This window comes from Thermobia domestica, chromosome 1 (assembly GCF_964235325.1).
Source record: "Thermobia domestica chromosome 1, izTheDome1.hap1.1, whole genome shotgun sequence".
Taxonomy (NCBI): Eukaryota; Metazoa; Arthropoda; class Insecta; order Zygentoma; family Lepismatidae; genus Thermobia; species Thermobia domestica.
Window position 1 is genome coordinate 351,442,646 of NC_137454.1, and position 72,089 is coordinate 351,514,734.

The window sequence follows — 72,089 nt, forward strand, 5'->3', positions numbered from 1 at the left end:
AGATGGGAATCCAATGTAGATGTGCTTCCTACATAAGTAGGATCATCATCTTCATTTGGAACTTCAATAGTTGCCTCAAGTACGTAATCCTCATTTACCGTAAGATGAGGAGGAGGTACCGGTACAGGTAATTCTGCACTGTGTGGAACTGGCCTAATTGCTGATGCAAATTAGGGTACTGTACTGTGTGGTTAGATTTACTGCTTATTTCTTTTATCTGTGTCATACAAAAGTAGCAGTCTGAAGAATGATCTTTTGGTTCCCTCCAGATCATCGGTACTGCGAAGTACATGTTTCGTCCACCATTTGCCCACCCAGTCAGACGTTTCACGCAAGTACAACAAATGTAGTGAGGAACCCAGTTCTTATCCTGGTCTCCTACACAGCAACCAAAATATAACTGATAACACTTCCTCACAAGTGGAGTAAAACATCGACGTTGTGATTTAAATATCAGCTCCCGACATACATAACAGAAATTGTCCGGTTTATTTACACACTTCCTCGACATCTTGTATCCTGTAAGGTATCACACACATACATACATACATACATACACACACACACACACACACACACACACACACACACACACACACACACACACACACACACACACACACACAGACAGGAATCTACACTCCATCAAATTCCCACAAAATCCCTCTAGACATTCCCTCATACAAAAAAGGTGACATGGTGTACACATCATTGAAAACGTTTTATTGGAAGTCCAATGAGGTATAAACCGTGGTATATTGTAATTTTCGTGGAAATTATATGTGTTGAAGACCGACCCGACCCCACCCGTGACCCAAATTGACTGACCCGACCCGACAACCCGACCCGAGCTGACCCGATTGGCCCGACCCAAAGTGACCCGAGTGAACCAACCCGAGGTGACTTAACCCGACAACCGACCCGAGTGACTTGACCTTACAATCTAACCAGTTTGAGAGAGCTAGAACTTTACAAAACTGCCACCAGAAAAAAAATGCTGACCAATTCTTATGCATAAACCATTGTTTCGGCTTTTTTTACTTGTAGTATAATTGTCCTCCTCCTCCTCCTCAGTGTTCTTCCATTAATAAACAGGCCAGTTTCCGTGAATTAGGTAAGAAGCTTCCATTTTTGCGATTTCCCGCTAATATCTGCCTCGCAACCCAACATAAAGTACCACCCTCCTTATTACAATCTATCAATTCCAACCTTCTTACACACTCTCGCTCTCCTGATATCACCCCCTTTACTACATCCCTCAGAATGCAATCCCTTAGCAAGATCAAAACTTGTGATCCGTCCATTTTTCGCTTCCTTATATCGTCTAATATTGCTCTCGTCTCTTGCATTTTTTCAGCATTTCCTTATTCGTTTTCCTCTCTACCCTGCTAACCTTCTTTATTTTACTCCACATCCAAATTTCCAAGGTTAAAATTTAGGCAATCAAGTTCAAAAGTCAAAATAAAATTTGACTGAGTTCTGAAGACAAGTTCTGAAGGCTAAAAGAATAAAAGTTCTGAAGACAACATTATTTTCTAGTAAGGAATGTATATAGAACTTCTTTTAATATTTTTTGCTGTGTAACAAACAACAATTTCATCACGTTAACATTCCGATTTTTCTATTTAAAAACAGCGTTGCTGTCTGATAGAATCATAAGGAACTAATTGCACTGAAATATCATTCTGTAGGGAATTACCTTTTATTTTTTCTTGATTAATTTATCTAGAAGATATTTGCAACGTTATATAAAATTAGCAAGTATTTTATTGCGGAGAAAGTCAAATCACTACTCCAGCAATAATAATAATAATAATCTGAAGGTGACCAAGAAAGTTCTGTCTCTTTGTGGAGGTCTGTGTTCAATTGGCCCTCACACCGTGAGTTGAATGCGAATGGATATAAGGTGAAGGTCAGTTGTTGGACGAGACGAGACGAGACAGAATTTTCATGAAAGGGTACGAGATGAGACAGAGCTCTTTCAATAGAAACATATGCACTTTTCCAGACGAGACTACCTTCACGACACATTTTCGAAACGAGAATGCCCCAAACCAGGTCTCGTGAGCAACACTAGTGAGTATATCCAACATACTACTTGGTTGTGGCTGTTCAGATGCACCGTGAACGTGCGTAAGGACTGAGTGAACATGGGGCCTTCACAGAGCGTCATAAGGGCTTGTTTGCTGTACGAGTTCAAATTGCTGCTCCGCGGAGCGGAAGATATGACAGGCCTTTGGTGAGGGTGTCGTGACTACGCGGAGAGTGCAGTGGTATGACGGTTTAAGGACGGTGACGAAACACTCGAAGACGCACCACGTGCCGGAAGACAAACAGATGTTCAAAATAAAGATCTTCGGGCAGCAATTGAGGCGAAGACAGACATGTGAGGAACTGGTACTACCTTTCAGTGTAAGTGGAGAAACCATTCTGCACCACCACCATCAACTTGGGAAGCACTGCAAGTTGGGTTGATAGGTCCTACATGATTTGACTTGGAGCCAGAAAGCAACGCGAGCAGACACCTGTGTTTCTTTGGTGTCTCGTCTGAGGAAGGAGCAATTTCTGAACAGAGTGTTGACATGTGATGGGAAGTGGGTCCTGTACGAAGCTCCACGGCGCCGTCATTGTTGGTTAGCATCCCATGAACCGGTTCAAAAACAGCCCAAGCCAGCACCACGCCAGAATAAGGTTCTCCTGTGCATTTTGTGGACTGCTCGAGGTATCGTCCATCGGGAACTGCTACCAGCTGGTCAGATCATCAATGCAACTGTGTACTGTCACTGTGTACTGTCTGGATCCAGCAGTTCTGAATCAAAAAGGGGTCCTCTTGTTACAAGGCAACGCTAAGCCCCACGTGGCTAAAATGACCCAGTACATCATTCTACGCCTTGGATGGAAAACACTATTGGATCCGCCATACTCCATGGACATTGTACCGTCCGATTACCACCTGTTCCATTCCTTGGACAATCACCTTAGAGAACGCCAATTCAAACAGCTAGTAGAGGTTCAATATGCACTTGATATCTTCTTCACTTCACGTCCCACCAAGTTCGACTGCGATGGAATCCATGGCCTTCCAGAACGTTTTCAGAAGGTCGTCGAGGCTGATGGAGACGATTTTTGATATTCCAGGTACGTCTTAGGTTACATACCAATGTTCGAAGGTGTTGGTGAAAAGGCGGCGGAACTTTCTTGGGCACTCTTAAAGTTATAATAATAATAATAATAATAATAATAATAATAATAATAATAATAATAATAATAATAATAATAATAATAATAATAATAATAATAATAATGTGTCCTGCCCAAAGGCAGATGTTTGATCCGAAGGTCCATGGGTATTGATTCCAGCTCGTACCAAGTAAGTTTTCTGGTGGACAAACCCCATGTGCATGGGTTTTCTCGGTGTTCTCCCATTTCCTCCCACTTTCTTCATTCAACCACTTCAATTATTTCTCATCATCACTGTCTCTCTTAGCGTTGGTGCATAACGTGGGACGTTAACTAGATATTTCCTTTCAATTTCACTTAATGTGACATTTAACTTGACATAGAAACGCAGAAAGGAAAAAAGTCAGTAGTAATATTAATTACAATTACAATACCAATTAGTTAATATAGGGTAAAATTAAAATTTTATTACTATTTCACTTTCAATTAGTCACATTTATCATTCATTCACCAACTTCGAATTGAATTCCACAACAAAGCTCTTTATAGTATTCCGTATAGAAAATAAGTGAAGAATGTGACGACCCGACCCGAGTGACCCGACACGAGCTAACCCGACTGACCCGACCCGACAACCCGACCCGTAACCCGACCCGTTTGAGAGCACTATCAGAGGGGTACTATTTACAGTACAATTTATTTTGTATGGTTTAGCATACTTTAAGGCTACCATACTTTTTGAAAACAGAAAAAACGGGACATCTTACAAATTAGTAATAAATATTGCATTTTGTATTAATTTTATCTTTCGAATTTTACTACAGTATCGCACTAGTTATACAACTTAAAATAATGTATTAATATAGTCCATACTCAGTGGCGTATTTAGGGGGAGGGCTTCCGGGCTCAAGCCCCCCACCGAAATCTTACTTACTATAGTAAAGTATATGAAATATCTTGCAGAATTTTCATATTTTCAGGCAAAGCACCCCCGGAAGTTAGCAAAGCCCCTCCCGAAACAAAATCGTAAATACGCCACTGTCCATACTTAATCAACAGTGCTAAAAATTATTATAGAAGCTAGAAGCTGTTATACAATATAAACGCAATCAGTGAACATACAATATTTAGGCAAAAATTATATTTTCAATATTATTACGCATACCACCTTTACATGCTCTACATGTCTATAAAGAAAAATATCCAGATTTATGAAGTTGTTTCAAAATTTCAATAGACTAATTTATTGTTGTTAACCTAAAATGCGAACTAAAAGAAAGCAATTTGCATAATTGTTTTTCTGAAGCAGAAAAAAATGTGTTTTCGGGGCTGGTCTGCAACGTCACAAGAATTTGTTGCCACCTCGGGGTATACATTCTTACTTTTAGTGATAAGAGTGCTACTTAGGAGGATTTAAACATTGCATGTTATATCCGGGGAAGCAGCGATTGCAATAATAATAAAGATTAGAATGAAATTGTTCCTATAGTATTGTCGGAATTGAAAGCAAAAGGAATAAGTCGATTTTATTATCTTTTCAGAAATTTTGATATGTAATTAATAATAATAATAAAGAAAAAAACAGGACAAGAAGGAAAATTTCTGCACACCGGGACAAATTTTAAGAAACCGGGGCGTATGGTAGCCTTACATACTTATTTGCATGCGGAGTGTCAGTACGGAGCCACTACGTAGCAGAGTTGAAACAAAACCTCGTAAATAGGTTGCCAACTCAGGAAAACAAAATTACCGGCACATCCTCAAAATTCTCTGTACAAATGAGAAACTGAAGACTGTATTGATCGTTATTGTATTTACCAGCAATTGCCACTTGTTTAAAATTATCGAAACAGATGAATAATACTGGATATTAATCTTAATGTAACAATAGTTGATTCATAAAATGAAATTTATTCTATAAACTTCACTTCAAACAAAGGAAATTGCTTTAAAAAGTCATTTTCTACTCTCAATAAATGAATAAAATTCTTTTACAATAAAATATAAGTGTTATCAAATTTGTTATGTTAAATAAATAAAAAAAACTGCCATACGTTAAAAAAATATCGATAATGTATAATACAACGGAAATTTGTGTTTGTAAAGGCACTGTTGAAAAATTTCGATGTTCAATGTTATATTCTGGATTGCAGATTCCAAAATACCGGTCAGAAGGGGTCTAATAAGAAGTTTGTACCGGTCACCGGCCTTAATCAAAATTACAGCAAATACCGGGCAGTTAGCAACTCTACTCGTAAATCAGAATGCTGAATGCACCAAAATACTTCACCATGCATTCTATAGTTTCTGCAAAATGAGTTTAATGAAGATGATCATATAAAACAAAATACTGTGTTATAATTTTCCCTTTAACAGTCTACTTTGTGGATTTGTTATATCTTCCACTTATCAATTTCCTGTACGAGATGAGAATAACGGTTTCTGCGCAAGATAGAAAGAAAAAAATACATTTTTCTCATAAGGATTCAGTTCACGTAAGAAATAATGAATAAGTTTAATAATAAGAGCCGAGGAGTGAAAAACTAACTCAGCAATAATGATTGTAAGTATAAATATAAATATAAAAAAAACAAAAAAAACAAAAACAAACATTTAATTCCATCATCGTTAGGATAAGATCAATATAGTGAATCACACGATAGTGTGAACAAACCAAACCACACAATAGTGTGAACAAAGTCCTGTTAGAAAAATACTCCATAAATGTGACACATTTTTTAATGCTTCTACCATTTATACAAACCCTCACATTGTTTTCGTTCTGGCGGCGCCCCTAATAGAGTACAAACGAAAATTTCGCCTGCACATTTCTGTGCAAATGATGTACAAGCGATTGATATAATTTGTGATTGAATTGGATATGGTGGGGGCTACCATTTAGACAGCCCCACTTTGTTTTCGTTCTGGCGGTGCCATTAATTGTGTACAAACGAAAATTACGCATGCATATTTCTGTACAAACGATGTACAAACGATTACGAAAATTTGTGATTCAATTGGACATGTTGGTGGGAAGCTACCACTTAGAGAGCCCCCAGTTTGTTTTCGTTCTGGCGGCGCCCCTAATTGTGTACAAACGAAAATTTTGCCTGAACATTTCTGTAAAAACGACGTACAAACGATTGCGACAATTTGTGATTGAATTGGACATGGTCGGGGGCTACCACTTAGACAGCCCCACTTAGTTTTCGTTCTGGTGGTGCCCCTAATTGTGTACAAACAAACATTTCGCCTGCTCGTTTCTGTACAAACGAAGTACAAACGATTCCGACAATTTGTGATTTAATTGGACATGGTGGGGAGGTATTACTTAGAAAGCACCCCACTTAGTTTTCGTTCTGGCGGCGCCCCTAATTGTGAACGAACAAACATTTCGCCTGCCCGTTTCTGTACAAACGAAGTACAAACGATTGCGATAATTTGCGATTGAATTGGACATGGTGGGGGGGCTACCACTTAGACAGCCCCCTTTTTTCTGTTCTGTCGGCGCCCCTAATTGTGTACAAACGAAACTTTTGCCTGCACATTTCTGTACACACGAAGTAGAAACGATTGCGATAATTTGTGATAGAATAGAACATGTTGGTGGGGGGCTACCAGTTAGACAGTCCCCCACTTTGTTTTCGTTCTAGCGGCGCCCCTAATTGTGTATGAACATACATTTTGTCTGCACATTTCTGTACAAACGAAGTACAAACGATTGTGACAATTTGTGATTCAATTGGACATGGTGGGGGGGCTACCACTTAGACAGCCCCCATTTTTTTCTGTTCTGGCGGCGCCCTTAATTATGTACAAACGAAAATTTCTCGTGCACATTTCTGTACAAACGAAGTACAAACGATTGCGACAATTTGTGATTGAATAGGACATGGTCGGGGGCTACCACTTAGACAGCCCCCAATTTTTTTCGTTCTGGCGGCGCCCCTTATTGTGTACAAACGAAACTTTTGCCTGCACATTTCTGTACACACGAAGTAGAAACGATTGCGATAATTTGTGATAGAATAGAACATGTTGGTGGGGGGCTACCAGTTAGACAGTCCCCCACTTTGTTTTCGCTCTAGCGGCGGCCCTAATTGTGTACGAACATACATTTTGCCTGCACATTTCTGTACAAACGAAGTACAAACGATTGTGACAATTTGTGATTCAATTGGACATGATGGGGAGGGGGCTACCACTTAGACAGCCCCCACATTGTTTTCGTTCTGGCGGCGCCCCTAAGTTTGTTCAAACAAACATTTCGCCTGCACATTTCTGTACAAACGATGCACAAACGAATGCGACAACTTGTGATTGAATTGGACATGGTGGGGGGGGGCTACCACTTAGACAGCCCCCATTTTTTTCTGTTCTGGCGGCGCCCTTAATTATGTACAAGCGAAAATTTCGCGTGCACATTTCTGTACAAACGAAGTACAAACGATTGCGACAATTTGTGATTGAATAGGACATGGTGGGGGGCTACCACTTAGACAGCCCCCAATATTTTTCGTTCTGGCGGCGCCCCTAATTGCGTGCGAACATACATTTCGCCTGCACATTTCTGTACAAATGAAGTACAAACAATTGCGACAATTTGTGATTCAATTGGACATGGTGGGGGGGGGGAGCTACCACTTAGACATCCCCCATTTTTTTCTGTTCTGGCGGCGCCCCTTATTGTGTACAAACAAAATTTTCGCCTGCACGTTTCTGTACAAACGAAGTACAAACGATTGCTATAGTTTGTGATTGAATAGGACATGTTGGTGGGGGCTACCAGCTAGACAGCCCCCAATTTGTTTTCGTTCTGGCGTCGCCCCTAATAGTGTACAAACGAAAATTTGGCCTGCACATTTCTGTACAAACAATGTACAAACGATTGCGATACTTTGTGATTCAATTGGACATCGTGGGGGGAGCTACCACTCAGACAGCTCCCCACTTTGTTTTCGTTCTGGCGACGCCCCTAAGTTTGTTCAAACAAACATTTCGCCTGCACATTTCTGTACAAACGATGCACAAGCGAATGCGACAACTTGTGATTGAATTGGTTTTGGGGGGGGGCTACAACTTAGACAGCCCCCATTTTTTCTGTTCTGGCGGCGCCCTTAATTATGTACAAACGAAAATTTCGGGTGCACATTTCTGTACAAACGAAGTACAAACGATTGCGATAATTAGTGATTGAACAGAACATGTTGGTGGGGGGGGGGTTCCAGTTAAACAGCCCCAATTTGTTTTCGTTCTGGCGGTGCCCCTAATAGTGTACAAACGAAAATTTGGCCTGTACATTTCTGTACAAACAATGTACAAACGATTGCGGCAATTTGTGATTTAATTGGACATGGTAGGGGCTACCATTTAGGGGAACTCCCTCGAGAGGAATCACTCTACTTATTTATTGCAAAAAGCAGAATTTAAAAATTCGCATTCGTCCAAAGTTATCGTGTGAAGTAACAGCCGTTTGTATGTACGTACTAATATTGATAAGTTCCACTACGCGATCCCAATTAATAGTTCATATACCCGCGCCACACACACACACACTAGCATTTGTACACACGAAAGTATACCTGGTAGTATCCACACGCTTACGCCGGAAACTAGAAACAAAGACACACACACACACACACACAGGGACAGAGAGAGAGAGAGAGAATATCTTGTTGTACCTTTATACTGAATGCACCATTACTCACAAAGTCAGTTAAAAAAGAAAAAAGAAAAAAGTTGTAAATGAAACTTTCAAAGATTGGTACCACTGCTGCGTGTCACACATGAGATTGTTCCATAATGATTGATTCGTAATATGATGTATATGGGTTTCTTAATGGTAGTATAACAAAATGCCTTCAAATTGACCACTAAATAAAAAGTGAAATTTATTTCTCAAATTTTGTAAAATCGAAGTCGGTGGGCATTATGGGAACAGTCTACAATAACAATATATGCAAATAAATATTAATATACTTCACGTTTTCCAGTGGGTGCAAGAAAGCTTCGAATAGTATTTGTTGCCAGAAGCATTAGCTGATGTAAATATATATATATATATATATATATATATATATATATATATATATATATATATATATATATATATATATATATATATATATATATATGTATGTATGTATGTATATATATATAATTTGATGAGATTTAGTGGAGAAAATATATATAATAGTTTTAGTAAGGATTTTTTGTTTATAATATACTTCTTGTTTCATTATTTTTTATTTGATTCCATGTCAGTAAGGACTAGACAAAGAACGACGTGTACAGAAGGGGTCGTCCTCAATGGAATATCGTATATCAGTGGCTCCCAATCATGTTTATCTGGCACCCTCAATGCAAGCCCTTAATACTACACACATTTCTCACTGCTTGTTGGCTACACGTACTTTTTTCTGATCTTTTACCTGATTTCAGATGCACCATTGAATTTTCAATTCGATAGTAATAATAATAATAATAATAATAACAATAATAATAATCTCAATATATTTATATTTCCTCTAGCAAGACTTCTGAATACCTTTGTAGTCCAATATTATTATTTACCAGCTGTATTCCTAATTAAACCACAGTTCGTATTCAAAAAATATTTTGCATTCCTACTTTTAATTTAACATCTCTTTTATATCATTCGTAATATTTCTAATTAAGAATGTAGTTTATTTCTGTCAGTAGTTTCTGCACTTCTGTTCTTGGAAATAACATCCCATCAACGTGGGTTTTCATCGCTCCAATAGTGATAATTTTTTCGGTCCACCAGACCATTAAGGTAAATATCACTTCATCAAAGAATACCGGAGAGAGGGGCACGGTGGTTCAGTGGTAGAACGCTTAGCTCTGGTGTAGGACTACTGGTTCGATTCCCGGCCAAGTAAAGTTGTGGTGGACAATATTGTATATGTGAGTTTTCCCGGGTTACCCTCGTTTCCTTTTGATATCACCCATTCTTTCATCATCATTCACTTGCTTTAATCATCGTCATTCTAAAGGGCATAATGTGGGACGTTAAGCTGACAGTCTGAACGTTACCAGAGAATACCATGTCATTTACGACAATATTGCTGTCATCGATATTTCATATCATTACTTCGCAAGACTCAATGCGGTGATCAAAGTCGTCTTCCGTTATTTCATGCACTAAACGCATTCTCCTAGGGTTTAAATTTATACCGCCTTATGCGGAGTCGTTTTGATGTATGATTAGCGTTATACTAAAGGTTTGACTACTGCAATTAACATATGTTAATCGAACTCTTTAGTATGGTACTAATCATACTTCAGAATGACTTTACATAAAGAGCATAGTATCCAAAATTCATTGCGCTGAACTCTGGGAAACACCTAGCTTGTTAGCAACTCTGGTTTTCAATGAATGCGGAGTTTCCACAAAAGATTGTAAATTCAAAGAAACTGCCAAATTGCTACATTGTTTCGGCCTTCCTGATCGCATGCGATACCTTTCTGCAAAACATTCAATGGTCTCTTAGGCAGTTGACTTCGAAATTGGGTTACGTTCGGAAAATCTAGCATTAAATAACTGTTGTACCTCTGTATATGATGTCTTCCTATCCTATAACCGGTGTCACGTCAGAAGGGCCCGAACAAAATGGCGAGGACCGAAAGGCCTTAGTCAGAAGGGCCCCAGTCATAAGGTCCTGAGTCAAAAGGACCCTGGTCAAAAGGGCCCCCTGACAAAAAGGCCCCACGTTAAGAAATCTGAGATATAGCCTGCAAAACTTCAGAAGTATAAAAATACTTATTAGATGAAAAATATTACGTAGACATATCTGTTTATTTGTGTTGAAAGAATATACATGTGAAAAAAATATAGGGTTAGTAAAAATGTTACGACAGACCAGTAATAACGATGGAGGTATGCGTGGATGGAGGTACAGTAAATATTGCAGATGGGTATTGATGCAAAAACTACATTGAATGGGGTATGGACTTCATGTCAAATACTTTGGATTCTGCGATATTTGATAATACACAATATCTTTTGAATGGAAAGAGGTGTGTTTGACACATGTATTTAGGGTAGAATGTTCCCACAGATGAGATGAAGAACTCATTTTTTTTAAAAAAAATCTATCTTCATTCGTTTGCGAGATAGGGTGCTACGTTTGACTTTTGTATCTAGTAGACCAAAGTATCTGGACAGGCAAAGAGACACGTAGACGTAGAAAAGTAAAAGGTTGCAGGTGTGTTGATGCGAAAACTGCACTGAGTGAGGGCGTGGACATAATGACAGCCATCCTAGATTCCGCCATATTGGATATCACATAACATTTTTAAATGGAAAGGAGTATGTTTAGCACATCAATTTAGGATTGAATTTTCCTACAAACGAGAATATGATTCATTCTTTACCAATCATAATTCTTTTACGAGGAAAGTGTGCTATGTTTGACATTAGTGTGTAGTAGACAAAAGTATCAGGACAACAAAATAATAATGCAAATGTTGCAAGTGTGTGTTTTTGCAAAAACTACATTGAATGGGGATGTGGATACTGTTGATCACATAAATATACAGATATTATTTAAGCAAACTACTATAAAATGTCCTCTAAAATTATTTTATCCCTCCAAGTTAATACAGTTAGTATTTAATAGCAAACACGCAACGATTTATAACTTTCTTTAAACATTTCGGCATCGTTGTTACAATTTTCCTGGTGTAGTGTGGGGAAATATTGTTCCAATCTGTACGCAATGCTTTTCTCAAACCTTCTTTCACTGTAACTCGTATATATTGACCTTACGTTGCAATTCGTTCCAAAGATTCTCAATGGGATTAAAGCCGGTACTGTGTGGTGGGGTTTAGCGCACTTTTGGGCAGTTTTAAAGCAATCTTTTCTTTACAACATATACTTTGTTTAGGATCAATATCTTGATAAAATTAGAAGTCCTTTTAAGAACGTTAAGATTATATTTCTTCTGTATTTTAAAGTAGGCTGGAAGTTCTTGACATTTATTTCTGTATTTACTTGTCGAAAACTATTATTCTACCATCATATTCATGGAGGTTAACTTAAATTTGACGATAAAAAAACTTTCCCACCAGTTTTTGAGTTTATTTCAAAAGCTCTAGAAAATTTAAGTATCTTATATTTCCTAATTTGGGTAATACATGGTTTCTTTCTAGCAATTCTACCATTATATCCTTCCCGTATTAACTCTATATGGTACAATACACTGACCAGAAGAAAAATCGTTATCACTCACTACTATTTGAACGACGTTGTTGAGCTCTACCAAATATTCGAAACTGCACATTAAAAGAATTCTATTGCTTTATAGTCATAAAGTAACAATTAATCACAAATATACTTAATATTAAAATATGTTATACATATGTGGTAACTTCTCAATATTTTACAAACGCAAGCAAACGAACACAGAAACGTTAAGAACACAATGAAGTACTATTTATTAGTTACCTGTCTAAATACTTTCTTCTACTAGAAACAAATGTCAAACTTAACACACACTATCGCGTAAATGAATAGAGAGCTGTCAAAAGTCGACTCAGTAAGGGATGCGCACGAGACGAGTCGAGACAGAAGTTTCCTGAGAATATCCGAGTCGAGACACAGCTATTCCAATAGAAAAATGCACATTTTTCGAGTCGAGACATCACATTTACAGTACATTTTTGAGAAGAGACAGCCTCAAATCTTGTCTCGTGCGCATCCCTAATTCAGATTATTGTTTGTAGCAAGATTCTAGCTTAAATTTATGTGACACATGTACCCCTGTCTATTTGAAAATATTTAATAGTATATAATATGCGGAATTCAAGTTGGGTGCCATGATCATTTAACGCAGTTTTAACACCAATACCAACCTGTAACATTTACTTTTCCTTTGCCCATTTGTCTCTTTGTTACTGCCCTGTCATGATACTTTTTTCTATTAGATACATATGTCAAACACCCTGTCTCATAAACAAATGGTAATGTGTCAAAAATCAGTTCACATTCATATTTGTGGAAATATAAAGCCTAAACTGAAGTGTAAGATCATAGCCTTTTCCATTAAAAATGTACGATCCGCAATATAGTGTAATTCAAAATGGCTTCCACGGTGACCACATTCCAAGCCAATGCAGTTTCTGCAATAACGCCAATTGCAACATTTGATTTTCCTCCCTCCACGCGTGTCGTTATTATTGTTCTGTCCCAATATTTTTGACTAAGCCTGTATGGAGATCCACATGTATGTTCTTACACCAAAATTAAAGAAACGTTTTCAAGATAATATTATTCATATAATACGTATTTTTCTACTTTGATTCAGGGGCAGAAATTGAATTTTAGAACTAAGGAAACAATCATTAATAGATAGTCTGATTGAGCTAGGGTCTCGAGAATAGAAACTCAGAGATATGATATGATATGATTTTCACTTCAGCATCCCTTTCAGCAGCGAGGCTGTATGAGATGTGAATCTACTGATTAATGTGGAATTCGAACCACATGAGATCCCGCCGGGAATCGAACCCGGGTCTTCCACGTCTACAAACTCAGAGAGAAACAGTTGAAAGCAAACTTTCATCGAGAACCTACTTAAGCGATAGTGATTGTTGAAGAACAAACAGCAACCAAACAATATTAAGATCACCATTCAAGTTTCCTTTTTGTCTGTAATAACCACTGATATTCTTCCTTCTATTGGACAATCACTTCTACTTACTAAGGTGGCACTATCCACTCGTGCATTTTTGATTTCCACTTCTTTTTTGATTTCAGGCTTTCTGGCCGTGCGGTTATTTCTACCCGCGCTCCTTGCAATCAAGCCCTTTTTCGCTGGGCCCTTTTAACGTAAGGCTCTTTTGACTCGGGCCTTTTTGACCGGGGCCCTTTTGACGCTGGGCCCTTTTGACCGGGGCCCTTTTGACGCGAGGCCCTTTTGACGCGAGGCCCTTTTGACCGGGGCCCTTTAGACTCGGGGCCCTTTTGACGCGGGGCCCTTTTGACTCGGGCTCTTTTGACGCAGGGCCGTTTTGACCGGGGCCCTTTTGACGCAGGGCCCTTTTGACCGGGGCCCTTTTGACTCGGGCCCTTTTGTCGCGGGGCCCTTTTGACCGGGGCCCTTTTGACGCGGGGCCGTTTTGACTCGGGCCTTTCTGTCCTCGCCCTTTTATCCGGGCCCTTCTGACATGGAATCGTTGATACTCCTCACACAATAAAAGATCATAAACGGAATACTACTATAGAAATTATCACTCCTGCAGAATTACAGCGTGTTACTGGTAACGTCATCAAACGAGGTCAGCGATGAATGGATACCCATGCCCACTACTTCCAGCATATCTTATAAAAACATGTAACTGTTTAACGTTATTATTAACTATTCATTTTTAGTTAGTTAATTATTGCTGACAGTGTTGCTACAGTCCAAGCTCTGGAGTGGGCTGAAAAATAGTACCAAATTGAAATAAAAAGGGCTGAATTCATTATCCTATGGAACTGTGGAAGTAGATGAAACTTTTCCTAACAGAGGCCGCAAATTAAAGGGGAAACAAGTATCATCTTCGGTATGTATTGTAAGAAACCAAACGCGCCTCTATTTCAGAGTGACCAAAATAGTGTTATGGCCATATATGAAAAAATATATAAAACTAGGAACAAATCAATCATCTCTGAGTTCGTGTGTAAACAGTACATTATAATAAAATATTAAAATATAAATTATTGCACTTATTCTCTCTTATTTCAGACCGAAGGAGGATAGTAGAATATAAGGTAAGCAAACTGATATTTGTAAAAAATGTAAAACCGGTTCAGAGTTCTAGAACCTTCCCTGAAAGACATCACAAGAAAAAGATGTAGGAAGAATCTTACTGACATTTTTTGAAAATGTGACAAGCATTTGTTATATGGTGCTGAACTGGGTAGAATTGTACCAACATTTTCACAAAAGGGGCTGAAAATGCCAGTGTGGTACCAGCAGGGCGATTAATGACAAAAAGGGCTTAATTTGGTACAATTGTACCAAGCGTGGCAACAGTGACTGCTGATAAAAGTTACTTGAATTTTATGCGTAAGGAATACCGACTTTATGTGGTATATTCTGTATAACGTAGAAGTGATTATTTCAATAAATTAGTATCATATATACTGGTTACTTATTTACGGAAAAGCATGTTATAGCAGTTTCAGTGGAGAAAGTAGAATTCTTAGCAAGATCAGTTTATCTGTCTGCAAGCGAGTTGTCTTTACTACGTTAGTTTGAAAAGACCAAACGTTCACGCGTAACGGTCATGAGTCAATTTCGTAGGCGTTGGCAGCCAGACTCCGCCCGCCATGCGGTGGACACTAAGTAAACTATTAAAGGAAATCATTTCAGAAACATTAATCCTCGTTAGAGTACGTTACACAACAACGATCAGTCACCACGATTAAGGTCCTTGAAAGAAACAAAATGAAATTAATTCAAAACAGTGGGTGTGGTCATCTTTGTATTAATTATGCATATATATGTATATATATATAATTTTTATTATTATTAGGAATTTGATGTCCAAAATCAGAGCTATACCTCAGAGTACGGTTGTTGCTCATAAGATGCCATCAGCTATTCTTTTAATTTCACTAAAAGTTCAACGAATAATTTTAATGCCATCTTGTGCAAGCAGTACTAAATGATTTTTTAATTTTTGTTTGCTCTAATTAGCACTATGAACCACATAGACAAATAAAAAAAGGCAACTAAATGCATTACAATTGCTGAGCTATAAGCTTCATCCAATTGAGGACACGCGTATATGATTCCATGATAGTTCTTGTTAAACAGGTACGCTTAAATTCGTACCTAATTTTTTTAACATATAAGATTTAATGGCGCTACAGTTTTTTTCTTCCTCTTGATTTAAGAAGTATCTGTGAACAGGTCCTTTACGCAACATGTGTCGGTGGCCTTGCTGTGTTGTAAGTGAGCGTTACGCCCCCCTTATAGGCACAAGATGTATATCACAAAAGGCGTTGGTAAATATAGATGGATACCAGTTTGTATGGTATATAGAGCATATATACTGTTTCCTCTTGGTTTTATTTTCTTCCGTCGCGCGGTATGTGGTATAGTTACACATATTAAATGACCAAAGCGAGTTACTTTTGCTTTTTGAACTATATTAATAGGTCACCAAATATCGCTTTGGCGTGCTTAATAGTGAAATCTAAACTTGAATTTCTAGTTTATTTTTATCAGTATTAATATTGCTGTCACTTCCAATTTATTTTGGACTCTGCTAGTATGATATAGTTTTATTTCTTGGCTTTGATGCATGCAGTTTCTTGTTCGATCCCAGATCCCGCCACTTTAGCTTTGTGGTTGAGAAACACCATGCTGGTTAGTTTTCTTGGGGTTCTTCCATTTTCGTCATGCCACCACTAGCACCTATCTCATCAATACTATCTCCCTTAGCCTCTATAATTATGGGGCGTTAGATTAAAAAGAAAAAGGAATATGTGGACGCAGCAGTGCTTCTTGCGAAAGATGATCTTGAGTGATGATTAAAAGTAGGTTCCATTCTTTGTAAGTTCAGTATTACATAAGGACACTAAAGCTTAAACAGATTAAGAGTTCCATCGTGGCTAATCTGGTTAGAAGATACGAGTTAGTTGCGGCAGATCCGGGTTCGATGTTAGACGGCAGCTCACGTGGTTTGGATCCCACGTTTAGAAGAGTTGTATTTTCAGAATATCCGTATGCGTAAGGATAGATGGAGGTAGCAAGTATTGAAGTATACCGAGGCTCGAAGTTTTACTTTAAAGGTTTACTTTAAAAGGTTTACTTTAAAAGTTTTTGCTGGATTGATGTTATAAGAGTCAACTGTTTTACGCATATTGTATGAAAGACAACTTTCAATACGTCTTAAGTGTGCATAACATTTCTTCAAAATAAAGAAGAAAATACATACTATATATATAATACATACTATATATATGTATGTATAGTAAAATCTACCCCACTACTGTCTGTACAATGTTCATTGCTACTTTTTTAATCTCTATTAGGCGAATCTGTACGCTGCAGTCCCATAGCTGCGGAATGGTGTGGGGAAGATGAATCCTCCTTTGGAAAAATCTTTCAGCCCCCTTCATAATTTTAATTGTTTGTTGGTATGTTTTAAAAGGCCATGTGGTAACCATCCGGAGGAAATTCTGATACACTGAGAAAAAAAAATGTAGGTGGCATACTTAAAAACGTAGGTTACATTCGTAATTCCTGTAGTTTCTGGACTTAACGTACAACCGTATATAGCATCCTGCAGCAAACGTATAGCTGAAAAAGTATGTATTATACGTACTGTCTACATAAGTGCAATGACGTCATTCATGTGACGTCATCTACAGTAACAAGTATATACGGAGGTAATATCTAGCTTTGTGACGTCAGGATCGTATGTAGCATGTGGGTTAATAATGACGACACTCACTGACTATCAGGACGGAGCGTAATTTCAAGAAGTATGCAATATACGTTCTGTACGTGTGTTTCTTGCGTTCAATCCCGAGACAGCATCTATATTGTACTTGTGCCCCGTACGTACGACTAGATACAGTGTACGTATTGTACCTATGTATTATACAGATTTTCCTTATGTCGCACACAGCTTGTCCCGATACAGCATACAGAATATCCGTATGCACCATACAGAATGCACATATGCAGCTTACAGACTGTCTGCATGCGGCATATAGATTACACGTATGTCGCGTACAGGCTGGCCATATGTAATGTATGGACTGGATGTATGTAGCTTGTAGATTGTCCATATGAAATATACGGATTTTACCTGTATCGCATACGTATTGCCTTGTTGTAATATATGAATTGGACATATTCAGGATCTAGATTGTACGTATAGTGCACCATTATTGAAGTGCTGCAACATACTGAGAAATGCATGATACATTCTTACTGTAATGTTGCCACATATTGTTTTTCTCTGTATGGAAACAAAAATAGCTTAAAATATGTCTCCTTTGTGCCAATAATAATAAAATTAAAAATACTACACTTTTCAAATTTTAGTTTGGAGCAGTGAAACTGTCCAGAGAAATGTATTTATCTGCAGGGTGTAAGTTTGGACTTCCTGCTAATTCTTTGGAAAGCTACTGCAAAGCCAAGTGTTGAAAAGTGGCACAAGAGTTAATTTTAAAATTATTGGCACAAAGGAGGGTAACCATATGTTAAACTATTTTAGTTTTCATACAGAGTAAATCAATATGTGACAATATTACTGTAAGGATTTATCATACCTTTTGCAATAACTTAGTTGCAGCACTTCAATAATAATGCAAAATTCACAGCCATGTACAATCCTATGTTCAAACTCAAAAAAGACTTACGTACAGTCATTTATTAAGCCGTTATCATCCATTGCTTGTACAGTCACGAAAGAAAATATTCTTCAGTTGACAAAATTTGTTTTCCTAAAAACTCAACAATAAATTAACCTATCAGAGTACCGACTTTGGCAGGTTGTCAAGTTATAACTATTCGAAGAATAACAACAAAAAGATCCAAATTAATTAATTTGTTGCCGACCTATTGGCAAAAGAAAATTTGTCAACTGTCAAATACTTTCTTTTCCGTGTGTACTATATACAGACGACTTTACCTCATTCTTTTCCTTAATAATATCCTCTTCCAAAATGCAGTTGTTACCACAAGAGGCGTGAATAGGATTTTCCAGAAATAACTTCTATGAACATTTTAATTAACAGATAAGTTATTTTTTAAATGAAGCTATAATTAAAAACATGGTGTCAGCTGAAAACGTTTTCCCTCACAAGATGATTCCTAAACAGTACTCCCCATTAAAAATGCAACTTCAAGGAGACAGGGTAGCTACGCCAAAGTTCCCAAGCCGATATCTAATAGTAAGTGTCGAATATGCTTAACCCTTAACATATCAAGCGGGGTACTCTAGGGACCCCAGAGAGTGATATTTGGTGATACTGCCGCAATTATAAGAATCAATTTATTCTCGATTTTTATATGTATCCTGCAACCCTTTGAGATATCAATTACATGATTAGATCAACGATGCGTTTCTTTAAAAAATACAAAAAATAAAAACACACTTCAAAATGTAAAAACTTCATTGTTAAACCTGTGTTTCAGATTTACGAACACACAAGTATGAAATTGTATGAAGAACTGAATAGTGTTCAAATATACATAATATTTGACGTCAACAATGTTCATTTAACTTAAGTATGCTTCTAGACATCCAAAAAATAATAGTTGGAGTAACCCTCTGCAATACTATGTTGAGAAATTAAAATAATACTTGGGGTCCCCAGAAGACTCCAGCTTGGTAAACAACTTTGACGACTTAGGCTTGCTACGTTAAGGGTTAAACTTACCGCTGTATTCGCTGTGTGACAACGTGGTGATAGCAGAGCAGAACTGACCCAACATTGACAACCAGAACGACTGTAACACAGCGAGACATCGAGAGGATGTTCTCTTCTGGTATGGTAAGCCATGCGTCTTACGATCCAATGCCACAGCTCATCAACTGTAGCTGGCGGAGTTCACAGGTATGAGAAGCTGTGCAGCCATCGACCAAACATATTTATCCTTCCCTGCTCTACACATTCTGCAAATTTGGACTTTCCTGGATGTATCCTTCTTAGTTCAACATTTTAAGTAACGAGCAGTGTAATAGTCTCATACATTATTTAAAGAAAGAGCGATGATTCTCAGAATTACTCGGAAGTTTCTAGTTTACAATTATATACACACATATATATATATATATATATATATATATATATATATATATATATATATATATATATATATATATATATATAGATATAGCTATATAGATAGATAGATGTACAATAATTTAAAACGGTTATATCAAAGTTTGCATTCAGAGCACAAAAAGAAGTATAGCTCTCGGAACATTGATTTTAGCCAGATAATACCACTAGTAAACTCAACCACACTCAGTACCGTTAGTTGCTTGGTATTGTCTATGAGGCAGAGATCATCGTATCTCATTGCGTGTAGATTTTTGTATTTGTTTAACACTAAAAATTGTTTGTCGCTAACCGAACCCAGTAACATATATATACCGACAGGACGTACGTTAGTCACAAGGTTACATGAGTGAAACACTAAATTATTCGATTGACACTTGCGGCCTTGTCAACACTAGAGAAAGGTACAAAGTGATTAAATAAATACGAAACATAGTACATACAAAATATAGCGATGTATGAAGTCTCCTTTTCATACGATTTGGAGAAAGGATACATCTGTAGAGAGCAACATAAATGATTTCTCTGGATAATTTGGATTAGTCCAGAATTCGAACAAAAATAATTTTGAAATTCGTTAAGTCTAACATTTTTTTCTTTCTTTCTTCGGATTCTCAATAAAGTTGACTACTGAAAAGCTGAGTTACAGATTTTATGTTAAAACATATTCACTATACCATTGCCTTATTCACAGAACAATACATTAGTTATTAATGTATGACTGAAATAATAGTGCTTCGTGCAGATTTACTTTATCCAATCGGAATTGCACAATGATAAAAAAAAATGTTGCAAGGTATAATGTTCTTATTTACAGAGAAAAAGAGTTGAAAAGACCTTTAACTAACAAACATTTTCTTTAAACAGACATACATTTATTCTAATTTATGGAAGAAAGAAATAATTTGCGGAGCAGTATATTTATTAAGGTTACATATTTGTACAAAAGAATGTAAATACAATCGGGTCTGTCTTCAGAAAGGATGTGCTTTTAGCCACAAATTACACTGCTTCTTTTCGCTGTCTTTCATGCAGAATCCTGGTTTTGTTTTGATACATGAAATACCTGAAACAAAAATCCAAAAATATTTAAAATGTTACATTTTAAAATATTTAACATTTTTTAGATTAAATGGACAAAATCTGTTCGGTCAGGTATGGACTTTTGGGTTTCTGATAGAAAAATGATGAATTAAAAAAAAAGTGTTTGTTGATGCTGAACAACTCGAAATATATTACTATGCAAAAGTAAGTGGGTACCCACTGGCGTTCGAGGTACCATGGGGTACCTAATATGTCTGCATTTTTAGATATGTGGAAATATATGTCTCTAAAATGTAAAGAACTGATATCTGTTTAGTACAGAAAACCGCAACTCGGTAAGCCTTATGGATACCGAGGTATGGGAAAATAAAGGACAACACCATAGGTGTGTGTGTTTTGCGTACTAGATTGTGCAGTTTCGAAAACGTAATTACTGAGGGCTATCAACAACCTCAAAAGTAGTTTCAATTCAATACACTACACACACGTCCTTATGGGGGTTTTCGGGTACTATGGCATTCGCAGACCTCCCATTTCTAAACATTCTAAAATATATCTTAATAAACTTATAAAGAACGTTACAGGTGTGTGTTTACCGAAACCGCAAGTCGGTATGTTTAACAGTTACCGAAATATGGTGAAATAAATAGGAACACCATAGGTATGTGGGGCTTCCATACTTGACAGTAGTTTAGAAAATTAATGAAAATATGACTAATGGCTATCAAGATATTGTCAAATAAAGGGAGGACCCACACAGTTATGGGGTTTTCGTGTTAGGTGGTGAAATTTCCGAAATCGATCATGAAATCTGAATAAGCACCAGTAGCAATTTCATCCTAAAGTAACTGGGTATTTCCATGGGGTTTTAGAACATCATGGGTCTAAAAAGATTAAGTTTTAAAAGCTTTGGAAAATATAATTTGACATTTGTAAAGAGTATTAGAAAAGAGAATAGAGTTACCCAAAACTTCCAGCCAGTACATCTTACAGCTAGAGAGACACCGTGAAATAAAAGAGTATTAGATCTTGAAATTTCATAAAACAACTTTTGATCTTAATAAAAGTTAAATAAGATGGTACTTATATGGGTTAAGTGAGTACCTCACACTCGTCAGGGCAATTCCGATCGAAAGATTAATTCAGCTCGAAGTTTTCTTCGGGTAAATCCAAGCGTGATAATTCCTAGCGTACAAAAAGAATGAAAATTCTTTGTCAATATCTAATATAGCAACCGAGATATAAGTAATTATGTATTTTACGAGGTCGTAAAAATGGAGACCCACATGGATTTGTACTGTTGAGTCTTTGCTGTAAGAAGAAGAAATTTCAGAAAACTACCGTATACACCTTAATAGACAATTAAATGGGTGGAGGCACGGTGGCTTAGTGGTAGAGTGCGTACCTTTGGTGTATTGGGTCCCTGGTTTGATCCGTGTCCAAGTCAGTTTGTAGTCGACATTGTATTCGTGGGTATTCTCGGTGTACTCCTTTCCTCCCACCTTTACACTCCATCAATTCTATCATCAACATTCACTTGCCTTAATTTCATTTTAAAATTAAATGGGCAGTTAAGTGTGATCGTATCTCTGTGGATTAAGAGAATACTCCAGTGTAGTTTCTGCAAAACATACTAGGTACACACCCCACCACTAAGTTACTGTGTCCTCACTGATTTAATTGCATATTAAGGTATATACAATAGGTTTTTGAATTTCTTTCTTATAGCAAAGACCCAGAAGTACAAATCCTTAAAGATCTCTATTTTTACGTCATAAAATAAATGACTCGTTATATTTTGGTTACTATATTAGATATTCACAGGGAATTTTCACTCTTTTACACAGCTCGATGAACCTTTGGAACTGCCTGAAGAAAACCTAGAACTAATCTTTCCATCGAAATTGTACTGAGGTACTTACTTAACCCATAGAAATACCATCTTATTTTAATTTTGTTGGGACCAATAATTTTTCCGAAGTTTCAACATCTCATACTCTTTTATTTCACGGTGTTTCTCTATATGTTAGATGTACTAGCTGCAAGTTTTAGGAAAATACATATTTCTAATACTCTTTACAAATGTCAAGTTATATTTTCAAAAGCTTTTAAAATTTAATCTTGGTAGACTGTAAGATGTTCTAACACCCCATGGAAATATCTAATTACTTGAAGATGGAATTGCTACTGGTGTTTATTAACTTTCCATGACCGGTTTCGGAAATTTTATCATCTAATACGAAAATCCCATACCTGTATTGGTCCTCTCTTTATTTGACAATATCTTGATAGCCGTTAGTCATATTTGAATTCATTTTCCAAATTGTACCTTCAAGTATGCAAGCCCCACATACATATCGTGTCGCTCTTTATTTTCCCATGTCTCGGTATCCGTAAGGCTTACCGAGTTGCAGTTTTCGGTAAACAAATATCAGTTCTTTACATTTTAGACACATGTATTTCCATATATCTAAAATGCAGAAATTAGGTACCGCATAGTACCCCTCTACCCCATTGGGGTACCCACTTACTTTTGCATACCAGGGTAAAAACACCAGTGGTCGTTACTTTAAGGTTGAAAACATACTCTTTTGTCTCTTCTGTGAGCACCGTGAATCGGTCGGAGCTGTACCATAGTTGGAAAGAGACACTGATCCTTCCTATATATGACCATGTAGTCAGAATTCAAAATCGAATAGCCGTTGAAGGAAAAACAATATTTTAATATTCCTTGTATTGCACCGGTAGTAGTCATCTCAAAATTGAAATGTTCCAGTGGTAGTTAGGGTTTTGTACCAGTGTTCGTCACTCAAATAACTTGACATAATTTATTCAGAAACGCACTGTTTATCAGTTTAAAATTAAGAATAGAGTATAAAGTACTAATCTTAATAACTGTGCATCACTTTTGGCACTCAAGAAAGAAAATAAAAAAGTTTTTACATACTTTTTAAAGCAATTTCAGTAAGAAAAATGTTAACTGAATTCAAAAGTTAACTGTATATTATTTTAACGTTAAGAGTACAATATTAATTACTATGTTTAATAACTATAGTGACTTTAAGCACTCAAGAATGAAAATAAACATGTTTGTACATACATTTTTAATACAATTTGAGAAACAAAATAAGTTAACCGAATTCAAAACTTAATTATATATCACCTTAAGATTAAGAATGGACAATAAAATACTGAGGTTAATAATAATGCATTAGTGAAGAATGAAAACAAAAATGTTTTTAACTACCTATATTGTATTTACATGTTGTTATTTCTCATTAACATGCTTTTTGATAACGCACGATATGGGCTAGGGGTACGCACGAGAAATGATTTGAGACTGTCACCTCTCGCAAAGGTGTCGCGAAAGTTGTCTCGTCTCGAAAACTGTATCTGTTTCTATTGGAAGAGCTATGTCTCGTCTCGAATTTCGTAACAAAAATTCGTTACACATGCAGTTTTGTGTAAAAAGTGAAATGTATAAATACAGGAGAGAAAACATTGCAGACAAACATTATGTTAGTATATTGAACATACTTTTTTGTATGTGGTGCAAAATATCTTCATCTATGGGGTTACTTTGCACCAAAGTTTATATGAAATGAAATCTTTGAGTTTTACGTTCCACGATTTTGCCGGGTATGCTAAAGGAGACTATAATCATGAGAATGAATGAAATAGTAGAAGGAAAACTGTGAGAGAAAACGGGAAAACCCCGAGAAAACCACACACAGTGTTTGTCCAACACAAAGCCCATTTGGCACGTGCTGGGATCGATCCAGGAACTCCACGCAGGAGAGGTGAACGCTCCATCACTGAGCTACCACGTCCCCAAAAACACAACCTCAGAATATACTTCATATAGAGTAGAAATGAAATGAAATCTTTGAGTATTACGTCCCACGATTATGCCGGTTAGGCTAAAGGAGACGGTGATGATGAGTAATGAATGAAATGGTGGAATGAAGAAAGTGGGAGGAAACGGGACAACCCCGAGAAAACCCACGCACACGGTGTTTGTCCACCACAAAGTTCACTTGGCGGGGATTGGGATCGAACCCAGGACCCCAAGCACCAGAGGTGAACGCTCCACCACTGAGCTACCGCGACCCCTCATATAGAGTAGAAGTAACAAGATGTAAAAAAAAAAAAAAAAAAAATTGGCCCGTCTGGAGGACATGTAAGCTAAACACCAATACAATTGTTACAGATTTATTTACTTGCACTGTTTAGGCTGAACATCGCAACACCAATATCATTATGTCACATCCTTTCAAAAGTATGCTAACTGCAACGTAGACCTGCTTTGCTTCGTAATGTCCAAATAGTTGATTACTGTGCTCGAAAGCAGGCAAGTAGCATACAAATTTATGATGTTGAAGTCGTTAATTTCACAGCTATGGAGAAAAGACATGAAAACGAAAAATAAAAATAAATCTTTGTTTTACTTCCTACGGTTATGCTATGTATGCTGACAGTCACAAATGAGTATTGAAAATTGATGATCTTGGAATACGATTTGGTGGAATAATGAGGGGGGGAAATAGACATTGATTAAATATAAAATTGAAAAGAAATAAGGGCCTGACGCTCAAATATTTATCTATCTGGCAGCCATCTTGATCCCTCTAAAATATCATGAAGTACTTGATTGATTCTAAACCCAATAATAGTAATAGTAATTATAACAATAAACACAGAATATACCTAGATATAATTTACGCACCTTGAAGTGTAGAAATTAATGATTGCAATCCTCAGCATTCCAATAGTTCTTTGGTTTCTCCAAATTAAGATTCGGACATCGGTTTTCTTCTCAAGCAATAATGGGGTACAATAATCAGTTGCAGTCCAAAGCCAAGTCACTAAGTTAAGCATGAATATAAAAGATTTTGTGTTAAATATTTCAATGTAAATTTCATGAAATAGAATTCATTAGTTAGTTACATACAAACTCTTACGCATGTAAGTCAGAATCTACTTGTAATAACTTGTAAATTTAAACAAACTAAATTATACTACAGTTATAGGGACATCAAACATATATTCCATAAGATATATAGGGTGTCTCAAAAGTCCCCTGACATTAAGTAACTCGATTATTATCAGAGTTACAACAAAATGTAATTGGGAAACCGTCTCCAAATATGATGTTTCCAATGTAAGTTGAAGGAATTTTCAAAATCGGATGAGCCGTTTGGCTGTACACTCTTTATGCGTCCAATGTTAAATGAAAATGCAACGTTGCCATTTACCTGGACCCACAACATAAGTGAATGAAGTTACTGATTTTTACGCTAACATGTCGATGGCTAGCCCCCATTTCAAACAGTAACTTCATTCACATATGTTGTGGGTCCAGGTAAATGGTAACATTGCATTTTCATTCCACATTGGGCGCATAAAGAGTACAGCCCAAACGGCTCCTCCGATTTAAAAAGTGTTCACTTTAGAATGAAAACAACATATTTAGAAATGGTTTTTCCTCTTACGTTTTGTTGTAACGTCAGAGGACTTTCGAAACACCCTGTATACATCATACGAAGTTCCTTTCTAAATTCTACACGGGTGTAGTTTAATTGAATGTGAGATGGGTGATACACATTAGGCCGTTTGGAAATACTCTCACAGACGGCCGCCATTTTGGATTAAATTTGTTTGTTATAAACTGGTGGGTAATGTGATATATATATGGCCACAGGCTAGAATTTTCTCAGTATGTCAAATATGCAATCAGATTCCATGGAGCTTAATTTGGTGAAAAGTTATTGCCAATTGAACGTTGTATTTACCTCTTTCTTCTAGATGTAGAACCATACCGTTAGCACGTGAGGAATGCATCGAAATATTCAAACTGTGGAGCGGGAGGAGTGCCTGTACAGTGGTTACCGATTGCAAACAGAATCATCCACAATGTGACTGTGTTACATGTTGCAGTGTCACAGTAATTAACTAACTTTGAGGAGACGGGCACATTCGTGAACATACGTCGTAGCGGACGATCGTAGAGAGCTACAGATGAAGCAACGCCTACGGCAGTGCTGACTTCTTTCTGGATGTGGCCCCAGAGGAGCACACGTCATTTATTAATGCAATGTGGGTTGAGTCATAGGGTCTGCGCGTGTATAAGTGCATCCGTACAAGGTGCAAATGAAGCAACATCTCCACGAGAACGATGTTGATCGCCAAGTGCAGTGAGTAATTATGGTTAACATTTTTATGCAAATACTCTTTTCAGATGAAGCTGACCTCTACGTAAATGGGAAGGTTAATAGGCAGAACATGCACAATTGGTCACCTGACAACCCCGCGTGCAAGACCCCTCCAACATGACCAGCGCAAAGAAAATTAATTATGTTGTTGGCAGACAAATGAGGAATACGTCTAATCAGTCACTTTTTCATTCCATAAAATTAACTGCGGAATAATACCTCACGCTCGTACAGGGATAGATATTGCGAGCTGCGATGCCCGAGGATGGTACATTCTCGCAGTTTTTTCAACACCATGGCGCTTTCTTCATTATGGATTCGTATTGCGTCACTACTTGAACAATTTTCTAGAACATGGGTTGATCGACGAGAGGCAGTTGAATGGCTGCTCGATCACCGGACCTAACGCTGTTCAATTTCTAGCTAAGTGGAAAAGTTAAGGCTATGGTTTGTGCAGTAAATATTCATAATTTTTATCATCTAGAACAAAGTATCGCCATCGTCTGTGCACAAATTTGACCCTATATCCTACTTTGTGTCCACAGCAATTGGAAGAAGCTTCTGCAAATGTTTATTGCTCAGTAGGAACATGTAGAACATATACTATAACCAGGGGTAAAAGTGGACCTGAAAAGGTGGGGGGACGGTAGGTAGCGGCATCACTCCACGCCGTTCCTCCTGCCTATCTCTGCCCATTGTACCATTTTAGGATCTGGGGGACGTCCTACATATTTTTCGAGGTGGGGAACTGCGTCCCCCGCGTTCCCCCTCGCTTTTACCCCTGACTATAACAGGGAAATGTGTTCGAAGTGGGAAAAATCAGAGGCGGTGTGTTTTATTACGATTTTGACTCGACATATCGGCTATCTAAATGTTCAAATGCAGTGAGGTGTGAAGCCTACAAGATTGCATTTCTATTTACATAATGTCTGAAAACCACTGGAAAGCTTCTTTTAGTTACGGAGAAAAAACGGAGAGACTGATCCATCCATCGTGAACAACTTTCTGGAAAAAAATAAATAAAAATAGCCCTTACCTTGTATCAGAGAATTATACACGAAAGTGCTCAAAAACCGACTTTCAATATTAACAATTTCCAGCGGGAAAACTCCTGGACCACACACTCGAATGAGGGGTATTTCAAACTCCCGTAAGATCTGCCCCCACAGCAATCCCCTAAATCCGCCCATGCTCAAAATACGACGCTTATAAGAATTCAGACAAGACGACACATACATACATACGAAAGAAACAATTCAATACGGCACATCAAAATATAAACTAGATGAACTTCTTTGAAAACACCTCATTTTACAAACAAAAGGTAGAAAAAGGTAAAAATGTCAGTATTGTCAACTTAGAATCTACATAAGAAATAAAATCTTTTTATGTGCAAAGCTATTCGTCAATACGTATAAAAAAGGGATTTATTAATGGTATTTAGCATTTATTCTTCCGTGAAGGTTTATCTTGATCACTAAAAAACCAGAAACGGTATGTCTCTATCACTGGAAAAAAAAAAAAAGAAGGGTATGACATACCACTACATATAGTCTCACTTGGTTCACTGCCAATAACATTTCACCAGAATAAGTTACATGATATCTGATTGCATATTTGACATCCTCAGAACATTTTAGTGCATGGCCATGTATCACACTACCCACTTATCGTCCGTATTACAATTTCGAATCTAAGATGGCGACCGTCCGCGTGATGTAATCCGAAAGTATCCCTCTGGGCCTAATGTGTATCTCTTATCTCGCAATCAATGTAACTACATCCCTGTAGTTTTCAGAAAGGATGACAAGGGACTTCTGATGCATCCTGTATATAATAGTTGTATCAATAATGACGGGTATACCGGCTAGGCTAAAGGAGACGCTGATGATGATATAATGAATGAAATGGTGGAATGAAGAAAGTGGGAGGAAACGGGAGAACCCCGAGAAAACCCACTCACACGGTGTTTGTCCACCACAAAGTTTACTTGGCGCGAGCTGGGATCAAACCAAAGACCCCAAACACCAGAGGTGAACGCTCTACCACTGAGCCATCGAGGCCCGACAGGAATATTTGTTGAAGTCTACTGTCTTCTTCAGTACCAAGGTTACACAAAAATGAGCCTATGGTTTTGATGGAATTCGAACCAACATTATATGTATACTCTCTCAGCGAGAATCAAAGCTGGCACCAAGTTTACATATGCGCGCGCATTGTATTTTACTTATATAGCTCACAGAGCTATGGGCGAGCAAGCAAGGCACGTGCCCCGGGCGTGTGGTTGGAGGGGCTACTAAAAGAGAGGTTATATATTAGTACTTTTCCATTTTGGTGTTTAATACTTTTCATCAGAGTGCGAAATCATGAAATCAAAGTGGGGGAGACTGCAGGACTGAAGAGAGCGAGAGAGAGGGGAAAAAAAAAAGCTGCGCAGTCTTACACTTCAAAGAATTGTAGTGAAATGAGGTCAGAATTCAAGATGACATTCGGATGCTTGGCACGAAGAAAAACATTGCAAGCAATTTTGAAAAAAAAAAGAAAAAAACTTAAATAATGTGATATATTTTGTAGGCTTTGGGTATATATTTTGCTTTTTGGATATGTATGTTTTAGTTGGCATCAACAATTATTGGTGTGTTTTGTCACAATTGACAGTTTAGCGAGAGACTAGGCTAACTGACAATTTTAACTTTCTGAAAGAAAAGGAAACAAATGAAAACAGCACGTTTCAAAGGATACGACTGATATTCATAGTTTGGTTTAGTATACAACAGGGGTGGATCCAGGATGGACTACTGGGGGGCGGTGGGTTGTAATGCCACTACTTACAAGATAGAGCTACTTTTAAGAGATTCAACTCTGGGTGGGTTTTATTTTATATTAAAATACACAAAGTTTCCTCTTCTTGGGGGAGATAGACCCTCCCTGGATCCGCCCCTGTCTCAGGACAAGCCACACAGACAAGTGGTTGAGGCAAAGGTCAATTAATGACATTAGTATGCTGTTCCGTCAAAATCTCAATCTTGACCTGGATGTAAGTTAGCCTGGTCTCTCACTGAACCCCTCAATTGAATGTTTAATATGTAAATTAGGCACTTCTACATCACAAACAGTAAATATAACCTACCTTATTCTACGTTTTTAAATGCATTTCTACAACTGATTGTAACTTTAAAGGTTCTCGTGAAGATTAGCTGGCGGAGGTTACCTAACATAGCCATGAGTTATCAAATTAACAGTTGTGCTTCGTGGGTGATGATAATGATCCTGAGGTTAGATGTTAAATTGGACTCGAGAGCGGAACAAGGGCTGATCTTATTCGTGTCTCAGACGGGGGGCATGGAATGGAACGAATATGAAAATAAGGTTGCTGTAATAGTTTTTCATAGGGTTTGTAAGATTTTCGAAACACTTGGCTTTTTTTTTTTTTTTTATCAAGACTTGACATTTTTTTAAGATAAAAATCAAGACTTGGCAATTTCAAGTTTCATCCCCCTCCCAATCTTGTAATGCTCGCTACGCCGCTGTAAGCAATGCATATTTTCGACAATATTCGTTGTTCATCTGTTTCCGCTGGGTTCCAACGTGGTGAGCTGCATATGGGACTTTTAATAGTGTTATTATAATGAGAAAGAATTGTAAATTATGTTGATGTTCCTAAAAGAGGGAAATTGAAAGAGAAATTAAATTAAAAATAAATAAGGGAGAGAAAAGTAATTACTTGAAAATAAAAATAAAGTCTTTGAGTTTAATGTCCCACTATTATGCTGTTAGGCTAAGGGAGTCGGTGATTAAAGCAAGTTAATGATTATGGAATATTTGGTGAAATGAGAAAGTGGGAGGAAACCAAGTCCCCGAGAAAACCTACGAGCACGTATATGAAAATGAAGTAAAACATACACTGGACTATGCTTTCTTTGTCTAGCAGAGTCATAGTTTGGAATCGAAAATGTGTTTTGAATCCTTGTATTTAGAGATTAAGAGTGTAAGTAACGAAATCACTTAATACATCCATTAAGATTTCGGAAAGCGAAATCTAAATTTAGGTAAGCTAACTCCATGTACTAACTGCTTGCATCCGCTTCGTACATTGTTCGAAGGGTCACGAAGCAAATCACCTCATTTAGTCTACACATACCTAGTACTAGCGTTAATTACCTGCTTCGTTGGGTGAAAATAAGAAAACCAGTAATACATGTATGTTACGTTAGTCAGTCACTTTTTTTACTATTACGAAACGCTCTCTCATATCGGTTATTTTCGATCATTTGTAAGATCCGTCTCCCCTCTTTCCCTCCCCAAGTTGCTTGGCTGAATTTTGATTTAAATAGTATCGGAAGTGTCACTGTCCATTTCTGCGCCCCCGAAAACAATGGATTTAGATTAGGATCAGTTCACTTAACTTAGTAAGCCTACAGCTTTGGCGCGGCTCGACTTGTTGGAAAGCAATCCAAAATCTAAACAAATATATCGATGTCATTGGGGTTTACTAAAGTGTGTCGTAAGTCAAGAAGATTGAGAATCACTGCCTCGATTATTCACTTCAATTAATCATCAAACTCCTTTAACCTGAAGTATATAATCGTGGAATGTTCAATTAAAATTATAATTTTATGGCATCTAGAAAATGCACATATCGTACATTACGTTACATTACCATTCAATCGCAATAGGTTATTACAGACATGTGGTTGGCTTGAAGCTTAGCGTCCTATTCAGCGCCAAGACTGTGTACTACCTACACCTACAGCATAATATGGAATCCTACTCGCATGATCTTCGATCAAGATTTGAATCAACGGGAGGATGAAGATTTTCCCTCTCGTCAAGTAATTTCCCCAACTCGCCAAAGAATTTCTCCCTTGCCGGGAAAATATGTTCCCTCATTTCATATTTTACATATTATATACTATATATTATATCTTGCATCACTGAGAAATAAAAGGCTTGGATTGTATATCTGAAAAGTCGCCCCCTCCCCGCAGGCACGTAGCCACGATTTCGCAATACGGGAGGTCTGTGACGAAATACTGTGGTTATCACACCAGGGGTTCGATCAATCTAAACTATTTTACTGACAACATATCCATATTGATTTGTTAGGACAATAAAATGAGGATATGTTAGTAAGTATTTTAATTAAAGAATTATGAAGAAATCTTGCGTAAAAGAATAGAAAAAAGTATTGACAAAGACATAGTCTTCCAAGGTCATTCGAACTCGGTTCTTCTCGTCTTCTTTCTATTTCTCTTATCTTAGTTCAATGCCGTCAAGGATAGCAACGAGATCTCTTTCTGGAGTAAAGACATCCTATAAAATGGATTAGTGTTGCCGCGAAATTCAAAATGGTTCATATTATTGGTAATTCTGGGCATTGCTTAAGTTCTGACAGGCTATCTGAAAGAACCGGTTTATCGATCGTCATTTGTAGTCCATAGGGTTACTGGCGCAAGTCCCGGGGGGATGAGGACATGTCCCCTCCAATCTTAGAACTGGGGGGGTGGGACTTTCCCCTCAATAATCCGATTTGAAATGCGTTTTTTGGAGAGAAATGTGATGATTTGTGTCCGATTGCCACAAAGGAAAGTAAGATGAAATTGATGTCCCCACCCCAGAATAAGCCTTAAATCTGCCCACCTCACAATTTTGAAGACAACTCTGCTCCCCTGATCCTCCGCAGCATTGTTTTTCAACTTCATAATTTGAACATCCTTAAAAAAATTATGAGAACTGTCTTACCCGTCCCTCCCAATGTTGAAGACAGATTTGCGCCGCTGCATACGGTTAACATGGAGCTAGATGGAATTCGGAATGTTCCGTTATAATAATATCCAATTTCAACTTGATCCGCCCCCCCCCCTCCCGTTTCCTCCACACAAAGCTCCTCGTAAGAAAGAGTAACCAAAACGCTTATTGTAGCTTTATATTTTTGAGGCTGATTCATCTGTTTCTTTCTGTTTCATCTTTCCTTAATATTTTTCATTTCTGGATCCGAAGGGGGGGGGGGTCTGGACCCACCCCTTGGCTACGTGCCTGCTTCCCGTAAAAAGCTTCATTCGAACCCTGAATCAAACAACTCCATCTGTAAAGCAGTGCTGAGTTGATTTTAATATCCTTTTCTGCAACGAGGCTGTATGAGACGTGGACTTACTGATTAACATGGACTCCGAACCACTCCCGCCGGGAATCGAACGCGGGTTTCCCACACCAAAGGCGCGTACGCTAACCGCTTAGCCATGAAGGAGCTCATATCTATAGCAGTGTAAGCAACAACAACAACAACAAAAAGAAACACACATACATACTAGAACAACAACAACAACAACAAAAAGAAACACACATACATATTAGAAGTTTGCGCAATTGGGGATCAAAACATTCTCAATGAAGTATGAGAAATAGTAAACGTCAAAGTGGGCTTCTGCTTATTCTTTACTTCGTTAATACTTAATTCCTTCTAGAAATAGTGAAACAATACTATGAAGACACAGTACTTAAACATAATCGAAAGAATAAGACAAGGAAACAGAGTAATTTCCGACTAATTAAACTAGTCATATATACTATACCTAACTGTTAAATTGTATTTCTTACCATATTACGAAAGCGATATAACTTTTTTACCAGCCATAGAAGCTGGACGCAATCCAATACTGCAATTTAGACGCTGTAACGAAAACTGCAAGTCAAACGCCTGACACTCAACTGTGTAATAGCTGTTTCAAGCGGCCTACAACTTATGACCTTGAAACTATGTGCTAGTAACCAAATTAATGCCAAGGTACGATACAAACACCCCAACTTGCCACAATGACGTCAACACAAGGAAAAAAAGAAAAACATCTAATTTTTGGTTCGAAAATTATGAAACAATAATAATAATAATGTAATTCTCAGGAACTCAAACATTAGTTAACTAGAGAACATAACAAGCAAAACAAAACAAAACAAAACAAAACAAAAAGAATCTTAAACGTGAGCTCTCCCTGACTGCTGTTTTTAAATTTCAGTGAGGCTGTAAAATATGTTTTGTTTTATTGTTAAAAAACAAAAAGAAAAAGAAAAATAAAGAAAGAAAGGAAATAAATTTTGTTGCAAATATCCTAGTAAAAATAGGTTTCCTAGACACAAGTGGCTCCGCGTAGCGTAGTTGCTAACGCTCTCGCCTTCGGTACGAGCGGACCCAGGTTCGATTCCGGTAGGGGCACTCGGTCGAAAATGTATCAAAAGCTTTTAAGTCCAGACATCCTGAATGAGGCTTTCTTGGGTTTTCCTCATTTCATACCAGGCAAATGCCGGGTAGTACCCAACATATAGGTCCCAGGCCGTTTGCTTCCTTCCCTTTCCCCGGATAGTGTGCTCACCGAGGGACGTCATAACTCACATGTGACGGGCTAACAAGGTCATTGATGCCGAAAGCCCAGAAATCTAAATCCTAAATCTTCACTACACAAGAAAATGTTCGCGCTGAAAACGGTTTCTTAGCAATTATGTTAAGCAGTCCTGTAGTAAATCTCCATCAAGTAATAAACCGTCACATATAAAAAGGAAAGAATAAACACATAACATTCATTTTGCGTACCTTGAAATGTAAAAAGTTACAGAACATTAATATTCAAAGATTTCTCAAAATTCAGATTAACCCATTTCTTTCTCCTCAACCATTAACGAGTTACAATAGTAAGAATTGTGGTCATAAATCACATTACTTGTTTAGTACTATATTAAAGCAAGTTATACTAAAGGAATATATAATTAATGGAATATTTAACTAAAGTGATAATTTACTATTGCACTTACCCAGGCTTTTCTTTCCTTCCGCTATTCTTTTCCGTTTGTAAACAACCTCGTTTATAAACCAGCTCGCAAGCATACGACAGTTGTTTCATGACGTCATCTATGGTGCAAGAAAGAGGTGTCTATAGGCGGTCAGGACCTCACACACAGATGGACGTATATAACATATAGCTGAAGTATTTAACATACGTATACGTATATAAAATACGGAAGATTGTTAGATATCAGACATCCTGCAGCGACATGATATAACATCCAAGCGCGTTAAAGGCAGTAGCTGTGTAGCATATGGATAAAGTACGCTCCGTACAGATTTCCTTAGTAAACATAACGAATCCTTGTATTTGTACAATATACCGCTGTCCGGATAATGGATTTTTCTCAGTGTACCTTGACTCTAAATAGCACATCTCAATTGGCCGAACAAAAACCACATTTGTTTGAGTTAATTTAGACTGTAAGTAAGGATGCAGGGCTTTTGAAAGATAGGTGGGTGATCATTTTTTTTTTTTTTTTTTAACAAGACATTGCAAACTCAAGTTAGCTCTCCAAAATTTAATCTCACTCAATCTTAGTGTTCTGACTACGGATTTGATACCTTAGTGAATAGTTTTAATCAGTACCGTGTGACTTGAAGTAGGCATGTTGTTAAATATGTCTTGAGCTATATATTTTGGGAAATATTTTTTTTTCATAAAATGTATTTACTAAAGAAAATCTTACAAAATTTGAAATCTGTCCTAGATGATAAGTACAGTATTACAGTGCCTTATGTAACAACAGAAGCGAACATAAGAATAAAGGTGTGAAATTTATTTAATAATATTCATAGAAACTGACCATTTGTATACATTTATTACGTAAATAGTATGTATTATATCCTAACTGAATCCTTTTCGTACTGAAGATCGAGCTTTAATGAGAAGAGATCTAATGATGATCTCACCTTAATGTGTAAGTTCACATCAATATAGCCTCAGTGCCAGTAATTAAACTCAATTTAACTCCTTAAACTAATAGCGTTTGTAGAACACTTAACTCAAAGTATATTTCCTAAAGTGTAATGCTTTAATTGCTTGAATATAAATGTGCTAAACAGGGATATTATTTAAGTTTGAGTTAAAATGAAGTTTCTGGGTTAGAATTTGACAGATTTATCTTCTGACTAATACCGGAATAGCGCCTTGACTAAAGCATAAACTATCTATTTATATCTTTAATTTTTCCTTCATTACAAGGAGCTATGAAATTAGTGAAATTTTGTTTGTTCCAACTTTTCTTCGGTAGATGGCAAGCGAAGTTACCTTTATAGATGCGTAAAATGTGTATAGTCACACACATCTATATAGTACACTGACATATAAAGAAATATCCAATTTTATTTAGTTTTCAATTTGTATTGGGTATTGTCTATTAAAGGATTTTGTAATTTTGCTTAGGGATTTTTCATGTTGCCAGTCCATTCGAATTCTCTTAGTATAAACTCAAAAACCCAATTATTTAATTTGTTTGTTATATAATTGAATAATTAATTTTCTTGCAGGGATTTTCTTCATCGACTTCATTAAAAGAAAAGGGTGTAGTGTACTACCGATGTATTATATCCACACACATCTTATAAAACTTTCTATCCTATTCATTTGCTTTCCATTAAAAAGAAAGTTATATCTACCTAGGTACAGTCAGCGACAAAAGTTTTTTTTACTCTGTTCCATAAATTAGTTTCATAAATAACTTCAAAATGGAAACTCAATTTCAGTACAGTTTTCAGTAAATTAGAAAGAGTATAATTTTCTGTTACCCCTACCGTTATTCCCAAAATACCAGCTATATCACCGTTATTCCCAAAATATCAGTCATATCATCGTTATTCCCAAAATACCAGCTATATCACCGTTATTCCCAAAATACCAGCCATATCACCGTTATGCCCAAAATACCAGCTATATCACCGTTATTCCCAAAATACCAGCCATATCACCGTCATGCCCAAAATAAATGTTACCAAACGGAAAGAACTTTTGTCGCTGACTGTACAATAACATATCATCGAACCAATACTCTTGTAGTGTGTGTATGAACAGTTGTAATGGTTTTCGTCCACTTCAAAAGACTTATGAAATATTTGAGAAATAAAATTTTCTCCACATATCAGATAATTTATTAATTGCATTTTGACAAATGTGAACAGCTTTTCTATCTAAAACATATGAATTTCTTTTCACATTGTGTCACGGCGACAAAACAATGGGGATCCATTAATAAAATCAAATATGACAGGTCTATTGCTTCCGTTTTCAATAAAGGAATAAATCCCGAGATGGAACCTATTATTAAAACGTTTCTAATATTATTGTACACTCATGTCCAAAAGTATCGTCGCATGTCTATAAATATGATGTTCTAGGAAAATGAAGATAACGAATTTGTCCGGCATTTCTTATAATGTTAGTATATGCATAATCGGCAAATACATGTATGTGGCAAATTTCATGTCAAAAGAGCAGTAAATAACAACAATAAAACCAAAATAAAATTTTCTTGTCCATTTAGCAACATTTTGTTTTATTCATTCTAATTTTTGTATTTATAATTCTTTTCCTATGAAATTTACCACAAATATACATTTCCCGATTATGCACATAGTACCGGTATTAAAAGTACCGTGCAAAATCATTATCAAATTATATTTTTACAAGAACACAGTTATAGATATGCGACCGTAATAGATAATTTTGGACATGAGTGTACATAAAGATAGTATCAGTATATTTGTTGATACATTTTGTTAGACGAACGGACAGCCGTTTCTTAAAAGTTTTCATACTTATGCGTAAAATAATTGTTTGTATTTGAAAGTGTGATACAAGTCAGTACTTTCGAAAGCTAAAATACAATAGCTAACTAGTTCCATTTTTCGTTTTCTTGGGGAGAGAGGCTTATATATTTAGGAATTTATTTTTGAAGTTTTATTTCTCTTTTTGCATAGAAGATGAATACGTTACAAGTCTTACTCCATCTGGAAAAAGTTAGAAGTTTAATTAATACTTTCTAGATAGGACTTTTCATATTGTTATTGCAATCAAAACTAAAAAGAGCTTCTTCGGCTAAAAAGCATGCTTTAATATAATAATCATAATAAACGTCCAGATTACAACTTCTATTAGTTTGTATCAAAACTATATATGTAACATACTATATTTATTGCTAAAAGTAAATAATGCTAATTGTTTTATAACTTATATTCATCATCATAATAGTAAAGTTAATGTGTATAAATATCGCTATCTCGAGTCTACAGGTTGTATTTTGTGAGGAGTGACAAGCTAAATCAAACGTCTAATGGTTTTACACGTTTTGGTGTAGGCCTATGTATACGCTTCGCATCACCAAACAATTGCAGAAAAAATTTCTTACAATCTATATAGTTTTCTCTTTTAAAACATACTAAATAATCCCTTATGTGGGTAACTCTACAGTGTCTACTTAGAAATGAGACACGAGTTAAACGTATCATTGCGTTTTATGTTTGAGAATTGCAAATGGAAAAAGGACATCTCTTCCACAAAGTTCTTAAAATTCATATTTGTATGGGCGATGGATGAATAACTGAATAGCAGGTAGACCCCCTACATACGCAAGAATTTATTTCTGGAGGGGTCTAAAGCGTTTCGGGGGATGCAAATACAATTTGAGGCTAAATTATATGAAAATTTCTAAAATTGCCCCTAAAAGTAGACTGCATTTACAAAAAAGTCGGGATTTCGGGAGGGGGTTCCGGACCCCCAAGACCCACCCCCTGCGTACGCCCCTGCTGAATAGTCACTAAGCATATCACAATATATATATAACTACTATTTGAAACGTTGCATCCAGGGTTCTGTTTTAGATGTTACAGAAAATAAGTTCATAAATTAAGTAATCGAATGAAGAGGATAAATGTATGTATATGTATCTTACTTACTTACTAATTTCCAGTATTTCTTACTTACAGCCATTTCCAAAATTCTAGAAGTGCAGTGGAAATCTTCATTTACATGCACTCACAAATGCTAAGAATTGAAATGCTCAGTACTTTCACAAAGTAATTCTTACCAGTACAACTTATACCAACTTCACGTTAGCGTTAATTAAGTCAGTGATTTAATTTTATTAAGGAGTACACATTTAATAAAAGTTGAAACACTGTAAACAGAAAATATGTCTTTTTAATTACTTTTTTTAGAGATATTACAAAATGATTTTTCAATATACGTATATATAAAATATGTATATATAATATACATTTTGCACAATACAAAACAAATAAAACACTTTAATGTTGAACAATTTTATTCGTTTTGTTTGAACATAAATTACCATCAATATATTATTTTTTCTGTTTCATTTTTAAAGGAACATTTTTTTATACAAAAAGATCGTGTGTTTTTAAATTCGGATATACAAAATAGATGTATTTTTCTGCCCTTTGGTTTTATCAATGGCAGGTATAAGAAATAATCTTACATAAATAATTAAAAAAAATCACAAGTTTTTGTTTCCTTTTACTGTTTAATATGTTTAGTTTGTTGCACTTGTTTTGTTTGTTTGCTGTATTTGCAAACAGTGTGACGTCATAAAACTAGAAGAGTGGTAACATATAATACAAAGGAACATCGTAGTTGATGATGATTATGATAAAGGTTCGTTTGATTGATGAATGAATTTAGATTTGTGACGATTTCCTATTTACACACAATAAAGATAATTGTTTTTGTGCAATTCCAACCCGAGGTAGCACAATTATGTATATAATCGAAATGTCAGTCTTAAGACAGAACAGTTCTTTCTGTTGGCTGTCTTGAAGGAAAATGGTAACTTTCCTTGTTTTATTTTAAAACAATATGGTCATAGCAAATTTCTTAACCAGGGTAGGCAAATGGGCCAGCGGCAACAGGAACGGCAGGGGCAACAGCTGGGACAAGAGCTTTGCCATGAACTGGAATTGTGGTTGGTACTCTAGCTACTCCAGCTCTTGCGGTCTTAATAAATGTTGGGTGATGAACAGCAACCCTTTCGAGCTTGGTAACTGGTTCCACAAGGTCAATGTCTTGAACAGTTTCAACAGGTCTGCTGACAACAATTCTTCGTGTTTGAACTCTTTCGCCAGTTGGTTCAGCGTAATTTGGTGCTGGGGTGGCAGACAGTACTCTAGCACGTACTGGACCTGCTGGCGGTGCATTGGGTGGCAAAGCGCCAGGAAGAGGTGCAGAGCGTCCGACAGCTGGGAAACCAACTTCAGCAACGCCGCCTCTTGCGGTCAGAAGTTCGATCAATCGAGCCTGATTGGCGTGGTTGACTTCAGGAATGTTGCTTCTTACAGATGGGATAACTTCTCTGGCAAGAGGACCAGGTGCACCGATTGGTTCGCCAATCGCACGTGCTTCTACGGCTGGACCCTGTGGTGGTGGGGGTGGTGGAGGTGGAGGTCCTCTAGCCTGTGGCTGGGGCTGGGGAGGTCCTGGAGGTGGTGGTGGAGGACCAGCACGGGCTCTTCCAAATTCTGGGTTATCGATGACAACGGAGTCCTGTTCAACGGATCCGGGGTATGGTCCTGGGGATGGAAGAGGAGCACCTTGTGGTGGTGGGGCAGGAGCTCCTGGAGCAGCAGCAATTGGTGCTGGGGTGACAGCGACTGGGTATGCTGGAGCAGCGTGGATAACAGGGGATGCAGCATAAGCAGGAACAGCACCGTAGGCAGGAACAGCAGCACGGAGAGCGGGAGCTGCAGCAAGAGCTACAGCACCTGGAGCACCAACAGCAGGAACAGTAGCTCCTACAAGAGCGTTAGGAGCTGGGCTGATCTGAGCTGGACCTTGCTGAACTTTAGACAGAGGCTCTTCGAGTTCTACCAAAGCGGAACCAGCAGGACGTACAATGACTCGCTCCTCAACGTCGTAGAATTCCTTGGCGATAGCTGGTCGTCTTACCTGGAAGCGCCTGGTTGACACTGCTGGCTTGGCGACATCCACAACTTGCTGCAAAACAGCAGGCTGTGCTTCGATCTTCGTAATTGGCACATCAGCAACTCCTGGAACGTGGTGGACAGTTGGGACAGCGGCGACAGCTGGAGCGTGGAAAGCAGGAGCGGCCAAAGGAGCAGCTACTGGTGCGGCAAGAGGAGCAGCAAATCGAGGCGCATAGGCAGCAAATGGTGCTGCTACAGGGCCTGCAGCAAGGCCGACAGGAGCGGGGCCATTAACGTAGGTCACACCTGCAGGGTTAAGGAAGGGGAGTCGAATTTGGACTCCCCCAAGCACCACCTGCAAGGTGGTTATAAGAAGGATAATGGTTTTCATAGTTCTGAAAAGAAAGAGAATAATACACAAATAAGTATTATTGTGTAATTGAGAATAACTTTTATTTTCAAAAGTAAACATTACTAAATTATTTCAAGATAACTTTCAAGAAAATTACACTATTGCAAATAGATTGAGATTTCATAGTTATAATAAATGAAAAATACAAAATTAAAAAAATAAATAAATGCAGGAGAATCTACAAGAACGAAAACTTTTGGAACAAAGATTGAAAATTATTTCAAATCCCATGTAATCAGTACAAACTTGAGAATTTGGAGTGATTCTGACCAGTAGCATTATTTTAGATTTTGTCAAGCGAGGGGGGGGGGAACTATTCACCGGCATGAGTTTCACATTTTTTATTAGTATATAAGCATACATGTTATTGAAATTCATGCGTACCTCAAACTCAGCGAGCACCTGCCCTCTGCCCTACTCGAATGATCTCCCTGGCGTTGTTTCAGGTTTTGCTTGGGGGTACAGGTCTCCTTGATATACACTATATAGAATTTCACAATTTTCATAGGTATATTATTATAAAAATGATTAAATTGTAAATACATTTCTAACTTAGGGGAAAATTTCCCCCTTCTCTCCCCAAATGACGCACCTGAATCTGACCTCCAAATTCTCCTTCGATATGGACGTGGTAGATCACGTTTCAAGAATTAAGATAGCGTATGCAACTAATATATACATATTTCTCTTTCAAGGAAGCTAGAAATGAATTTAGAATTTTCTCTATCTAACTGATAAAGAAGCTTTTTAATTCACGTTTTTCAGAATCTTTTAGCTTTATTCTATTATTTCTTAATAATAACCAATTTCTCTGCTAAGCTTGTTGACGAATGCTGTTTCTTCTATAACCTCAATTTGTATTGAAGGGTAGATAAAGGGTATGTTGGATTTTATGTACGTGTAACTAAACTTAATAATAAGCCAGTGTTCTATATTATGTGCATAGCATAGCCTCCGAACAAATATTGTAACATAACATTAATTTATAACATGTTGTGAACTAATAACATAAATAGGTCAATATTTTAAATTTGATATGATTTAGTATAAGAGTAAATAACGTGTTATGAATTAATAACGGTAATCAAGTATTGAGTATTTCTGTAACAAAATTAACTGATAACATGTTGTTATAAGATTTATAATAACCAGTGGCATGACAACCCTTCGTCGGTCCGCGAATCTCCAACGCCATCTGTTAGTGACTAGCTAAACTACATCCACCTTAATGACGAGCACGTGGTTAGCACGTTGCATCGGTTTATCTCTAACAGACTCGTCAAGAGCTTTCTGATCATAGTGGCCGTCACGTCTATTATTCCTGTGACTCCCTAGTTTACCTCACGACTCCCTGGATGGACACCAAAAATTGGGATGTGCTGGTCCGGGACCACGCAGTTGTGAGTCCTTCGCTCTAACCACTAATAACAAAGTATGAAATATTAATTGACTAGCAGCGTTCACCCCGCTTCGCTGCGGTCACCCCGGAACGCAATAAACTTTGTTACTTAGATAATTTTTACTTTTTCGCTTTCAAATTGCAGTAAATGTTAAAATTATAGCGCCTGTCATTTATGTTAACCCGCCGAGTCACATGGTCGTGCGGGTTGCATATAAATACGTTTATTTTTACCTATGATGAACTAATAACAAAGGATTTGTACGTATGGACACTTGAATGGTCAATTATCTCAAGACACTGGTAATTAAAAATTAAAGTGATATGATAAAAACCATCTAGGGTCCAAATCCTAATAACCCCCCAAAAATGAAAGAAATTGGTTCAGCCGTATTAGCGTGATGAGGGAACAAAGGATTTGTACGTTCTCTTTTATATATATAGATAACCTGTTGTGAACTAATAAAATTAAGAGGTCAAAATTCCGTGTTAGATATGTACGTGGTAGTACTTTGGTCACGTTTATTCGAGTATTTAGCTCATGTATGTTTGTTCCGAGCAAGAATCTCAGCGGCATACTAAGACAGTGGTTCTCATCCGGTACGCCGCACAATTTCGTAGGGTGTATCATGAAATGGTAGAATATAAAATGTCATGAAACATTTAATAATACATAAAAATCAATTTTAAGCAGAGGCGGCTAATGAGGGAAGTCACACGTTTAAAAATAAAGTTTCGTCGGTTGAAACAATGGCAATAAGAATTATCTGATATATTAATCGTTGTATTAAACAAATACTAGATTAAGAAAGATTTCTACTTTTAGTTTTAAGGGGAAAAAAACTTTAATGTTTACTTGTGTGACCTCCCTCATGAACCGTCTCAGATTTTGAGACAGGCTGTACGAATCATCATTTCCTACAGCAGCAGCAATGCTCCGTACTATATAGATTCACAACTTTGTAGATATTTATATAATCTTCACTGGCACAATTTGGATCGGGAATCGAATCAAGGATCTCGTGTCAAAATGGCACAGGCATTACCTACTAGACCAGTGAGCAGTCATAAATTGGAACGGTCAAAATATTTTAAAACAATATATTGAATATCGCAAAATACCTTATCATCTTTTCATTTATACTGCACGGATTGGGAAAGTTTGAATTTAAGAAAAAAAATAGAAATGGGCTACGGCAGAAGAATTTCGAAACTAATTCAAAAAATATCTTATACAGTATCTACTTTATCTGGACAGGAACAAATAATTGGTTGTCTGGTTAAATTCGGAATCATCATCCTTTTTATCATCAAGGCTATATGAGACATTAACCTACAGATTAATGGAATAGAGGCACATGAGCTCCCAAATGAGGAATCGAATCCGAGTCTACGGTGCCAAAGGCGACAAACAAACGAAAGAGACATGCAACCTTAATTGTAGAACGTTTGTGCGAGAAATCCCTGGTTCAATCCCAGGCTATGTAAGTTGAGGTGAATTAACATTGTGTTTGTAGATTTTTATCGTGGCTCACCAGTTTCTTCTACATTATCATTCCACAAATTCTCCCACAATCATTCAGATTCATTAATCGTTCGTGCTAGAACTCATTTTACCCATCAGGGTATAATGAAAATGAAATGAAATCAAATCTCTAAGTTTTACGTTCCATGATTATGCTGGCTGGGCTAAAGGAGACGGTGATGATGAGAAATGAATAAAATGGTGGAATGAAGAAAGTGAGAGGAAACGGGTGAATCCGAGAAAACCCCCACACACGGTATTTGTCCACCACAAAGCTCACTTGGCGCCTGCTGGAATTGAACCAAGGACATCATTCACCAGAGGTGGACCCTCTATCACTTTCTAGAAACTTCCTGACTTATTTTCTACTTCAACAATTTTTAGGACTACTAGACACGACAGGGACACGAACACAGAAACATCGAGACAGTTAAAATTCCATCCTTGCTACTACAGAGGAACTCGAACCTCCAATGGGTTTCACCTCACGATCATCAGTCTAATGCCTCAGACCGCTCGGCTACATTCACCGGCTCCACTGAGCCACTGCGGCCCTATCAGAAAAAAAAAATAAAATCTTTCAGTTTCACATCCCACGGCTATGCCGGTTAGGCTAAAGGAGACGGTGATGATGAGAAATGAATGAAATGGTGGAATGAAGAAAGTGGGAGGAAATGGGAGAACCCCGAGAAAACCCACGAGCACGGTGTTTGTCCACCACAAATTCCACACGGCATGAGCTGGGATCGAACCACTGACCCAAACACCAAAGGTGAACGCTTTACAACTGAGCCACCGCGCCCCCTTCACGGTCCTATCAGGGTATAATTGTGGGACGTAAAACTGAAATACTTTTTTTTTTAATGAACAAATAATTAAACGCAGGATATGAACAAAACTCAACAATAACATTATTGAATGTACTTCAGATAACAAAATCATAGATTCTGGAATCGAACTAAAACTTTTTGCTCTAGCAGTGACATCTTGACCACTGAGCTAATACTTAATATTTAGTCTGGAATTTCATAACTTGTAATCGCTCAAGAATGTAAAACAAAAGTCACGTATTAGAAGACTTACCAGAACTTCCCCTAAGAAAGAAAAAAAAAATCATTAACATGCATGCATATCTTGTCTCTGGTGTGTTGAGAGACTTTTTATTTAATACGTATCTAATGATGTTAAGTTACTTTTGGTATCACTTACTATGAGAAGCAAGTTTTTTTTTTTACTTTTTTTCCTTTTTCTGAATAAAAATTGCTTCTTCACCACGCCTTTGTGAAGCTAATGCTTAACATGTGTAGGTGTCCACTATTAACTGAATTACGTAAACATGCTGGTAGCCTAAATATCTTTAAATAAAGTAATTATATAACATTGACACATTACTTATTCCTCTCAGAGCTATAATGTAATTAATGCTCACCTTGAACTACGTTCGCGAGAAAGTTGTCCTTATATATTATAACGTTAAAGGAAAAAAAAAGAAAGAAAGAAAGAAAAGAACTCGATTGCAATGCAATAGTGCATAATCTGGTTCCACATCCGACTGGAAACACATAAAGAACAGGGTTTTCCAATGTGAGTAGCGTGTTGACTACGTGCTCAAAATAAACTATTAATTGATTGACCTAGTCAGGGAACAGTTACCTCATAGTTATGTTCGAATCTCACCCAGGGAATTTTCGCATTGGTTCTCTGTCGTTCGTCTTGGTCGCAAATTGTCAGACAGGCTAGACAACTTTCGAAATTGTTCTAGTTAACTGTTTAAATTTATTATATTTTACGGACATTGAATCTAAGTTGAGATTATTGCCGACTATCTATATATTGAAATATGTTTGCTGTCAAGAAAAGTTCATATGTTTGTGTTCAATCCTTTTGACAACGATATCTCGGAAACCACAAGCTCTCGAGGAGAACCTCGAGAAAATCCATGCATACGGCATTTGCCCACTGCAAAGTCAAGTGAACGACAACTGGAATCAAATCAGGAACCCTAGCTACCAGAAGTAAACTCTCTGCCGCTGAGACCCCGCGATCCAAGCTTGAGAGCAATATTCATTGGCCATATTCATTGGCTTTGTCAAGACGGGAGCCCCGGTGGCTCAGTGGCAGAGCGTTCACCTCTGGTGCTTGGGGTCCCGGATTCGATCCCAGCCCCCGCCAAGTGAACTTTGTGGTGGACAAACACCGTGTGCGTGGATTTTCTCGGGGTTCTCCCGTTTCCTCCCACTTTCTTCATTCCACCATTTCATTCATTACTCATCATCACCGTCTCCTTTAGCCTAACCGGCATAACCGTGGGACGTAAAACTCAAAGATTTCATTGCTTTTTTTAAAGGACGAATAATCTTCGTAGGATTCTAATGTGGAAATATCCACCACTATTTGGACCACCTTCAAACAGAAGTAAGTAAGTTGAATTAAGAAAATATACCTAATTAAGACCAATCAATTAGAGAAATACACGTTTTATTTCGCTTTCCACAGTGCGTGCACAAAAAAGAAAAGAACTCACATTTTTACCACTGCCAGCAACATTCATATTTGCATGACTACTTACACATCTTATTACTACGAACAACATAGTTCTGCCTTAAGAAATATTTTTTAAAATAAAAAGAAGACTATGTCCCGATTCAATACATTAATTTGTATATTCCTCTTATTATTATTCATAATGATAGCATCACGGTGTGCCCGTTTCTAAAGGGAAGATTTTTTATTCTTGTGTAATAGTGAAATAAGCTACTCACAGGATCTTGTGTGCGTGCTGACAAACAGACGATTTTTAGCTCGCAGCGTGTCTCTCTTCATCACGTTTTGTTTATTCATGTGAGTGCGATTCGTAACAAAATAATTAATATCAAGACAAATTTCATGAATGGCAAAAATATCTCGCTAGGAGAATTTCTGTTACGGGAGCAACAATATGAATTTGCTGCTTTGAAATAAGGAGTGTTAAAAATAACGTTATGTAAGTTATACAATTGTATTTAGTATTTCGTTTACTTCAACGTCGGTAAAATCTCGATTGTATTTCTCTCAGTATCTTACTGCACAAAGAATTCTTTAACATGAAGAGATAAGCTTTTCTTAACAACCACCGTAGCATAACTGAGTGGTTTGGCCTTTGGTTAGAGAGCACACGGTGCGATGCAATCTACATAGATTGTTCAATATATGTTTTCCTAAGCTGTAAAATTTTATTTTTAAAGATATATCTGTATACTATACCCACATATACAGGTGGGTCCTTCCTCACCCCTCCATGTAATCCTCACTGAGATGCAGGTATTTGTCTCACCGTTCCACCGATTTGTCCAAACGTTAACAAACAAATAAACAAAAACAGGGCCCTGGCTAGTTAGCACTCTTTCAAATTCCGCTTTACTTCTTCATATGTCTCGAAACTTTCACCTCGCAACTCAGGCTTTAAGACCGGCAAAAGATGGAAGTAACTCGGCACTAAATTGAAGCTTACGAAGAATGGGATAGCCGTTCTCACATTAATTCTTTGATTTTGTGTCTTGTTCGCGTGTTGAATGGGGGTGGACGTTATCGTCAAGAAGAGATCATCAGGTAGCTTATGTCGAATTGCGTTGCACTGAAGAAGAGTTCAGGTTCGACATAAGCGATCTAGTTTCCTGCAGGCTCGCAACCAGACACAGAAGTTCGGGGGGAGGGAGTCGTGAATAAGATAGAGGGGCCAAGTCATTAAAAAATCTCTTACAAATATCTAAATTGTAATTTTTGTATTAATAATAGCATTTTGTATTGAGGTCTGGAGGGGCCATGAAAAGTTAAGGGGGTTAGGCCCCCTGGCCCTCCTCTAGTTGCGGGCCTGGTTTCCTGTCAACTAGTGATGAAAAGATGAAGCTGAATGTAAGGAGAGTGCTAAATAACCAGGACCCTGATTTTTAAAAAAGGGTTTGGACAAATTGATGCAATGGTGAGACAAATGCTTGAATTTAAATGGAGATTATGTGGAAAAGTGAGAAGGATCTACTTACACATGTTTGTATAGATTACAAATGTATATTTAAAATATAGTTTATACAGCTTATGGAAACATATATAGTATTAAACGACCCTATCATGGGCTCTAATTCGTTCTAAACGGTGCTCCGTGTTCCAATGCTCGCATCCCTGTCGAGTCCGGTAGAAATTCAACAGCGTACGAAACAGTTACATAGTTATATATATATATATATATAACGGTAGAGAACTAACTTCTGGTGCGATAGATTTCTAGTTCGAACATGTGCTTGTGATTGACAAAATCGTGCCCCTGGATTTTCTTTGGGGTCCTCCTACCATATGTGTAGCTACGGGAACAGCCCGTTCTATCACATACGGGAGAACATAATTTCCTATTTCTATTCAATCTCTCGCAAACTACGGCGCTATCGGCTATTATAGATAACGATTTCTCATCAAAATTTTCACCTTTTCCGAGTTCTTCAAAGCTAAGAATCACATCACACTAGCAAAATGACATCTATAATGACGTCGCCTTATGAACTGAATATCCGCATAACGATGGATGGTCTTAAGTTCTCAAGAGACACAACACGGTATTAGCACGCTTGCCAGGCTTTATTTACACTTGTTAATCTTTTCATCTTCTGTGAGTATTTCTGGTCGGTAACTGGGAGCGATTTGGGGGAAAACTATTTACATTCAACCTTGTAGTTAATATATTAGTTTACATTAACTTATGTTTTCTTAAATTTTGAAAGAAAATATTAAAGTCTCATAAAAGCTAACTATAAAATCCTATAGAAGTTATTTAACAACAGTAGGATGGCATTTAGCATTTTTTTTGGTGTAGTTTCTAGGAAAACTTAGAATGCACACAGAACTGTCTTTTGAATCGGGATTAAATAATAGTAAGTTTGCAGTGGAATGAAATGAAATGAAATTTTTCAGTTTTACGTCCTACGGTTATGCTGGTTAGGCTACAGGAGACGGTGATGATGAGAAATGAATGAAATGGCGCAATGAAGAAAGTGGGAGGAAACGGGAGAACCCCGTGAAAACCCACGAGCACGGTGTTTGTCTACCACAAAATACACACGACGTGAGCTGGGATCGAACCAGAGACCCCAAGCACCGGAGGTGAGCGTTCTACCACTGAGAATATTAATAATGCATTACAACCTGATTAACCTTAATCGCAAATTGTAGTCGAGTCTGCTTCAACCCCACATTACTCTATAATTTCGCAATCATGTAGAATCAAACCATTTCAGATTATTTTGTTAAAATAAGTGTTGAACATTTCTAAAATTATACGTTGTTCAATGCGAGTTTTAGAGCATGTCCGAGCATTACGAGCTTAAATATATTAATTTCATATTCTTGGACACATTAAAGGCAAGGTGGGGTAAGTAAGCTTTTCAGCTATAGTACTTACATATTTAGATATACTTTTAATGAAATTTCTTTTATTCTAAGCTATATATGAGAGTAGTTTTTCCCAATCTTCGTTAAGCTACCCACATAGCACAAGTACGTCCATTGAATGTCCGAGACTGAGCCCGCAACGGACGACAGGACATCCCGGGATATCCGAATGTGCTCCCGGGACATCCACAGGATTTCCGCGGGAGATCCAGATGTCCGCTAATATCCCGGGATACGGGATATTCAACGGGACCACGAAGGAATGTGTATTAGTTTTCCCAAAGACCTCCTGTCCCATCTGGGACGTCCCGTGGACATCCTACATGGGAATCCTTCAGGACGTCCCATGCAGGATGTCCATGGGATGTCTTCTCATTGTCCCGATAATCCTGGGAATCGAATGGGATGATTGGGATCAAAATAGGACATCCAGGGACGTAGTGTGGTATGTGGGTACCAAAGGAGAAGCACGTGACACGGCGAAACGCAAATTAATCAGATATGTTCACTGGAGATCGCGTGTCCTCCAAGCTAAAACACAGACTTTGGCATTCAATCATTGTAGGGTTGTTGGCGTGAAACTGTATCAAGTGCAATCGAAGCGAACGCCAAGTGTGAACTAGTCCTACATGATGTGATTCGATTTCTCTAGGCGAAAGGGCATAATACAGCTGTCATACATCGTCGAATGATTAAAGACTATGACGTGAAATCCATCAGTGACTGCTGTACGCACAAGTGCTACAAAGAGTTTAAAGAAAACTTACCGACCTGTACGATGAGAGAAGCTAAGAGTGGAGTCTGTGGCGGAAGACAACCTTGATGAACACATGAATCATGTGGTTTCTAAACGGGGTAACATATGGTTTCTGAACTGTCTGATCTTGAAATTTTAGAGAAATTAGCAGCCGTCTGAATTAATCGAATTACATAATGTAGTTCACACTTGGCGCGCGCTTCGTTTGCACTCCATATGGATTCACGCTGACTACCCTACAATGATTGAATACCAGAGTCTGTCTTTTAGCATAGAGGATACGCGATCTCCAACGAACAGTTTTGACTAATTTGCGTCTCGCCATCTCATGTGGTTTTCCTCCAGTGGCTTAACGGAAGTTAAAATAGAAAGGACCCTCGTATATTAAATTCCAAGACAGGTGCAAACATTTTCTAATAACCTAATATCTATTATTTTGAATGCATTCAAGAACACGCTTTGGTTTTGAATATAAACGAACTACGACTTACTCCACTTTGGATATAACTCATTCAAATTATTGTCCCATTTAATGTACTGTCAAGGGAAGATTACTAATAGCCATAAGGTTATAATCATTCATTTTAGAATTGACTGGTGCTGAAGATCATCGTAACACCCCTCTCTCCCCTACTTGAATACTCCGCTTTTTCATGTCTACTAGTCACACTGGTCGCGTACTGCAATCTAATTGTTGTTTATTTTTTATACCATAAGGTTATAAGCAGGGTTGCTAGTCCTAGTAAACTTATTGCATTTTACATTTTATGTTATCAGTTGTATTTTCTCCGTTACGTTAATGAATGGCTAGATCAGGAAAAGCTTTGATCAGTGATCATAAAATTTTCGTTAGATAATTTTTTATCGTCTAACATGAAGCTTATTTCATTCAGAACAATTTTAGCAGTACACCCCACATAGTACAGTGGCGTTCCTTTGATTTCCATTGGACAGATAAGGGAATATCCCATTTTAACCACTAGGCGTATTGCGGACATCCAGATGGCCTCTCATGTCCTGAAAACCGAACTTTCAGTGAGATTCCTGGGGGCATTTGTGAGGCATTTGAGGGATAACCACAGGACAACATTTGGGCACCAAAACACTTTTCTTTGACAGGAATCTCATTTAAGTCAAAGAGAAATCCCATGGGTATTTCTAGTATCCTTTAAGTCTATTCGTACTACGAAACTGAATGTCCCGTACAAATATAGAACCTATGGAATATTTTATGTGGCGTGCTTTATAAACTGTACAGGAAACGGAGAAAAAGAAAATAGAAAGATGTATTGTGTTTATACACCTAATATGTATTAACAACCTATTTATTGGTTTCCGCCAAGCAAAATAAATGGAGTTTATAGGAAGTCATATTGATATGCTTTCCTGCAAAGTGTTGTCCAACATTTTAACACACAGCAGGAGCGTCATTTGTGGAGGGAAGGAGGGAAATTGTTTCTCATTAGCTTGAGGGACGCATACTTTTTAATAAATTCTACACAAATAAATTAATGGAGAACGTGAAGCTTATCTCGATGGATAAAGTTGTCCCTTTCCGTATGCAAAATCTGAAGTGACGCTATACATAGTAGGGTATAATAGGGTAACCTCTTGTCCGAGATAATATCATTCAGGATCATTGAAGATTTCACTGAAGTCAAAGAGAAATCATAGCTTATAATTATGCGTGAGTATCTTCATACATAAGTAACTAACTTCATTTTGAAGTTGATCTACGGAATAAAATGTTTTAAGATGGAATTAAATTAAATTAAATCTTTCAGTTTAAAGTCCCAAGATTATGACCTTTTAGGCTAAGGTAAACGATGATTAAAGCAAGTGAATGATGATGGAAGAATTGGTGGAATGTGAAAGTGGGAGGAAACGGGAGTACCCCGAGAAAATCCACCAAGTTCTTAACCATAAACTTACTTGGCTGGGGATTCACCCAGGAACCCCTCGCTCTACCACTGTACCACCGTGTCTTCCTTCTAAGATCCAAGTTTCAATACTGAAGTACCGGTACTACAGCTAACATTTTGATTGGTGTGTTTGTTTGGAGTTTTGAAATGAAATCTTTCAGTTTAACGTTGCACACTTATGTTTTGCAGGCTAAAAGAGACGGCGATTATGAGAAGGAATGAAATGATGGAATGAAGAAAGTGGGAGGAAACGGGAGGATCCAGAGAAAACCCACGAGCACTGTGTTTGTTTATCACAAACCCCACTTGGCGCTAGCTGGAATCGAACCGGTGACCCCTCGCACAAAAGGTAAACGCTCCATCACTGCAGCATTATATCTGGAGTTTTGTGTCCCATTTCCGCACCGAGGCAATAAAGACAGGGGACAACAACTTAACGCAGAATTCGAACCACATGAGTTGACATCGGAAAACGAACCCGGATGTTTTGCGCTAAATACATCTATAATTTAGTCACGAGTACTGACGGTTTCAGAGATGGCCCATAGGGGTAGCAATTCCCCCTTGAGCTACGTAATCCCTCAGGCAGCGGCGTAAATAAGGGCAACGCAGACCGCGCATTGCAGGGGACCCCAAGCCATCAGGCGGCCCCCAAATCGTGAAATGGGACGTAGAAAGGGGCCCCACAGCATACTGTCTGCGGGAGAGCCCCCAAGCCTTTAGTTACGCCACTACCCTCAGGGCATATCTCCGATCGTGTTCCACATGTGTTACCAGTAGCTTTTAGTAGGTCTACTACTTCAACCTCTGTGTATTGGAATTCCTCCCTCTCCCCGGGGAAATGAATTAGCACTAGTCACGAGGGACCTAAACCAACGACTCGAGTTGCCATTTATAATGCATGTAGCAAGTAGTAAGTGAAACAGTGATAAATTGTATGACATCTTCACCTGCCAATTGTGAAAGTAATTAACTAGAACATTTAAAATATTTTATTAATGTTCTCTACAGATTTTGAAATAGGAGTTACATATTTACGAAAAAAGAATTCAAAAGCATTCCTTTATGATTTATCGTCTTTCTTCGACAATCCTAATAACAAATGACAAACTTCTCTGGTACTGAGTGACGTTAATAATAATAATAATAATAATAATAATAATAATAATAATAATAATAATAATAATAATAATAATAATAATAATAATAATAATCTTTATTTTAGTGCCGCGAACAGCTTTTGGCAAAAATACAGCACTTGGTATCAGAGTATGCAATGGAATGATGATACTACTAAAAATAAATAATAAGAAATAAAACAATAAAAAGAAGGGTACTAATATAAAACACAATGTAGATAAAAGTCAGCTAAGCAGAATAATTCCTTGTCAACTCAGTAAAAGTTATCAAGTTTTCCATCCATCTAAAACAACAAGAAGCTAAGAACAGCAGTCATAAAATTACATTTGGCTTAATGTTTCTAAACGTCATTGATTAAAAACTATTAGTCAGATCACATAAAACTTTCACATTGCTTAATACAATAAGTCTAAAATGAACTTAAAGAATGTGTCAATCTTTTTAAAATTTCACATTTCCAATTCAGAGGAACTAAAATCATGGTATTTCTTATGCTATGATTTGGCACCTTAAAACCTATGTTTTGTAAACAATATTCACTGATATAAATGTTATCTAGTATTTTTTGCATGCATGCTCTGTCGAAATTTTTTCGTCTATTCATAAGGCTTTCTATACCCCAATAATCAATCCAATATTCATAATAATAATAATAATAATAATAATAATAATAATAATAATAATAATAATAATAATAAACCATGCTTAAATATGTCACTACCTGCGCTCTCGGGCGTTAAATTGATGATTTATTCCTACTATTATTGCTACTTTAAGAAAATAATATTTTGATAATTTTCATAGTAACTTCACGCTTTAAACTCTAGATAGTTGCTTTTGTTATGAAGATAACAGCTACTTAAGAAAGCTAAATCATAACATCCCAGACACATTAGTCTAATAAGAGAGTGGGAGAGGGGGGCACGATGGGTCAGTGGTACAGCGCTTACCTCTAGTGCCTGAGGTCCCTGGTTCGATCCCTGGCCCAGTAAGCTCGTGGTAGACAACATTGTGTTTGTGGGTTTTCTCGGGGTACTCCCATTTCCTCCCACACTCTCATTCCAACGATTGTTTCATCATTGTTTACTTGCCTTCATTACGCGTCTCCCTTAGCCTAAAAGAAGCATAATCCTAGAACGTTAAACTCAAACATTTCATTTCGTTTCATTTTTGATAAAAGAAGATGATGACTAAGCGATAGAGCGCTTACTTCCGGGGTTAAGAGTTCGATTCCATGCCACATAAGTTCGTGGTGGATAACATTGTCTCCGTAGCTTTTGTTAGAATCTTTTCTTTCCTCCCACATCACCATTCTACCAATTTTTTCATAATCATTCACTTGCATAATCATCCAATTTCCCTTAGTTTAACGGATAAAAAATAACTGACAACCTTAAAGATTATACCTGTAAAATTCCTGAATTCAACTTAATTCTGGTTTAGCAAAAATAATTCGATCGTAATCAAGATTGTTTATGTATATTTTCTAGAAATTGATTTCATATAACGGTACTTATATTTTAGAATCACATAACAAGATATTAAATTCTTAGAAAACACAAGTGAATCGTCTATTTCCCAATTACTTTATGTTTTTTTTTTTTTTTTTTAATTTTATGGAAAAGCCACTCTTTCATTTTAAAGTTCTCTCATGAAAGATCTGAAATTTTCATTATAACAGGGCAAAAGTAGAGAATACACTTAAATGCTAATTCAACTTAAACTGAGTAAGTAATACCTTACGGTTATAAACTTCTACCATTTGATTTTACAGAGGGAATTAGAAATAGACAATTCAATTGTTTGTAGAGAAACACTTCTTATATATACATATGCACACAAGAAAAGGAAACAGTTAAAACACAAATAACAGAAACTCTGTAGTTACTTATGGAAACTCGTATGTAAATCACAAGGCTGCGCGATTCTCTTACCATTTACTGAAACGAAATAGTACTTTTAGTGAAGTAGTAACTATTTCACACACTTGTAACACCAGTTTAACGGTGGCTCAGTGGTAGAATGCTTACCTCTAATGCTTGGGGTCCGTGGTTCGATCTCCTACTAAGTAAGTTTGTGGTGGACAACATCGTTCTCTTGGGTTTTCTCAGGGTACTCCCGTATCCTCCCACTTTCTCATTCCACACTTCTTCCATCATCATTCACTTGCTTAAATCAACGTCTCCCTTAGCCTAAAGGGTATGATCGTGGGCCGTGAAACTTTAAAGATCTAATAATCATTTCGTAATTTTGAGAAAGAATTTTCTAAAAGCTTTCCAATAATTGTATGCCTAACTACAAATCTTATTTACGTGGTTTCAGGTTTGATCCTATATTTAGATCCTTCGTTAAATGTTGATCTGGTCTCATACAGACGCAGGCCCGAAACCAGCCACAGAGGTCTGGAGGGGCAACGAAAAGTTTAGGGGGGGCCAGGCCCCCTAGCCCCCTCTAGTTGCGAGCCTATACAGACGTTAACTCCACTCAAATCAAGTAAATAAACAAGAAAGAACAATAAGACACTGCCCAATAAAGAACCGGAATCTATGCTTACATTACGATATCAACAGCGATTCATTTTCTGTAAGATTTTCTAATACAAGCAAATTTTATTTGTTCGAATTTTGCTTCCTTTCTGACTTTTGAAGCACCGAGGCTGTATAAGATGTCGACCTACAATTTAAGGTGAAATCCGATTCACCATAAAGTGTTAATGTTAGTGCTCTTCCACGAATCGAACTCGGAACCATTTGTGCCAAAGATGAGCATGTTAGTCACTAACTATACAAGCGTAGAGGCCAGTAAAAGTCAAGGGAATAACTGCCAATCATAATAAATGGAATCTTGGTCGATTTCCAGTGCAACACAAGAAATATGGCTGATATGGAAATAATCCATTTATTACTATTTTAATAATAATAATAATAATAATAATAATAATAATAATAATAATAATAATAATAATAATAATTTTTCAATATCAACCCTATTCAGGGCACAGTGGCTCAGTGGCAGGCGTGGAGTCTCTGGTTCGATCCCAGCTCGCACCAAGTGGGCTTTGTAGCGGACAAACACCGTGTACATGTTTTTTCTCAAAATTCTCCAGTTTACTCACACTTCATTCCATTGCATTCATTTCTCATCATCACCGTCTCCTTTAGCCTAACCGGAATAATAATGGAACGTAAAACTAAAAGGTTTCAACGACCCTATTCCTTGGTTTACACTCGTAATTCGTTGTAATAATGTATTTTTACGGCACAGCCTTACATGTATCTAAAATTTTTATCTTCTCTCCGATTTTTTAGAAAGAAATTGCACCTATTACAAAATTTGGCACGTCCTTTCTTCTCTGAGCTTGTATTAAGCTAATATTTTTCTGATTTTGAATCAACATTACACATTCTTATTCACCACAATTAACGAGAAAATAAAAAGAAATATTCTCCACTTGTTCGGTCGGAGTAGCAGAAGAACCCAACACTAATACATGGAAGCACTAAATCACACGGCAGAGGCAGAAACGCACACACAATTAAAACATGTAATCATATATAGTATAGTTCACACATGCACTCACCCCCTGTCTCCCTGTACGTCGAAGTGGACAATCGCAGAGTAGACTAGCGACGCCTGTACCGCAACTTATATATAGAGCCAGTAACCTCTGACCTGGTTCTCTTTCCCAAAGGGTTCCTGGGGATTTATTAGAACTAGGTCGGAATCACGACAAACCGACAGCCTCTTGCGCCTTGGACGAAAAAAAAAAAAGAAAGAACGAAAAAATATATGGACACGCCTTCCACCGAGAGTGAAAGGAACATTTTCAGACGGATTGGGCATTCCGAACAAGTAGATCTGTACACTCGAACTAATATAGTATAAGATGGATTGTTGCGTCAGGTTTGTATATAGAGGGGACAAGCTTTAACAAACGCTATAGTGTTACACACACTAAAACACACCTTTCAGCTCCTCCCAGCCTCAGGGCAGAAAGCTCCTACAACGTCCAGCCAGATGGTCGCCACATAATTGTTTATATATATAAAAAAAGGACTCAAGAATCTTGTTTATACCACTCACTCTAATATCAATAAACAGTGATTTCTTTTATCTTTTGTTTTTGTTTTTAAATTTTCCATAGGCGTGTAAGGAACATAACGTGATTGCGGATATGCTTCTCTCTTTCTTATGTGGTAGCACTTCTGGTTTTCCTTGGGCGGTCCAATGATTAGTGTCATCAACGTAACCATCGTTGAGGTTCCCGCAAAAGATCATCAGCTGCGATTATTCTGTAACTGGTTCCATTTTCTTTCTCCTCTAATAAAATAAGAAGTGCCTTTGTTAATTTATAATCTTGTTCAATTTTAAGGTCACGTGCATTCTTTCCATGATTATAAAGCTCTTTGGAACTCTTTATTATTGTACTTGCAGAATGCAAGAATTTCATAATGACAAACCATGCTTCATTCAGAAGACATTTTCTTATTTTGCATTTTTATCCACTTCGCTCAAGGTTAGGAAAAAATAAACACAAATCAAATTACTGAAAGAAAGGCCGTTAAAAAAACAGCAAATACTTAGCTAAAAGAATATGTATATATATAAAAGCGTCCTGCCAGAAGGCAAGTTCTCGCCCATTTACCGAATGTAGCTAGGCGAGGACACTTAGGCAGTGCACCAAAAGGGTAGATGGACAAGTTCTTTTCCACTATCGTTTAATAAAGGTTAGACAAAGTGGAAATTTAAGACGACCTGGAATAAACGAATAGGTTGAGAACTAAAATTAGGGGTTCCACATACCATATATACAAAACAATGTAATTATGTTCATTACACAGATAGGCAGTAGCTTATATATGTCAATTACGTAGGAAATATTCCTTCGATATATAGGGCTCTGATTTTCCATAGTAGACACCCAAAATTTTTCAGAGAAAGAAATATGGACATTTGTACGATTTTTAGAATGAAAAAGAAACATTTGTGATATTCAGAATTTACACGTAACGAAACACACACATACTGTCATATAGCAGCGTAGATTAATTTTTGTTGGAAACTAACAGTTTTATTAAAATAACTGAAAAAAAATTCCCGGTGAGACCTCATATCGGACCAGCAGTTCTCTCAACACTGACTTCAACGACGAACGAACGAACGAAGATAGTCTGTTTATCCTCTCTGGGGTGAGAGGAATGGACTTCCAGCCAGAGGCTGCTTTGTCCAAGAGTTGAGTGTACATTTTTGTGATTTGTGCAGTGAGCTGAAACAGTTTCCCATGAAGAGTAGCAGGACTCGGAAAAGAAGAGAAAGATCTCATGCTTTGGAAGTGTCTTGCGTTTTAATGTTGTGTCTCTTTGTCATTTGTCTGTCGTGTCTGCCTTGGGAGGAGGATTGGAGGTAAGTTGAGTGTGTGAGTGTATAATTTTGAATTTAGTGTTTTTTTTTTTATTTGCTGTTTTCTGTAGGTTTTTATTTTTTTTCTTTTCTTTTTTTTTTGTTCCAGTGGATTAGTTTAATCATTGGTGTGATTTGTTGTGTGTTTTTATTTTTGTCATTATTATTATTATTATTATTATTTTTTGTTGATTAATGTTCTTTGTTGTTTATGTATTTTATATATATATATATATATATATATATATATATATATATATATATATAGGACTTTTTGTGTGTGTGTGTGATTTCTTCTTGTTTTAGGTATGTGTGTGATTTCTTCTTTCTACCTCACAGCAATTAGGCCACTCCTTCTATATGGACACCCAATTTTCTCCAACAATAACATAGAAGACCTGGCAAGGGCAGAGCGCTACTGGATCAGAAGAACATACAGGGCCTTCAATGTCCCCAGAGAAGAACTTTACCAACTTGCAAGCACAATCCCCATCAACGAAGTAATAGAACAGCTGAACTCCAGATATAGCCAACTACTCAAGAGCAAGAGATTTTACCATACACACCTAGCAATGCATGACAGAAGAGACCACCAAGATCCAATCAACACCACACTCCAACATATCCTATCCCTCTCATAACTTTAAACAAGTAGACGAACGCAATACACCAATAGAACACAAGACCAAGAAAACAAAGCAGATGTAACCCCAGTCAAACAGCAACATTTACCCAACTCCTTACAAACAACCTTAAAATCACAAAAGAACACTTAACACACTAACAGAGAAGAACATCATAACAATGAAGAACATAATAACAATGAAGAACACTAAAACTGACTTCAAGCACCTGCGCTCGAACCAGGTTATAGCTATGTTCTCCTCCTCCCCTCCTAGACAAGCATGCCCTGCTCGAATTAGTCCTATAAGCGACAGTCCTATTAGCGACAGGAACTGTTATCTGTCCGATGAGCGACCGATTCATTTACACTGAGATGATAGAAGATGATATGATTCCCTCAAGTAAAATATGTTTGCCTCTGGCGGTGTTAGCGTACGAACAACCTTGCTGTGAAAACGTACGTGACAGTGATACTGTTTGTCAAATATGTTTCCCTCTCTTACGAATGAAGAGAAGACTTATCTTAATTTTGAGTTAGATTTGACATAAAACTTATCAAATAACTTAACGGGGCAACAGGGAAATTTCCGTAAAAAATAATAATTAATAATAATTGAAAATCAAATTTAGTATACACTTTCTTCAAAAGCTCTCATTTCAATACTTAATTGAATCCAATCAAACTACTCACTAACCAAAGCAATGTATTTGTTTTGGAAAACTTAAACGTCTCTTTTGTTTAGATTGCTAAGACTATGAATAAAATGAGAAAAATATTTCAATAATAAAAGACAGCTTTTGAGATCCCTTGTTAATTTTTAAGGGTATATGTTCCTTATAAAACGATTGGAAGAAATGAGAGCTCTAGGAAAGTAAATTTTTCATAAAACATTTTGTTAAATTCTAATCAGACTAGCGTGAAACAAGTTAAAGAATAGGGAAACTTAGTGTGAACAAATCGGTAATTCAGGCCAGTTAACAAATCGAATCGGTCGCTCATTGGACGGTTAACAGTTCCTGTCGCACATAAGACTGTCGCAAGTAGGACGACACCGCCCTGCTCTGACCACTCATGACACGTTGAAGCACTTTTGGAACTTACTTTCTGGATGTGAATCTTAATTAAATGCAAATAAGCCTTAAGGCGTAGAGATGAAGAAAGTTACTTACTAATGCAAAGAAATTATTGAGTTTGATTCGTCATTGTGAAAGCATAATTTAATATTGGTATTCTAATTCTTAATCAGAAACTAATTACACGGATGCCTGCTTACATATGTCCTCTGCAGTACAGTTGGACTTCTTCAGAATCAAGTATAAGTGATACATCTACTTTGCCTAACATCTACGACAGAAATTTGCATTACTGTTCTAGAAGAAACTGACTACTTACATTGTTAGCTCTATTACGTTCATACATTGAGACATTTTCAAGTCACTGAGTTTCATTAATTACTTTTAAAATCTCATATAAAATCATCCGAATATTCCAGTTTCCACACCCCGGTGTATAGTTTGTGTACCAAAATAAATAAATAAGGTAAAATAAAATAATGTACATTTGCAGGATGGATTATATAAAAAAAACTGAAAAGAGTTATGAAAGTATATGCAATAGGATGTTGTGTTGTGGTTCCAGGTGAAGCATTCACTATAGGAGATGCCGAAAAACAGAAAATAAAAGCATTCGAAGTGTAGTCTTATAAAATAACTAGCCTTAGGCTAGCTGGGGGCTCCGCCTCCAGACCCCCTCGTTTGCTCTCCCTACGGCCTCTCATATCTTAAAGCTACAGTTTTGCCGATTTTTAAGTTTCTTTACATATTTCAACTATCCAAAAGATAAGATTTTGTATCCCAAGCTAACGCCCATTTAAATACGTAACATGGATATTTCTCCATAACCCTTTAGACACCTTAAAAATTAAAAGTATTCACTTTTGGCAATTTTCCGGTAGGTTAGGCCCAGAAGGCAACAATCATTTTGGGATGTAGAGGACGTTCCATATAAATAAGATGTGAAATATTTTTCAGTTCCCCATAAAACCATTCTAAGGTTGGAAACTTTTATTTTTACTAATTTACTTATGTAACACTAACAAAAATGTATACGCATATCGAATTTCAAGTTTTTATTCCAGTTCGAAGTAGGCCTATCTCAAATATGAGATTATAGGCCCAAAAAAGGCCCATTTAAATAACATGGGGAATTTCTTTATCTCCCCTCTAGACCCCCTAAAAATTAAAAATATTAACTTTTGGCAATTTTCCTGTGAATAAGTCCGGGAAAACTACAACCATGCTAAATTTCAACTTTCCATGTCAAACGGAAGTACGCTTTCAATTTATGTCAGTTCATGTAGCTTTATGTATAGGGTGTTTCAAAACAACGCTGACGACGTTTGGGAGTTGATTCCTGACACCAAGATAAGACAAAAAGCATAGACCAACCTGGGTGCACAAATACTTCCTTTCGGAGTTATAGTCTGCCGAAAACATGAAAACAAAAAAACTTTAAAGGCTCATAGCTTCAAAACTATGAAATCTACCGTAATAGGGTCAAGACTTTACTTAGGAACTAATATGTGTGCTATCCAAAAATACATGTTCCAGAATCCTAAGGTAGTCATGCAACAATTTTTATAGAGGGAGTTTAGCTACGGGCATTTAATTGGAAGTACTCACCAACTATCTCTATAAAAATTCTTACGGAAATACTGCAGTATTTTGAAACTTGGATATTTGGATAGGCCACATACTAGTTCCTAAGTGAAGTCATGACTCGACTACTGTAAGTCCCATAGTATTGGAGCTATGGGCCATTAAATTTTATTTTTTCATGCTTTCGACATCCTATAACTCCGAAAGGAAGCATTTGTACACCCTGGCTGGTCTATATTTTTTGTCTGATCTTGATGTCAGGAATCACCTCCCAAACGTTGATGGTGCTGTTTTGAAACACCTTGTATAATTAGGATGTTGAAAATTACTCGTAAATGAGAGGATAAGAAGAATGAAGTAGTTCTTCAAAATGAGTACATTAATAGGAAAACTAATAAGAGATAGGTGACTGGATGCAGTTGTATATAGGGTGTGGCCAAAAGGACCGGGCTAAATATTTGAGAAACTGTAAATGAGAAACCGAGTCTATTGGATCAATGTTGGTGGAAGATGAAACATTATGACGTGATTAAGATTGTCGTCCGCCACCTCGGTGTAAGCTATATTGGAATGAACTTGTTTATTTTAAAGGGCAACATGGTCATGTGATATTTTAATCAACATCCTCGTTCGAAGAGAAATTCAACAGTAAATTTATTTTTCTATAATCTGCAACGATTTTGAAGTTGTGAATGGACATAGGATAGGTTATCCGTAAAATGCTGTGAAATGTGCTGTGCGATGTTTCGAATAAAGATAAAGTGCAAAACAAGCTGATCTCACAATACATACTCTTTAATGACCAGGAAAGAGAGAGATAACACGCATAAGATAATTGCAGTCACACGACATGTTCAACATGTCCACTGTTTTGTTGTATGTACATCCTTAACCAGTGCGTCCTCCACCAAAAGGAATTTCGATTCTTTGCTCCCAAGTTAACATCCCGTCCTACCTACAAGGAAAAAATAAAGTGGCAGGTAGTTTCTGTCAATACAGAACACACACACCAAAATTTACGTCTAAATTATGTCTAAAACCATTGCAGATTTTGGAAAGATAACTTTACCGTTGGATTTCTCTTCGAACGAGGATGTTTAATGTCACACGACCATGTTGCCAATTAAGAAAAAGTTTATTCCAATATGGCGGCCACCAAGATGGAGCACGACGATCTTAATCGCGTCATAAATTTTCCCTCTCACTAACATTAATCCCAATTGACTTCGGATCGACTACATTTAAAGTTTCTCAAATGTTTACCCGGATCCAGACTTTTTGGCCACAAAGTTGAAGTTCCGACGTTTATGCACTGAGACTAAGGGAGACGGCGAAGATGATAATGAACGAAATAGTGTACCGGTAATGAACGAAGTGGGAAAAACGGAAGAACACAGAGAAAACCCACGCATACAATGTTGCTCACCACAAACTCTCATGGTCCCTGATCGGACGAGGAACTTTCTTGCCCAGAAGTGAGCGCCCTACCACTGAATCATTGTATCCCCAAAATGGCGAAAAAGTAAATACCAAGAGTAAGTCCAAGATTGGAATATACATAACATATAATGTTAGATGAAGGTAAAAATAAACCTGGGTAAAGACAGTACAGAGAATCAACTGAAATTACTTTTAAAATTTCGTGTAAAATCATCCAGATATCGGATATGGATACACATCGTTAAAGTGCTCGTTACCAGTTTAGACGTTAACGGATGAATTTCATTAACGAAATCGGCTAAGGTAATCGTTCTAGCTCTCTAGTGCAAAAAATAAATGAAATCGATTACATGTGCGAATATGGGCTATACCTGATAGATAGCCACCGTTAAAATAATCATTGTGTGTTAATATCTTAACATACTGACTTCACTAACAAGTTCTTCCGATATAATCGCTCTATCTATCTAATGCTAGAAACAGAATTGAAAATTTTGCTTACATGTATGGGATAAGGGCTATATATAGCCACCGTTAAAGTCGCCATTATCCATTAATACATTAATGGATTGGCTCCAATAACGAACTTATCCGAGATAATTCCTTCAGCTGTTCTGCTGCTTAAAACAGAAGTAAAACATCTGCTAACTTGCATGAGATATGTGTTATAGATAGTCACCGTTAAAGTCGCCATTTCCCTTTATAATTAACGGATCGAATCCATTAACGAACTCAGTTGAGGTAATTGCTCTAGCTACTTGTTGCAAGAAAGAGAATTGAAACTGTTGCTTACATATATGGACTATAGCTAGCTATCGTTGAGGTCGCTGTAATCCATTAATGCGTTAATGATTAGACTCCATTAAGAAACTTGGTCCAGATAATCGCTCTAGCTATGTATAGCAAGAAAATAGAACTCAAAACCGCTTACAGATACGAATACGGGGTGTAGATACCCACTAATAAAACCATTATTACAGTTAAGTTGTTAGCGAATTGACCCCGTTAACGAATTCGGTCAAGATAATCGCTTTAGCTATCTTACTTTAAAAAAAAATTAAAAAATTCGCATCCGTTGAAGAGTTACAGTGCAGAGTAACAGACAGACAGACGTACTGATAACATAATCTTATGAAACTCACTGCGTTATCCCAATAACTATAATGAAATAAAATCTAATTCAAGATAGGAAAGAATGGAAAGGGACAACATCATCTTATTATAACGTCATAAAATTCAAAGGTTCTCAGTTTGTATAAATTTTATATAATTACAAGGCTACTGAGATATCAAAACCCATTTTACATACTGCAACATAATATTACCTTTTATTGTAGCACTCAACAAATTATTTTTACACACTTTAAAAAATTGCACATATAGTATTCACAAGATGGGTCCTATATTATGCATTATGTATTTGTCGTTGCTATGACAACTAACTCACATCGTCAATAATAAAATATAACCACTAGAAAAGAAATTACATCTATGGTACTTGTACTGATTATGACCCGGGTCTCTAATATGGCCCACCCACCATATCTCTGCAGATTTACGTTGGTGCTACTAGATGACAATATAAATTATGTCCTCTGAGCTGGGCAAATATGCTTACGCTTGTAATGAGGACACAATTTATATTGTTATCTAGTAGCACCAACGTAAAACTGCAGCAATATGGTGGGTGGGCCATATTAGGGACCCGGGCCATAATCGATACAAGTACCATATATCTTTTTCATATTCTTCTTCTACCTTTCTTGAACAGCTTGTGCGTAATTTAAAAGTATATTCTGCCCAAAGATATAATAAAGATATTGAAATACAAGTATCGTTGTATTAAAGGTCTCACTGGGATATCAAAATAAATACAGCGAAATATAATTGGAGATAAGGAGGAATGGAAAACTCCAAGAAGGAAGATTAACCAATGACGAAGTTAGGATTCTGTGACGGTAAACGCTCACATTTTTTAACTGTAGAATCCAGCATGTTATATCCTTACCTAAAAGATACTCTAGAGATCTTTTAGGAATTAGGAATTAGATTTCTGGGTTGTCGGCATCTAAGGCCATTTAGCCCGTCACGTATATGAGGGATGACGTCCCTCGGCGAGCACACTATTTGTGGTAAAAGAAGGAAGGAAGCTGCCTGGGACCATTATATTAAGTACCATCCCGGCATTTACCGGGGGTGAATGAGGGAAACCCAGGAAAAAGCCTCACGTAAGATGGCTGGCCTGAAAAAGCTGTCACACTTTTTCGACCGTTTGTCCCCACCTTGAATCGAACCCGGGACCGCTTGAACCAAAGGCGGGAGCGTTAGGGATTACGATATCTTTACGTTCTGTTAAAGACCTATACTGAAATTGATTACGCTAATTGAAGCTACACATGAAAGGACTTCTCAATATTAAAGTATCCGACAATGTAAAAGCATATGACCATGCAAACACACATAAAATAACACACAAGTCATCAAGTGATAAAACACAGGATATAAGGAATCTTATATTGATGTATTGAGATCAATAACTTCATAAATCTTTAGGTCAATCTCTGCAATAGGGACGACCAAATTACCAATAAAATAGTCTTACTTGGAAAGAATTTAAATGAGGTATACAAAAACTGGTTTCTTACGCTTATTCATAACGCACAGAGTCAGATCGCTTAATTTAAATATTAGTTCTAGTTTCTGAAGCAAATAAAATAAAACGAGAACTATACATGTTAATGATACACAAAAAGTGTTAAGTTGTGAATGTAGATGAGAAGTTCTGATTAGTAGATTATTATCATTCTGTGCAATGCGACATAATAGCCCTTTCACCCTTACATCCAAACCGGAGAAAGCTTTTTTAAATTTGTATTTCAGAAGCCACCAGACCTTATGAAAACATACAAATCTACGAGTGTAGTCAAGAAAAAATTAAAAAGGGAGCTAAAATTTAGAAGCAACTCACGATTGTCTTTGAATATTTGCAATAATGATGAACTTAGTTTGAAGAATGGCCGATAGGTGGCAGCGTCTAGTTGGAATGCTAAAAGAGGGCGGAGTAATCTGCATCGAAGTACCTTTTCATTCATTGCTAGTTCAGCAACACGCACTACAACGTTCATTCAATTTGTTCAACTTATGGTAATGGCTAAGAATAGTCAGTGGCGAATCGAAACCGGGGCCGGGGGCCTAGCCCCCAGTTTTCCGAGTGACAAAATAATTTAAGCTATTATTTATATATTTTAGAAGTTCTAGTAAACTTATGATATACCTACCATACTCTGTTTTCTGGCTCCCCCCCCCCCCCAGAGTTTGCCTTCTTGATCCACCTCTGAGAATAGTACACCATAAAAGTAGTAATTGTACGGTTAAAATGAGTTAGTGTATATGAAATTAAAAATTATATGTATGTGTATGATATTGAATTCCTGTGGTAGAGGAAATTTTCACAATAGGAAACACCTACTTCATGTTTACAAGTGTAATGTTACAAGTGTTAAGCCCTTGTAATAGTTAAAATAAATGAGGATAAAGGGATTAAGCCTATACTAGGATTAAAATAAATGAGTCCATATCAAAGACAATACATACAATAGGATACTAATATCAAATGGCGGAGTATTTGTACATGATGGAGGAAAAGTAGTCTATATTTTATGTTTACAAATATAGAGTTACAAGTGTGAAACCTTAACAAGTGCTCTAATCTATGCGATTTTATGTGATACCAAGTGCGTTTTGCACTGTCCTCGTTTTAACGCATACTCTTCGTCGCTAACTCGCCTGCTCCCTGCGAACACCCCTCCACGCCCTCGCGTGATCTCCCCATTGCGTTTCTACCCCGCCTCGATTAGATATTATTCTCGCTTTAGTAGACAACTACTACAAGTTGGTTTACTTTTTCACAGTAGATTTTATGATACACGTTTGAACACGTATTTGTACCCGTAAGGCGAGGTTCTTGCAAAGTGAATCTAGACCCCAGTCTTGCCTGAAGAAATCTAGGAAACTGGGAGTGAATTTCATGATAAAATAATGTCATATAATAGGATAGTAGGTAGTAGAATAATACGTAGTCATTTCCAGTGCACATAAGTTTGCACACATATTACAAATCTGTGCGCAGTTATTTGGTCATGTGTTAGGTTCACAACAGTCCAGAACGCCTTAGAGAATCATTTGAAAGAGGAAAAGTCAAAGAAGCATGGTTTTCTAACTTGACGGATTATTCCTAATCTGCACCCAGTATATATATATCTGTCGGTTCATACCTCGTTTTAACGGATAAAAATATATCGGTCCTATGTTACCAATTATCCGTAACTTACGACACGAAATGTGTAGGGGCTCATACTGCGGAAGGAAGGAGGAATAATATTTTACTATACTTGATATCAAAGTGGTTATCCAACCTGACGATGTAAAATTTCTGTATGCTGTAAATATGCACTGTAATGTACTTATGTTAATTATGTGTCGACCCGCCAACTATCCCCCGTCGCTGTTGCTCCCAAGCGTACGTGTTGACTCTCGCTGACCTGAAAGTTTATGGACTTAATGTCGTATTGCAATTTAGCGTACGGTACACCTCTGAACTTCACCAGGTTTAAAGTTTTCATTTATCGGCGTGACGTCGCAACAGCGCTGCGACTAACACTGAACTCCCGAAACAATGACTCTTGTTCACTGTTGCCATAACTCCGCAGTAAGGAGCAGGCAGGACTTTCAAACTGAATCAGCTTTTCCAGATTCTGTCCGCTGTTTCCGAAAGGAATTCGTATAATCCGGGGATGAAGCGTTTGCCAAGTCAAAATTGCAACATCTGAAAATCACAATGAAATGGCATCTCCAGTAACTCCCTACTTTCTTGACCGGAGGGTACCAGGGTTGATATGAGTATGTAGAGAACCGGTAGGATCTGTAGATCACGAATATGTTGGTTTCGATCTCGCAAAGTGAAGTGTGTTCGAACAGGAGTCGAAAATCCGATCGACGGTCCCAACAATGTCGTAGGCACTTCTCGGGTTACAGTGCGCCACTGAGGAGATTTTCGGTGGGGATCTTTGGATCTATCATCAGCTCCTGAATCTGCTACGTAATTCTATGTCACATATTATCCATGCGAAACCTTAAAAAATATGCGCCGAAATCTGTTTTCTTACGATAGCTACTATTTAACTTATATATTAAAAAAATGAAGTAAGGATTCACTTTCCATCAGGATCAGGGTAAAAGGTTACCACGTCCGCGAAGTTGGAGCTACCACTTTGTCTGAAACCAAAAGACACGCCACAAGAGCAGCACTAATTCTGGGAATCGACACTAATTAGCATTAATTCGGCAAAATTTCTTGCGAGAAAAATTTTCGATTCGGACAAAAAGTTGTTGTTGGTCAATCTGAAGTTGGCAGAGTCTTTTTTGCTGAGCCCTAACTTCTCAACGAGACCAGCATAAATTCTTGAACATAGGCTCTGATTAACACTAATTCGGCATTAATTCCTGCTCCGAAATTTTAGGAGTCGATGAAAGTGGCTGGGCCAGTGTAAAGTTAGCTCAGCCGGTTTTGCTGTCTGCCGTAATTTATCGATGAGACCAATATTAATTCTGGGACTCTAATTAGCACTAATATGGCAGTAATTTCTACTTCCAAAATTTTTCGGTTCTGGGAAAGTGGTTGGGCCAGCTTCACGGACGTTCGAAAATAGACAACTGTGAATAGTCCTACTGTAAATAGGAAAGTAACTGCTAGTTTTCATAGAAGTGAAAGGGCTGAGTTATTTGTGCTCTATAAAGAGTATCAGTTCATCTGGATACCTTAATTCCTGTCGGCACTGCAACGATTATAGTTGCTGCAGAAAAGTAGGCTTGTGTATCTACGTCTAGAACTACAGTAAATATGTGGTAAGTTCATACGATGAATCCTAAAAATCCAATTGCTAGTATTGCATAAATTATACCCAAGACACCGAAAGTTTCCTTTTTACCACTTTCTTGGGTTACAATGTGAGAAATTATACCAAATCCTGGAAGAAATTATACCAAATCCTGGGAGGATTAAAACATATAGCTCAGAGTGACCAACGAATAAAAATAAATGTTGATAAAGAATGGGGTTTCCACTCCAGATGGATCGAAGAAAGAAGTGTTAAGATTTCGATCTGTTAAAAGTATTGTGATGGCTCCGCTAGGACGGGAAGGGATAATAAAAGTAGAACGACAGTGCTGTCTACTGATAAAACGAATAGTGGCATTCTTACAAGGCTTATTCCAGGAGTTTGGATATTAATTTCGGGTATAATGAAATTTACTGGACTTAGAATTGAGAAAACTCCATCTAAATGAACAGAAAAAATGGAGAGGTCAACGGAGGCACCTGCGTGACCAATAGCTCGTGAGAGAGGAGGGTATATTGTTCATGTTCTTCCTGTCCCACTTTCTACAATTCTTCCAGTTAAGAGTAGAGTTAAGGAGGGTGGAAGTAATCAGAATCTTATGTTATTTAAGCGAGGAAAGGCTACGTCGGAGGCACCAAGTTTGAAAAGTATGAGTGGCACTAGTCAACTATCGAAACCACCGATTATGATGGGTATAACTATAAAGAAAACTATAATAAAAGCGTGGGCAGTTACAATTACGTTATAAATTTGGTCATCTCCAATTAAACTGCCAGGACGACCAAGTTCTGCTCGAACGAGGAGACTAAGAGATGTTCTTACTATTCCTGCTCATGCCCCAAAAACTAGACATATTGTACCAGTATCTTTGTGATCTGTAGAAAATAATCATCATTGCAAGTGAAATAGGGTGGTCGAAATGTTAGGTGATAGATTGTAAATTTATTTATGGTGTGATAAACCTTCGATTAGGTTCTATAGTCAGTGTTATGATGTCAGGCAGCAATTCCGGAGTACCGTTTCATATACTAAGACCTAAAAGGCTGACTTTTATTTACGGCTTTGAAGGACATTAGTTTTTTAACTTAAAGTCGTGTTAAAGAACATTAACTATTAAAGGCAGGATAATTATTCCTCTTAGGTTCAAGATAATAAATGTTGATCTGATGGATGATTCTTGATTTTTAGTTAATAGAGATGTTCATATTTGCCCATAGTGGTTTAGGATGAAAGCTACATAAGCAATTCGTATGTAATAGAAAAGCGTAATAACGGTGAGGTAATTCGCATATCTCCATTAAATCGTGCACCATGTTAATTCCTGTACACTTTGGGGTGAACTATACCCGATTCGCTCCAATGTATCTGTATATCCTGTACTGAAATTTTCATTCACTGACTAGGGCCTATGCTTGAAAGATGTCCCAAGTTTTAAGTTGCGCACTATGAACCTTGTTCGAGTTTAAAGTTGTTTCTTCCTTATTGTAAGGTTTCCACTGTCTCCACAACATGCTGTAACACGTGCCTGCAGTAGACAAACACACTACAGACGACAACAACGAAGAGGACATCGTTCATCATCGTCAATATTCGATAAGTGACGCAGAACCTAGCAGTCAGCAACAAAATGGTATAAAAGAGGGGAGCACACCTTAGAAAGTATCAATCTTACACGGTTGATCAAATTACCAAAAGGCCTAAACCCTAAGGCCATTGGGAAAATCTTATCTCTCTCAGCGACACCTGGTCAATTGAAAGTTACCTTTCCTAAAAGCTCTAAGACGTCTGGTCATTGCGTTCCTTTCATTTTTTTTTATCTACATAATTAGAGGAACTTTACTTATTGTAAGATACTAGTATTCAAGAGGAACTTTTGTAATGAAAAGGTAATGGGAAAATCCAACCTCCCGTGTACCGTATTTTGCACTATCCTATAGAGCAGAGAGAATTTTACAATATTAATTTCAAATCAAAATTTTAAACCTTTACGGAACTAATCAAAATATTTCGAAAAGTGTATCTTCTGTGAAAAGAATGTAGCACAAAAGCAGCGCTAGCATTAAGACTCCGGCATTACTGCACAGGGCAGTCATTTTGAGCATATATTTTGAAAATATCAATGTGTTGTGAATATATATAAGAGTGTTGTTCTCCTATCAGATTTACATCATCAGTGTATGTCATAACCTGGTGAATACCATTCAGCTCTAGGCCCAGGTTGCTATCTTTGATTTTCCTTATAGCGTGCTCCAGAATAAAGTTGAATAATAATGTCGACAACGCAACTCCTTGTTTCAGGTCATTCTCGATGAAGAAGCTCGTGGACAAGAATGTTAATACTCGGACATTAGTTTGTAATTCGTTTAAACACATCTTAAGAAAACTACCTAGCTTTTTCGGTATTCCAAACTCTGCAAGAATTTTGTATAATATTTATCTCCTAGAATCGTAAACCTTTGTAAAATAATTGATGTTCCTGGGTATTGTATTCCCATTTCTTC

General features: G+C 37.2%; 1 protein-coding gene and 1 long non-coding RNA gene across 2 annotated transcripts; both read right to left on the minus strand.

Annotated features, from left to right (window-relative positions):
- Positions 1 to 20,909: 20,909 nt before the first annotated feature.
- Positions 20,910 to 33,982, minus strand: LOC145668184 (uncharacterized). The gene is made up of 3 exons (XR_014127982.1): positions 33,850 to 33,982; positions 25,767 to 25,905; positions 20,910 to 21,062 (listed from the first exon to the last, which is right to left on the minus strand). It is a non-coding gene; the product is annotated as an uncharacterized LOC145668184 (long non-coding RNA).
- A 5,256-nt stretch (positions 33,983 to 39,238) lies between these two features.
- LOC145664096 (uncharacterized) lies at positions 39,239 to 57,305 on the minus strand. Its single transcript, XM_081730449.1, has 2 exons — positions 57,150 to 57,305; positions 39,239 to 41,394 (listed from the first exon to the last, which is right to left on the minus strand). Exon 2 carries the CDS (start codon positions 41,388 to 41,390, stop codon positions 39,954 to 39,956), a length of 1,437 nt encoding a protein of 478 aa, XP_081586575.1. The 5' UTR covers positions 41,391 to 41,394; positions 57,150 to 57,305; the 3' UTR covers positions 39,239 to 39,953.
- Between the last annotated feature and the right edge of the window lie 14,784 nt (positions 57,306 to 72,089).

Excerpts from the sequence above, each read along its gene's own strand:
- LOC145664096 (XM_081730449.1), bottom strand. The coding sequence starts at position 41,390 with ATGAAAACCATTATCCTTCTTATAACCACCTTGCAGGTGGTGCTTGGG.